Raw genomic sequence first — 72,089 nt, 5'->3', positions numbered from 1 at the left:
AGAAGTTAGGTTTAGAGAAAGACATAACGTACGATCAGTTTTTGGTGACAAGGGAGGAAAGTCAAGATAAGAGGAGAGAACCCTGGAGGCTGCCGATTTCATCTGTTATGAGGTAAGGGTGAGACTATCTTTCACTAATATTAAGTCTGTAAATCATTAGGTTGCATCTAACATGTTTCAGGATGAGTTTGTGAGATTATGATAAATTAGGTTTTGAGTGAGAATTGATGATTATATGATGGAAAACCAATGAATTGATGTAGGAATCATGTACAGACCTTAGATAATCCATAAGATGATATTTAGAAGTTGTTATGAGGTTAGAATCAAGTGGTTAGGTGAAAATTTGGAAAAAACTGAATTCTGGCCGAGCTGACATTCATCGCTCGCAACGGCGAGTGACTTAACTCGCCTCGCGAGCTATGAACTTCATCGCTCGCCTCGCGAGTAAAAGAGCTCGCAACCGCGAGTAACCCAGTAGAAAATCTGATTTCTGAAATTGATGTTTTAGGTCAAGTGTTATATGGTTTGAGTGCCTTAATAGTTAAAGGAATGATTAGGCAAGTTTTTTTGGATTTAATCTGGGCATAAGGAAGTTAAAAATGGGATTTTCGGGTGAAAAATGTCAAGAACCCGAGAGCAACCAAAGTTGAGCTCGCCTCGCGAGTACCTTTACTCGCAACGGCGAGTAGCCCTTTTCTTGAACTCGCAACCTCGAGTAGATGAGCTCGCCTCGCGAGTAACTTAAAAACAGACAGCCTTGTTAGGTTTTTGTGATCCTTGCTACACGACGTGTTAGGAGTTGATCCTTGGGGTAGGAATGAAAGTTGTTCATGAGACTATAAGTCACCCAGAGAACTGAATTTAAGATGATTAAAGATATGTATTGATGTTATAATGTTATATATGCATTATGTGGAATATTGCGATGTTTAAGATGTTGATTATCATTTGATGCTGTTATGTTGTGATGCTGATATGACATGAATTTATAAGTGTTGCCTTGTTGCTGTTGATCTTTATTAAGACGTAAATGTTGGTCTAAGTCACGAAATTATAAGATGTTCATGAAGTTTCTAAGACGTAAGATGTTGAGTCCATGCATACTCATTTAAAGATGAGGGCTCATGCCCTGGAGCTTTTGCTCAACCAGAGACGAGGGGTCATGCCCTAGGAGCTTTTGCTCAATAGCGACGAGGGCTTATGCCCTAGGAGTATATTTATGCTCATAAGCGACGAGGGCTTACACCCTAGATTGGTACCACATGCATTTGCATATTCATGATGATTCAAGATGATTTAAGACGATAAGAGTTGCATAGTCGAGTTTAGATGCATTGTCGAGTCGAGTCGTTAAGTTATGATGTTTTAACGAAGTATTTAATGATGAAATATTTGGATGATGTTATGTGACGATGATTATGACTGTTATGTGATGATAAATTGCTAATATGAATTGATGATATCCATGTATTTAAATATAATTGTTGAATTATATGATGTTATGTTGTTAAATGTAATTTATGATTTATATACTTAATATTATTGTTTGAGAAATCTCACCCCTTCTGCTTGAAAATGTTGCTCTTCATATGAGTAACTTTCAGGTAATCAAGATTAGGTGTGGTAGTGAGTAAACTCCTCACAAGTGTGTCTTTAGGTGCTCTGATACGTAACAGGATGGGAGTTTTGACATGTTTTCTATTCCTTACGTATTGTTTTATGAGATTTTTAACGAAGTTGTTAGATTGAACTGATTATGATGTTTTAGACTATTTATGAGACTTTTATGATGAGGCCATGTGTGCCAAGGACTATTTTTAGATGTTGAATAATTCCGCTGCAAGATATTAAGTACTTTGTTGATCGAATTTTTGAAGGATAAATTATTATTTATTCATTTATGATTTTTATGAAATGTGACATTCCATTTACGATGAAATTACTCTGATTTTATTAAGAAATTTTTATGTTGGGAAAACGGGGTGTTACAGTATAAATATTTTGTCAGAAGACATACATAGTCCAGATGAATGGGATCGTGGAAACACATGGGTTGATGCATATAGACCGTCTCATGAAGCTTACCATGCAGAAAAGCATTCTTGACGTCTAACTGATGCATGGGCGAGGATTTTGATAAGGCAATGTTGAGAACCGTCTGGATAGTTGTTGGTTTCACCATAGGGCTGAATGTTTCATCACAATCCACTCCAGCTTTTTTAGACCTGCCATCACCAACAAAACGAGCCTTATAGTGCTCAAAAGAACTGTTAGATTTCTTTTTATGACGAAAAATCCACATAGAGCGGATAACATTAATATCACAAGGTCGTCGGACCAAATCCCACGTGTTATTTTTAATAGGAGCATCAAATTCCTCTTGCATGGAGGATTTCCAATGCGGGTCAGACAAGGCTAATTTTGGATTTTTTTTGGAACGGGAGAGGGTAAGAGGTTGTTGGCCGAAATCGAAAGATTTAATTCGTGTTTTGGTTTTGAAATTCCATGCATGTTGCGTGTTGTTGTGGTCCTTGCAGGTTGGTTGATTGGCTGGTTATTTGTGGGAGGTGGGTCAGTTTGGACAATGAGGGGCGAAACATGACTGATGTTTGGGGGAGTAGTTAGGGTTGCAGCTGGAGGCTGCAAAAATTGATTTTTTTTCAGTGATGTACACGAAAAGGATGTAGAGTATCATCTAAAAAAATCATATGTAGTATGAGAGGGTAAATGTATCTTAGCAAAAGGAAATTATGTTTCATCAAAGATTACATGCCGCGAAATAATTATTTTTCTGTTTGATAAATCATAACATTTATATCCTCTGTAATTGGATGGGTAGCCTAAGAAAATACATGAGGTAGATCGAGGTTGTAATTTATGGATACTTGTATAAGGATACTGAGGGTAGCATAAACAACCAAAAACCCAGAGGTGCGTGTAAGTAGGGTTACGGTGATATAAGATTTGAGTAGGTGACTTGTGACTCAGGGGTTTATGTGGTAGAATATTTAACAGATAAGTTGTCATTTGAAGAGCATGATGCCAAAAAGAAGTGGGCATAGAAGAGTGAGCAAGGAAAGTGTGAATCATGTTATTTATAGTGCGTATTTTTTGTTCCGCTTTACCATTATGAGAGGAAGTATGCAGACAAGAGAAACGAAAAATAAGGTCATTGGCATCGCGATATTTCAAAAAAACTCATTGTCAAATTCCCGTCCATTGTCACACTGAAAACATTTAATGTTTTTAGAAAACTGAGTTTTAATGAGAGAACTCAAGGATGAAAAAATATAGTATGCCTGTGATTTTTTTTTTGCCAATGGGGAAAGTCCACAAAAAATAAGAGTAATCATCCAAGAATAAGAAATAATATTTATGCCCAGTAGTGCTTAAAATAGGAGAAGTCCATAGATCGCTATGCATAATATCAAAAGGCATCAAAGTATGAGATTGAGAAGCATAAAATGACAATTTAACATGTTTTCCAAAAACACAAGAGTCACAAATAGAAGATGAATTTAAATTGTTACAATCAATTAACTTATTTTTGCTAAGAGAATGCAAAACAAAGGAACCCGGGTTCCCCAAGTGAATGTGCCATAAACCGGAAGTAATAGCTGCACAAGTGGATGGATGGGAGACTGGATAACTGTTGGGTGATGGGATAAAGATCCCCAATACTATCACATCTCATTAGTGGCATCCCCGTATGAAGTTCATTCACATAGAATCCAAAAGGGTCAAAAGTAATAGAAACATTATTGTCAGTAGTGAGACGTTGCACATAAATTAAATTTGGCTTAATTGATCATCCGGTCCTTTAACTTAATTCTTTATTTCACAATGGTCCCTTAACTAAAAAATGTCTCAAACTAGTCCCTTATATATTCTGCCGCTATCTATTTTGGTCCTCGCAATTAGTTTTTTGATGTCTAATATTTTTAATATGATTATAATCGTTTGATTGCAGGTCTATAGTATATTACAATGGACCACCCATGTCTAATTTCTTTTCCTATTCTTCTTCTCCTTCCTTATTCTTCATCTGTCTATCAAATTTGAAACCCATATCAATTTCTTCCTCCATTACAGCCACCAACAACACAATTAATACAAATATATCACCATAAACACCTAAAAAAAATTCTTCCTTTTTTTCATCTTCTTCCACCTTCTTCAACATCACGCTCAAGAACAAAAATCAAACAACCTAAAAATTGAACACAAACAAAGCATGTACAACCCAAAAATCGATCAAAATGAACACGACCCAGAAATCAAACACAGTCTAGAACCGAAATTGAAAACTCATGATGATGATGATGATGGAAACAAAATCAATATTGGTTTGCAAAAAAGAGTTGATAATCGAAATTGAAAACTGATGAAGAAGATGATGATGATGAAGTAGACCCTGAAAATCGAAAGAAATTGAAGATCGATAGGTTTGATATAGAACCGTCGGAGCAACAAGATCAAAGAACTGCCGCTATTTGAATCCTCTGGAAACGTTACCGAAAAATCTATGTTAAGCTCTTTCTGGCTCTTCCTCTATGTCGCTTTATTCTGAAGGAAAATCAAATTACAGAATAAACAGCAGAATAAAAAATTTCGATTTTCTTTCCTTGGATCATTCCGAATTTGACATGAATCAGTTATTCAATTGTTACCTCGAAGTGTGGAATCTGGAATCACGATCACAGCTAAGCAAGCAACAGAGCCTCTAGCAAGACCACACGAATGGTGCGCCTCCAAGTCTCGGTGCTAGCCAAGGAATCAGAAGTTTCAGAGATTTAGGGTTTCTCCAAAAACGTGCAACTAAAACTTCAGCACTAGGGTTCTATTTATAGAACTCCTAGTGTGCTCTGCAAGTCAGAAGTCACTATTAGGTTTCCGTAAGCCCAATAACAAGTTTAGTATTTTGCTAACTAATTAGCGTTATTTACTAAACGCACCCATTATATAAGTCATACTTATTTTTCTCTTTTGACTGTTCTTTTATGTGTGACCCTATAGGTTCTAGTCATGTTGGCAATAATATTAAATCTAATATTTAATACTATAAATAATGAGCGGTATCTAGCAACACATCATTGCTACCCAAGTGACAAGTGATCTGACGAAACCTTTTCCATGATAATATTCATGTGTACAATTACTCCTTTCTCCTAATATCTATATTGATCACAAGGCATAGATTTTGTCACCATTGTATAGATCAATATTTATATTTCTTGATCCCGAAATATATTGAACAAAGAATAATTCCAATATCTCATATTGACTTAGTTCGACATGGTCATGCAACTTTCCAGTCATATTTCATCAAGAGGCCTAAAGATATATCTCCTGTTATGAGGAGGGACAAATCCCAGCTAAGACACTCATGTCCCTCAGCATGATTCATCAAGTACCCATTAACCAACGTTATGGTTATCCTTTTACAGACAACGTTAAAATGGCAACAAAGCACTTGAGTCCAATCTAGGGATCATAGTGGTTTCAGGTCTAAGATTGATATACACTATTATCATCGTGAGAATATCTCATGACAACTTCATAACATACTATGTAGTATTCTCACGGTGGGTCAATCCAGTATAAATATTACTCCTAATATTTATACCTACGTATAGACTTGATATCTCATATCTATGACCCATGAGATGTGGTCATCAGTCCACAAACATAATAGTCTCGACGCTTTATTATTATCCCAATTCATATTAAAGCTCGACTACAGATACATTTAAGAATAGCGTTCTTTATGTTAATGTAATTTCATGATTAAGTCACACTTAATATATCATTACATGAACTATTTATTCTAGGGACTTTATTAACATTACTACAAATATAATAAAGAATGTCATATATATTATTCAATAATAAAAGTCATGATACATAAGATAAGTTTAACATAAACTATTGGCATCTAGGGATTACACCAACATCTTCCTCATCAGCCTCGCCTTAGGATTTTGTCTCTCTCGCATCTTCTTCATGTTCCTATTCTCAACTTCCTCCACTGTTCCGTTCAACTCTGACACCGACGAAGGTGAAATCTCTGTTCCAATCCGTGTTTGTTCTTCTCTCCATTCCACGGATCTTGAGATTCCAATGGGATAAGGTGGGTTTGGTTTTGGCTTTGAGCATGTTTCTAGGTGAAAGTGTGTAGGATTTGTGAAGGTTATGGAGATACGGTAAGTGGGAAGAAGCTCCTTGATCATGTTTGAGATAACGAGATACTAACCTTCAGTTATGAAATTGAAGAACTTAAATCAATCAAGTTTTTTTTTTGCTTTATAATTTTAACCATATGATTTTCTTGAAAAAAAAAACCAGATAATTTTGGGTTAATGGAAGATTGATGAAGATGATAAGGGAAGAAGATGAAGAAAATTGAGAAAAATATTAGGTGTTAGTGGTTTACAGTAAAATATAATAGACCCTACATGATCCAACAATCTTCTTTGAAAGAAAAAATCAAAGGGTTAAAATTAAAAAATTTGCTAAGGTCCATGGTGGACCACCTTTAAATATGGTTCAACTTAGACATTTGATGTTAAAAACTAACGGAGAAGACTCAAAGAGGTGACCACAGAAGACATAAAGGACCAAATTGAAACGTTTTTTTTATTTAAGGGGTCATTGTGAAATAAAGAATTAAGTTAAAGGACCGGATGATCAATTAAGCCATTAAACTTTTAATAATTGGTGGAGCATGCATGGCTTTTTGTATTTTTAAAGGTTGTGTAGGTGTAGAAAGGGGTGATTGTCCATAACCACAAATTGGAATTCATTCTCCACTGCCAACAATAATATTTTGATTTGAATTGCTCATATTAGAATAAGATGAGGGGTTACCTTGTGATGCCGTCATATGAGAGGTTGCTCCGGTATCCATATACCACTGACCATCATGGGAATTAAGTGACATGGTGTGAATGGCGGCTTCAATATCCGTGGGTTCCAGAGAAGATGTGTTGGTTGCATAGGCTTGAGGGTGTTGGCCCAATATCCCTGGTTTCTTTGCAGGACCAGTCAGACGAGCCCATTGAGAAGTTGGATATGGGCAAGGATGGGGTTCCATGGTGGTGGCATCTAACCCCATTGATATTTCTACCAGGGAGAGGGAGGAGGATGCCAAGGTAAGGCACTGGCTTGTTGGGACTGTTGGTTACCGCCACGTCCACCACCGCGTTGGCCATGCCCTCCGTTTATGTCGTAACGGTTGCGGTTTTTATTGACAGACTTGCAGCTATTTTTTCTCATGCCGTCGCGGTTGTCATTGTAGGAGGATGGTTGAGAAAGGTCCTTTGGTTATGCCGCAACCAGGGCAGCTCTGGTGGCCGCCATCTTGTTTAATCCGGCTTCTTCAAGGGTAAACATTGAACGAGCCTGATAAATTTAGGGAAGAGAGTTGCTCTAATAAATTAGTGTTTCGACCCCTGTATGCATCACTGGGGCCAGAAACAAGTTAAAAAAACAAGTCGATGATTAAAGACAGGAGCTCCAACGTTCGTCAATTGGTCAGAAAGCATCTTGGGTCGCTACCAGTAGGTGGAAGCGGAGGGAAAATCCTCCATGCGAGTGGAGGAAAACTCATGTGCGAGAGTAATCGCACGAGAGTTTTGATTATCTTGGAAGATATTTGTCAATCATTCCAGGCCTCCATGGCAGTTGAGTCTGGTTCAATAATAGTAGCTAAAAGGTCGCTGGAGATAGTGGAACAAATCCACTATAGAACTGTTGCATTGATGGTAGCCCACAATTCTTTCTCATCATCAGTTTCAGGTGTCTTATTTTCCTAGCCAGGTTCTGGAGGAATGATGCGATAAATGACCTTATGAGAGCGGGAATGGATTTTGAAAAGATCAACCCACACACCAAATTGAACATTTTCCATCTCAAGAACAATGGGGATGTGCTTCTTGATGTTGGTTACGGCGAGAGCCGAATGGAAAAGGCTCTTTGGTGAAGAGGAGGGAGGCAGTGTAGGAGGAACCTCCTAGGTGGGAGGGGTTATCATCGCCACGGATGGGAGAAAAAGAAAGAGAAAAACGAGGAAGAGGATTGAGAATAGTGGGTAATTTATGCAGGGGGGAAGGTGTTGGAAAGAAACCTAGGTCTCTTAATACCATGAAAGTAATTGTTTTCATGTTTTTTCGATTCATCGGTATCAGTTATAAATACAATGGTCATGTGCGGCCAATTTGAATGCCTAATATCTATACATCAATGATTTGATTAATTTTAGGAAAATAGATTAGGAAGGTGTTGACTATCCTATGAATAGAAGAGATACAAAGCATAAATACAGGTGTTAAGCTGATAAGTCGATAATTTATTGTTTTTAAGTGTTTATTTTGTTAAGGTTTTATTAAGATTTTATTGTTTTTTGTTACTTTTTAGAACTTTAGTACTTCAGTTTGTCTGTTATTTAATTTCAGGAACAAATATGGTGAAAGATTGAATCATGGAGCAAAAGAAAGGGTTTTTGAGCATGGTTAAGGAATGGAAGGATCTAGAGCATGATTGGAGCTGATTGAGGCCAAAAATATGAAGATCCTATGCAAAAATATCAGGCATAGCCGTGCCTGACAATGGCATGGCCGTGCCTACAAAGTTGTGAAAATGTGCATAAACCAGAGAGACTGACACGGCCCGTGCCTGCACAGGCACGACCATGCGCGATGATGAAGCTTATGATGCTAGAGAGACAGGCACGGCTGTGCGCGATGCCAATCCCCCTTTTTGCTATTTTGCTTCAAAGACTTGGCACTTGAGAAGATTTAGTGTGATTTTACTGTCTAATTCGGTACAATTCTATTATCTGATTTGGTGTATATTTATATGTCGATTTAGTGTAAATTTATATGTCGATTTAGTACAATTTTATATCCCGATTTAGTGCAATTTTATGCTGCTCCTTTAGCTATAAATAGAGGAGCCATGAGACTTGTAAAACCACCTTGGTTCTTAGGAACTTTCTGTGACAACTATTTCTATTAATCAAAGTCACCATCTTTTGTTCTTGGGAATTTTAAGTGAGAATTATTTCTTTGAATAAAAGTTCTTGTTTATTTTCTTGTTATTTATTTTTATGTCTTTCTTCTCCATCTCTATGTCTATGATGAACATGAGTGTGTAGACTTCTTTGTCTTGGGATTTTTGGATGAGTCTAATGACCTAATCCCTATCAAACCAAGCCTAGAACCATAATTCTATGTAAATCTATTTTCTAATCTAATCTCACCGTTCTTAATTCATAAACTTGTCTTTAGAAAATGGATTCAACATAAGATTGAGGTTTAGGGTTTGGTTTGTGAAAGATTTGTCATTAAGATGAACCGATAATCCCAAGACGCTTTTTATTATAATTTTCAACCGATCAAAATCAAAATTTTTAAAATCCTAATCTTTCAGCTAATCTCCATTAGAAAGATAATCATAATTTACAAATAACTCCCTATCGGAACGATACTCTTTTTATTACTTCAATAAAATCGTGCACTTGCGGATTTACGACATCATAAGCTGAACTGCTAACCTGGGTATATAATTAGTTGAACTTTTGAGTTTTATTCTGTTGAACTGTCTCTCTATCTACTTTTCAGTTTTGTTGAACTTTTGAGTTTTAGAGATTTCTTTAGAGTTTCAATTTTCTTTTTGTTTTATTACTAGCTTTCTAATTCATACTCGTGAATAATATTCAGTTTTGTTGTATTTCTGAACTGCGGGCATGCGTTTTATAGTTTTGCACTTTTGATTTGATGAATATGCCAATTGTTTTACCATAAAAGGTAAATATTCAATTTCATATAGACATATTTTAATCGTTTGTTGGTTTTTTTCATTCACACAGATTTTAATTGGCTCAGTGAAATAGAGAAGCATTTATCATTTTGCGCTGTTGTTTTCTTAGGTCTGCAGCTGTTTACGTAAGTCCTTTTTCCTCTCATGACTTTTGATCTTTGTCTATCAAGTCTACACTTTTTTCCCATTTGTTATCGCGACATATTTTTTTAAATCCATATTTTTTATTTTAAAGCAATGGATAAGTCTTCACAAGTTGATATTTTTTGAAAATGCAAGATGAGATTGAGTCGCTTAATGAAAAGGCTTCACAAGTTGATATCTTGAAGGCGCGAGTTACTTTCATAATGAAAATGAAAAATTCTAGAGAAAAAGAGGTAACTTTTATCACTTAAGGATAGGTAGATTGAACTCTTATTGTTTTGGGTGATATCTCTGCGGGTTTTTCTAAATGAGTGGGGTGCGATTCTGGTCAGCATTTTGCGGCCGTAATTGGTTAAGCTTCAATCACACATTCTTGAAAACTTATCATATTTTGTTGTGCTATAAATAGTTTCATAAAGTTTATTTAGGCCATAAATGGTTGGATATAATGGTTATGTAAACATAATCATGTTTAGAGATCTTTGCTTGACATGCTACTGTTGGAGACAACCATATGCTCATAGATTGATTTTTTATAAATTTGGTGACATATGCTCATAGGTTCTAATTACTATTGTTGTATGCCTTATGATTGTAGACTATGTATGTTATGATATAAGAATCTTTTATAGACTAGGTCTGACTTATGGTTATGATCAATTGTTTCGGTGTTATTTGATATGGCTAGCTGGTTCAGGTTCTAACATAGCTACATTGTTCATCTGGTAATATAAGTTTCACAACATAACTAAGGGATACTGCGATATTTTTATGGAATTTTAATTCCAATACGGTAGTCTTAAATGTTCAGCCACTAGTGTTTTAAATTTTGAATGTTTTAACTACATACTTTATTGTTTTAATTAAGTTGATGTATGGATCAATGTTGTTACCCTGAATGAGTTCTATGAATGGGATTTAGTTATATATTTTTGCATTTAAAGTATTTGTTAATATATTTATATAAATTGGCTTCAAATCAGGCCCTCTAAATTAATAAAATACAAAATAAATAAACATTTGCGATAGTTAAAATTGTCGCTAATTAATATTTAAAAAATTTAAATTTTTTTGCTACAACGGTTTGAACAATCGCAAGCCTTTCAAACTATTTTATAGCGACTGTTTTGAACTGTCACAGAAAGCCAACAGGGGCGGTTGGGAACCGTCACAATGTTCTTTGCGACAGTTGTAACGACCATTGCGAAAATTGTCGCAAAGTGCTGTTGCGACACCAATTTCTCTGTCAGTTAGGGAACTGTCGTAGATGAGCATCTGCGATCTTTTGAACGGTCGCAATCCATCATTTTAAGGGTCGTAAAATGCCTTTTTTCTTGTAGTGCATCTCTAGGTTAATCAAATGGATTACACATTTTAGTAAGGGACCGCCTACTATCCTCCACTAAGTGGATTATATTTCAGAATTATGTGCATGTGGTGGCAATTGCATATGTGTCTCACTCATGTAGAGTTTGTATCTTCTGCTATTTGTATATCATTATATCTTGTACATATAATGTTTATCTTGATGCCATGTAGAATTCCATGTATGCTTGCATGCTATAATTTTGTACATGTATTGTTTTTAGATCGTGGATCTTTACTTTACCCTTTGGAAATCTAGGTGTGGGTGTCCTAGACTTTCTTAAATTCTTAGTTGTGGAAATTGCAACGACGTTGAAGACATGGGAAGGAGGTGGCTTGTTTCTAATCTAATGCAATTGAGCTTGATGTCATTGGTGGGTCTCGACCACGTAATCTCAATTTAGGGAACAAGATCAACTAGTTTTGATTGTAGAGTCATATGTGTTTACTTTCTCTACTTTTGAATGACCACTGATCCATTGAGGGGTTTGTGGCGTCTCACATTTGGCTCTCAACTTCCTCCTTCACGATGTGATATGTTGACAAAGGTCCTTGATACACAACTCTCCCACGAATTTGTTTCCTCTTTCAATGCCCTTTGCGATTATTGGCGCTATAAACATGAATCGTGAATTTTAAGCATCATTGTCCAATCCTTTTGAGCTTTGACTAAGTCTGAGATCCTCAAGACTTGCATACTTAATAGTAGTCTTGAAAAAGAATCAGATTTCTCTTGCTCGATTGCCTGAAATTTAATTCGTCTATTTGTCGTTGTGGACTTACATTATTGGTGTTAACCCTTTGGTTCTCATGGAAAAGGGACCCCTGATAATCTAAGAAAATAATTTTTTTTAGATTTTTTTTAAGAGAATAATTATTTTTAGATACAGAGACAATGTTTCAACAAATCAACTTAATGAAGAAAATGTCGCTACATCACCTTTTCCACGCAATTCTTACTCCAATCTAATATAGAATAGGAGTCTTTTAATCCTCATTTTGCATTACCATGGGGTGTATGGTTTTTTTTTTTTGTCAGCTAATCTAGTAATTAGAATTTACCTTAAGTTAATGAATGTGGTGCATAGAGTTCGAACTTCAACCCTACATATTACAATGCATTGTCCCTATCAACTGAGTTAAGCTCACATGGACGATTTCTGGCTCTCTATTCAAACCAAAATGAAAAAAAATAAAAACTAAAACCAAAAATATTATAAGAAATCTGATTACTGCTATGTGATTATACGAGATAAATTAATATACTTTAACATAATCAATGGATATTTCTTACATTTTTCTGTTGAACAAATACAATGGATGTTTTTAAAATACCAAAAACAATTCAATCACTTATTTTTATTTTTATAAGGCAAAATATTGTTCACTTTCATAATAGTCAATGTACAAATTCTCACTACCAAAAAAGTCAATGTACAAATTCTTTTAAAAAAAGTAATTTACAAAATATGGTACTTATTCATTGTAATATACAAACACATCAATTTTTTATGTAATTAAATTAATATTCCTTTGACTGTGAAATAATCAAATTACTAATAAATATTGACCCAATTGATAAGGAATAAATTTGTATCTCACAATGATCTAGGTTCAAATCTTGCCTAACCCTATATTTTTTGATAATATGCAAGTAATTACGTAATAGTTTTCTAAGTCATGGAATTTTTTTACCTCAAAAAGAAAAAGTCTCCGAATTTTTTCTAATCTTAGCGGGTCCTTGATATCCAACTCAAATAAAAATAATTTCCATGTAATAGAAATTAACAAATTTCATGCAATAGTCTACACGGGTTTTTCTAGAAATTTACAATTTTAAAATAAAAATATTTCAGTGACATGTAAAATGATTTCAAATTATTTTTATCGGATATATAATATAAATTTTCAATTAAACGTGAACTTTATAAAAATATATATCTCATAAAAAAATTGAACACTGTAACAATACTCAATTGTTTGACCCATTTAATTTGACCTCTATATATACATATATATAGATTAAAGAAAGGGAAAGTTAAGCCAAGGATACGGTGTAGCTATCAGGTAACTGAGGGCTCTATTTGTTTTAGATAATCAATTTGCATTCAACGCTTGAAAGAATAATTTCATCCATATATATGCATATCACTCACTCACTTTAATTTCTATTTAATATATATATATATATATATATATATATATATATATATATATATATATATATATATCAAATTTTACAATCTCCTTTTCATATAATATGTTAATTCCAACTCCTCCTTAAAGAATTAGTTGCGTATAGAAGCATAAATTATATACTGATAATTTTTGTTTCTCTTTTTCAAACAGTGTGTTGTAATGAAACATAGCCTTAACATGTTGGAGGGTAAGACAACAACATTGTCAAAATGGGCTATATGGTCAGCTGTATTAGGACTCATCTTCATTTTCCAGACAACTGTATTGCAAGGTATCAACAAACCACATTTTAATCAATTATTAAGGATTGTTGTGTAAGATTAATCCATACATGTTTTGTATGTAATGTTTTTTATTTATTTTTTGCTGATTGTTTTGTTAGATGGTTACAATCTTCATTGAAACAATTACATGTCTATGTTAATTTGAGAAGTGATGAGAAAATAATCTCTTTCTAACAATTTTTTTGACACTTACCGCTCTATTATTGAGTGAAATTTTTGTGAGTTGCACCACTTTATGTCAGAACTGATTTCAAAATGTTAAACCCACATTTATTTCACAACAATTAATACAAGAGTATGTGTCAAAAAGAGCGTTAGAAAGAAAATGTTCTTGATAGTTATGTTATTTTTCTTTTATGCACAATTATTTATTATTGTTTTAGTCATGATACACAATTATTTATTCCGTTTCATATTATGAAATCTATTAATTATGTATAATTTTTTTCATATTTATAAAAAAAAAATTATAAAAAAATTATCCAAAATATCCTATAGATGTTAGTAAATAATTTATTTATATAAAAATATATTCACTTTTGTTATGCAGATGCAACTATATCGAAAGAGAAACTAAGGCAGATATTCTCAATTTCACAATGGGGTTGGAATTTAGAAGCTACTAATACTGCAATAATCACATGTGATCGTTCTAATCCACGTTTCGATATATGTTCAATGAGTAGTCCAACACTTTTGGACCCAACTTCATTAACACTCTTTACATTGAGCCCCCATACAAGGATCCAACCACACATCAATGTGAAAATTCAACCCTATACTCTCAAAAGTGATAAAAATGCAATGTCCTCAGTTAGGGAAGTTACTCTTACATCAGCACCACCAAAATCATCTCAATGTGGTGTCACACATAATATCCCAGCATTAGTGTTCAATGCACGTGGGTACAATGGAAACTTCTACCATGAAATAAATGACATATTCATACCACTCTTCATCACCATCAATTCCTTGTTCCATGATCAAGATGTAATACTTGTGATTGTAGATGGTATGACATGGTGGTACCAAAAGTATGCTGATTTATTAAATGCATTTAGTCCCAACCATAAGATTATCAACACAAATAACCTAACAACCACTCATTGCTTTCCATCAGCAGTTGTAGGGTTGATAAAGCATGGACCAGTAACCATAGACCCTAAATTGCTACAAAACCCTAAAACCCTGCTTGATTTTAGTGCATTCCTAAAAAGTGCATATATAAAAAAGGATACCCCATTATTGTATCCCAACAATAACTCTAAGCCTCTTCTAACATTGGTGAATAGAAAGGGAAGTTCGAGTCGTGTGATTTTGAACCAAGAAGAAGTCATCAAGTTAGCTAAAGATGTAGGGTTCAATGTACATGTGTTGGATCACTCAAAAGACTCCACGGTGGCTAATGTTTATAGGTTGATTCATTCGAGCCATGTATTGTTGGGCGTGCATGGTGCAGGCCTAACGAATTTATTTTTTCTTAGGAAAGGTTCGGTGGTGGTTCAAGTGGTTCCTATTGGACTTGAGTGGGCCTCAGACACTTGTTATAAAAACCCGAGTCCGTATTTGGGGTTGGAATATGTTGAATACAAAGTAGAGGCAAATGAAAGCAGCTTGTCATGGGACTATGGAGCTGATAGCTTAATGGTCAAGGATCCAAAAAGTTATACGGACGGAAAATGGGAAAAGAGTATAGTATACTTGAAGAACCAAAATGTGAAAATTGATTTAGTTAGATTTAAAAAATGCTTGATGAAAGCATATGAAAAGGCCAAAATATTTATGAATAGTGCTAGTCAGGTAGCTAGTTAGATTTTTTTTTTCCTTGAAAAAAACTTAATATCCCTCCTCCCATGCCCCCACTATTTTACTTTGTGTCTGTTTTATTTGATACAAATAAAAGTTTAATTGGATTTGTGTTGTTTTAATTTTATCTACATTGCATTTTGTTTTGTCCCAACTTCTCCTATTCGTCTGAGGTTAGATTTAGAATCCCCTTGTTTGAACCAATAAGTGCTAAATTAATTTGCGAGTTATAGTTTTGATTTAGAGGAAGAAACATAAACAATAACTTTGGACGGTGTTATCATTCACTTTTATAGACGTTGATTTGAGTGCGATTATGTGTTTTAACTTTTATCTTCATGGATTGAGGTGATATCTAGGTGTGTGTGTTAGCACCACTGCACCAGAGTGGATAATCTCTTGTGTCTATGATGCAATATCACTCTCGACTATTGTTCATAGTCCAGGAGTCTTGATTGAGAGGTAAAGTCTTCATTTAACGACATCGGCATCCTAAGAGAAGCAAAAGTTGTTGAACCTAAGACTCGCGAGGACATTTAGTGATCATTGGTGCATGAAGGATGGCTCCCAAACTTAAAAAAAAAAAAAAAAAAAATGATACTAATATGCGATAATATTTTTCAGTCTTCACATTTATTTTTGGCCAAATACCTCCCTGGGTCCTTTAAGTTTCATGTTTGTAACAGATAGGTCCTTTAAGTTTTTTAGGTAACAGATAGGTCCTTTAAGTTTCTAAAGTTTCAGATAGGTCCTTAACGGAGTTGATATGAAGGACCTATCTGAAACAAACTCGAAACTTAAAGGACCTATCTGAAACCTTAGAAACTTAAAGGACCTATCTGTTACCTAAAAAACTTAAAGGACCTATCTGTTACAAACATGAAACTTAAAGGACCCAGGGAGGTATTTGGCCTTTATTTTTTGTAAACTTTATACGACAATGTATATTTATCTTTTGACTCTATATTGAGCCTTAAATACCTAAGTTTCTAAGTTTAATTGCACTATTTCTTAACTAAAATTTTTAACACCAAAAAACAAAGTAGAGTTTTTTCGTATTGAAGAATCGCAATCCTTAACTTGAATACCACTTTATGATTCCTCATTGCGATTTCACTTAAGAATATCAAATCATTGCCGCCGCGCCACTACCAATGATTCATTAGTCATGATTGCATCCTCCTACGTTTGCATTTAATTTGTTGTTTCATATTCTCTTTCTGTGCTATTCAAATATTGTTTTATTCTTGTCATTCTCTAATAAACCTCAAGGTACTTAAACTTCTTATATCCTTAAAATTTCTTATCATTTTGGATATCTATTAATTTTAGATATATCTTATGATTTCTTAAATATCTTGTATGTATTGTGCATTTGAAATTTATTTTTTCTTCATTAAATTATACTTTCAACTCACCCCTAAACTAAATTTCTGGCTCCGTCCCTAGGTGCATGGGCTTGTAGTACAAATGATTTTCTGAGAAGTTTTGTATACATGCATCCTAGTGAAGATAAAACGATGTTGAATCGATCAATCTAAGAGTAGAACGAGTCAATACAATTTAGTCCCTCTGGTCACCAAAAATCAATCAACTATATATTTAAGAAAATAAAATCCAAGATAAATATCAAGGGTTTTGCTAGAAGCCACCCATGAAGGTGTCTTTTAGCAACTCACACCTCAAGGTGTGATTATCCACTTTTTAGTTATAACTTGCTAAAAGACACCTTCATAAAAATTAGTTGGTGTCTCTTAACAAATGCCTATAAGATAATTTGCTAAAATACACCTTCTTAAAATGTGTCTTCTAGCAAAACCCAATTATCAAAATAACCTGATTGAGACATAAGCAAAACTGAGGGTTATTTTATCAAAATAAGTTAAACTTCCTTTTGGTTAGTCAAGTTAAATTCCTATTTTTATTCCACCAAAACTTATTTTTATTTGAATTCTCCTTACCTTTTGCAACAAATAGGGTTGAGAATATGTCAGATCGGTCTATAGGGATCTACGACCTAGCCTACGACAGATTATGATATAATGGACTTTTTTCTTAAATAGAGAAGGTCAGGCCACAAGCCATTAAAAAGCCTCTTAGGCCTATTAGATCAGCCTACTTAAGTAAATATGTATAATATGTAAGTATAACATTAACTCACTTGGGTTGACATGATGGTGTTGTCTTGGGACCTTGGAGTGTGCTACTTCTGCTACTTCTCAAGGTCTCATGTTCGATTCTCCTTGGTGTACATTAACTTTCACGTATTTAAATGTATTATTATAGATTGGAATTGAAATATGATATAATATATAATCAAGTACACTAAAAAAATGTTAACTATGAAGAGAGTTTAATCTTATTGATTTATTAGTTCGTTGATTTGTTTAAAACTTAAAAAGCAAGTCTTTGCAGGCCAGGCTTTTAAACCTTACAAAATTTAGTTTGGCCTAGCATATTCCCACCCCAGCAACAAAAAACATTTTACTCTCCTCCTCTGTAACGCCCGTCTTAATTATTTAATTATTTTAATGAGTTTTAGCATATAATTATATGATATAAGTGATTTACGTGATTTATATGATTTATGAGTGATTTATGTGGTTTATAAGATTTATGCAAATTTTATGATTTTTGAGATATTATGAGGTGTTGAGACTTATTTTATTATTTAATAAAATAAGATACGAAAATAAAATAAAATATTAAGTTGTGGGGTTGTTTTATAGATTTAGAGAGTTTGGTGGTAGAAAGAGGAAAAGCGTAATTTTGAGGTGTAAAGAGAAATTAGAAGTGAGGTTATAAATAGAAGGAGTTAGGTTGAGAAAAGTTTTAGACAGAACGTACGTTTTTGGAGAAAAAGGGAGAAAAGTCAAGAGAAGAAGAGAATAGAGAGAGCTGCGATTTTCATCAAAACCAGGTAAGGGTGAGACTAACTTTCAACATTATTAAGTGTATGATTCTGAAAAATGGATTTAGCATGAATTAGGATGAGTTTTGTGAGAATTAGGGATTAGGGTTTATGACCGATTTTAATGATTGAACCACAAAAACTTGTTAGATTGATGTGGAACTTGTGTACAGACCTTAGATATTCCATAGGGTGATAATTAGATGTTGTTTGGAAGATAGAACCTTGAGATTTGATGAAAGTTGAGATTCTGAGAAAAAGTGATTTTAAGTGTTTTTGAGAAATAAGTGTTTCTGGGATAAGCTGTTTTGGAGATTTGAAAATATGATTTTTTTTCAGTAAAATACAATAGGATTTGTCGAATAGAACGCGTAGGCGAAAACGGAATCGGATTCAGAGTAACGGTTAGGTTTTTACGACGAAACGGTGAAACCGAAAAAAAATGGGACTGCACAGAGCTGCAGCGCAGGTGGGCTACTGCCTTCCCACGCCTGGGCGCAGTTTTCCACGCCTGAGCGCAGCTAGGCAGCCCCTCATGGGTGACTGCTTGTTGTGCTTCCGTTGCGTGCTGTCAGAACTTCGATTGTTGCGTTCTTGTGTCTTTTTCACCTGTTTCCGTGTTGAATTAGCTTTCGGTGTAAACATGAAAGTTGTAGATAATTGAGTTAGTTTTCTAATGGCTTTTGAGTAACTAGAAAATTATGTGTAGATTTTGAGTTTTGATGAAAATAGTCCAAGTGGGTCTTCAGAAAAATTTAAGAAAACCTAGCATAACTAATCCCAAGTTAGTCCAAAAACTTATGGTTGGTTTCCCAACTTCAACTTAAGTATTAGGAATTTAGTTGAGGTGTTTTATGAGTATTTGGCTTATGTCTCATTGATCAAACTTGATTTGCTTTTGAAGAATGTTTTGGACTTTGATATGAATGTAATTGATTAATGTATATGTGGTTATTGTTGTTGATATGTTGGAATACATCTTGTGAGTATTGTATGATACATAATATTATGATGTTTTATGATGTTTGTTATACCCTAATTTTGGACCAAAAAATACTAGCTCCATTCTTCTTTTCTTGCATTTCAAGTCATTTGAACTGTCTCTGATCAATTACATCTTTCTCTGCACTTTATTTCAATATTACTTGCAAAATTCATATAAAAGGGTGTTTTAGTCATTTCCTATGTTAAAATTTCTTTCAATCTTTGAAAAATTGTTTGAGTCTTTTCAACTGGTTTGAATAAGTCCTTATTTCAATTCCATGTCAAAATCCATTTTAAAAAATTGCATTTGAAGTCATTTTGAGTCAGTTTAGCCCCTAGGGGCATTTTAGTCTTTTCATGTATTAAAACTCTGGTTAAATTCAAAAATTTGTCTCTGAGTCTTTTCAATTGGTTTGAATAAATTCTTGCCTTAATTCCTTGGTAAAAAATCATTTTAAAACTGCATCTGAGTCATTTTTAGTCGTTTTAGTCCCCAGGGGCATTTTGGTCATTTCACACGAAATTTCGACAGAGAGAGGTTACTTTAAAGTACCTCATTTAGGTAATTGGTTCGTTTTAGTCCATTTTGTGTTTTTTATTGGTTTCACTTTACGTTGTTTTCAAATTAAACTTTTTTTACCAATTTTAATTTTTATTACATTTTAGTCCTTTGATTTTTGCACTTTAGTCCTGTTATTTTTGGTCAATTGCATTTCAGTCCTTTTAGTCCTTTATTGTTTTTGCAGTTTGGTCCTTTATTTGTTATATTTTGCAGAAGAGTCCCAAAGTCATAAAAATTGCAGATTAAGTCCAAAAAGTTTGTTACAAAGTCCAAGCATACGTGGCAGCAAGCTATTGGTCCAGAAGGCCATGTGTCAGCCTATAAAAGGCCACCTCATCAGTCAAAGTCAAGGATCCATTCATTTTCGGCCAACTCACCAGAAACACATCACAATTTTCTCTCTCTCTTGACAGTTAGATCAAAGTTCAAGAATCTGAAGAATTTCTTTGAAGTTCATCAAGAACTTCGCATGAACTTCATCTTCTCCGAACCCTAATCCTTTCAATTCTCCATCAAATCCTTCAAACCACACGAAATTCAACCTCACAGAACCATCACAATCATCAAAACCGTTTCAATTTCACAAAAAAACACAAGAAACTCACAAAATTACACATAAACCCTAATTTTCCAGAATCAACAATTCGAGGCAGATTCATGAAATTCGTCACGGTTCTCAGCAATCCATTGCTGGATTCTCATCACTGAACTGTCGCTTCGCAATTCCAGTGCGAATTCATCACCTACGGTGACGAATCCCGGCACGATCACGAAGGCTTGATCGTACGAAGAGAAGAAGAAAGAACGAAGTGAATCCTGAACCAGTGAAAAGGAACCAGAAGAATCAAAAGCTTTCTCAAGGATCTGTGTTCGAATCTCCCTTAAAATCCAGGTAATCTCGAAAAAACCTTCTCGTTTCATCTCAAATCTTCATCGAAGGTCCGTAAACCAAAAACAAAAGGTGAATCAAGTGGATTAACAAGTCCTGAGACTTGTTCATTTGAAAAAATTTGAAAATGATTCGAAAAGCTTGAAATCGAAACCCTAAAACATAAATCCACGAAGATTCACAGTTTATTTTGCAAATACGAGTTCATATTCATAATCAGCAGAGGAAATAGTTCAGATTAGAGTCTCGAAGAGATTTGAAAAGCCTGAAACCGTAAGGTTAGAATGTAGATATACACAGATTCAGGGAGTTTTAGAAAAAACGAAGTAGATCTTCGAACTCAGGGAGGAAAAACGAACACGCCGGTGTAAAAAGCTTTCAAAAACATTCAGGTATGAAGTTCCGGCACGGTGGTTCCGTCACCGGAAACCTAACTGTCGCCGGAAACTTCATCGGTGTTCTTCGTTTTTTCCAGAAAGCCAGAGGTTGAAGATGAAGTTCATGAAGAGAGAAGTGAGAGCTTCTCTCACTAAGCAACAACGTAGAGAGAGAAAGGGAAGGGATAAATGAGTTGGACCGGCCTTCCCATCCTTTTATAATCAACTGAACCGGACCGGTCTAGTACCGGTCCATTCCCCAGGCATCTCCACCGTTGGATCTAGGTCTGGATCAATCCAACGTTCCACAGGTTCCCTGATGATCCAAGATCCATTTGTATTTGGGCTTGGGCCTATTCCTTGAGTTTCCTCATATCTTTCTTGCTATTTCACACCTTGTTCTGGCTTTTCACACCCCTGATCATGCTCAAATTTGTTTAGAAAATTCTATAAAAATTCGTGTATGTTTCTTGTTAATTTTTAAATGTTTTTTATGCAATTTCTTGTACTAAACACTTGATAAAAATAATGTGTTAGTGTCTTGTGTTAATTTTGAAGTTGTTATGTCAAAAAACTCGTGAAAATTGTTTGATTTCAATTCCAATGCTTGATATGTGTTTGTGATCCATGATGAGTGACTTTGTGATATCTCTTTCCTACTGTTTAAATGTGTATGCCACTGCATGTGAATATTTTTGTGCTTTATTACTTGTCTTACAAGTCTTGTGTGTGGATAAATAATGTGAAATGAGCCTAACTTTTGTTCTAAATGCTTGACATGTTACACTCCTTTAATTCTCCTTGTGAAAACTGATTTGACACTCTTTTGGAACTTGTTAAAACATGAGGATTATAGGTCTTGTTCAAGCCTTGCATTGGTAATGAATTCTTAGGCCTATTTCACATTATATTTGCTTGTTTTTATGTCAATTCTTTTACTTTTGATATAATAGCTTTTACTTGCTCTATACCCGATGCTACTAACATTTTCATCTCATTCACTCCATAAGCATACTTCATCATTCAATCTTAGTTTAATTTTCTTGCAATTTACAATTCATGCAATACTTAGAATGTAAAAACCTAGGGATTCTTGTACTTTACTTTTATGCAATTTTAATTTCTTGCAAGACCATAGAATGTATCTAGGCCAATGATGTAAAGGACAATGGACTCTAATGATGTACACCGACACAAGCACCGACACATGCACACACCTCACTTTAGATGTATGGCTAGGATATGCATGTTTAGATGTATGTTTAGGATTGTATGTTTAGATGAATGCCTAGGGTTTACACTTAGACAAAAATCTCTTTTCCAAAAAATATGAACAACGTCACTCAAATCTCTTTTCATAATAAACCTTGGGATCCAAAATCCCATTGTATTCTCTTTTATTTTCTTAATCAAATTTCAATGAAAATTAATCACACTTAGACTTTTTCGCAAAATAACTAATCAAACCCCACTTTTTTTCTTATATCTCATGCCTTTAAGGCCTCTCAATCTCCATTCTTCAAAACTCCAATTTTCAAACTTAAAATCAACCAACAAAAACAAAAACATTTTTGGAAGAGAACTACGGTGGATTTGATCCCTTAAAAGGGTACGTAGGCAAGGAATCAAAATTCCTTCAATTCAAATAAAATAAAAATTCAAACACATTCTTCTCCCTCCAATTCTTCACTTAGTAAAACTCTTAGGTTTAAATAAATATTTTCAAAATAGCATTTAAAAATAAAGCGCGCGCGTAGAAAGTAAAGACGGCTCCTATAGGATACTATAGTCGTTATGGGTGCCTAACACCTTCCCGTAGCGAAAACAACTCCCGGACCTCGATTCTCAAGGGTTTTGCTTATTTTTTCCCTTCCCAAGAAAAAATGAGATATCACCGGTTAAAAAGGTTCAAACGTGATCAATGTTTGACACCCGAAAACCAAGATAAAACAGCTGGCGACTTCACTGGGGAGATTCGAGAGTTACGCCTAGTCTTTATTTCCACGCTTGCGCTCTTCTTACTTGTTTCTTCTACTTGCTTTCCTATGTGAATAAATGTTTAATCTCTTGCAAACGTGTGGGGTGAGAATATCAAAAGTCCTGCTCCCGGGCTGAGTGAACTTAGGATTTAGGAGGGATATAATCGACAATTCATTCCGGGGGTTGCCTCGTGTTTTGGATTATGCGATCAATCCCACATAGCTGAGGCATTTTAGGGGTGATGTTGTCGGCGCGTATTGTCGCGTTTAGGAACCTTACTTCTAATTGTTCTATGACGCTATGAACCGTAGATAACCGAACCCATCAATGGCCATTTTCTAGGACGTAGTGCGGAGGCTAAACCGAGTGTTGTCTCGAGTTTTAGTCGTCACGCGATACTACACTCAAGTTAGACCTTATTACGGATAATCATGGAGCGAGTGTTGTCTCGTGACACCATGATATACGTCGGAGAGGTTGCAACTTGGGAACCTTTTTTAGAACCCGGTTACTATTATCCTAAAGCCCTAGATTTACCGGACACCGTGTCCACCCGTGACTCCTTGACTTCGAACTTCAACCCACCATGTTTTCTCCGAACTTGAACATAATCATCCATTCATGCATACATGCATACATGCATAAACTTTTTTCCATGCATTTATCGGAGGACTTAGACGAGTCATCTTTTGAACATCACGGATGTGAACACCAAGTGATACCATCTCAACTAAACTTCTAGTTTTGCTCAAGATCTTCAAATAAAACCGTGTCTCTCCGTGATATTCACAACCACTTTGATAAGTCTTCTGACAAAAAAAAGAGTCTTTTTGCATTTGCATATCATGCATCATATGCATCATTCATCGGTCACAAATGGCTTCCCGTGCTCATTGTCTCCTGGTTCTTCTGCCGCAGTCTGAAAAGTGGCTCGTGCTCGCAAGATTCACCAACCAGATAGAGTTCAGCAGACAAGATGGTACAAGAGAAGAAACATGGCTAACCTTGAGGAAGAGAATGCCAGCCCCTCGGGCCAGCCCATTGAAGAGTCTAATCTGGACGAGATTTTGAGGCTTATTAAAAAGAGCGATTATAAGATTGTTGACCAGCTGCTGCAAACTCCGTCAAAGATATCCATCTTGTCTCTGCTCTTGAGCTCAGAAGCTCACAGGAAAGTGTTAATGAAAGTGCTAGAACAGGCATATATTGATCATGAAGTCTCTGTGGATCAGTTTGATGGAATAGTGGGTAATATTACTGTTTGCAACAACTTGGGGTTTGGTGATGATGAGCTCCTCGAAGCAGGGAAGCACCATAACTTGGCTCTGCATATCTCAGTGCGCTGCAAGTCCGACATGATATCCAATGTGTTGGTGGACACTGGATCGTCTTTAAACGTAATGCCCGAATCTACACTGAGACAGTTGAGTCATCATGAAATTTCTCTGAAGGGAAGTAGCTATTTGGTTAAAGCTTTCGACGGATCTCGCAAGGATGTTCTTGGGGAAGTAGACTTGCCAATTACCATTGGTCCGGAGACATTTCAGATTGCTTTCCAGGTCATGGATATCAATGCTTCTTATAGTTGTCTCCTCGGAAGACCGTGGATTCACGACGCTGGAGCAGTAACTTCTACTTTGCATCAAAAGCTCAAGTTCATGAGGAATGGTAAGCTTGTCACTGTACATGGTGAAGAAGCATATCTGGTTAGCCAAGTGTCATCTTTCTCTTGTGTTGAAGCAGGGTCCGCTGAAGGGACGTCATTTCAAGGCTTGACTGTTGAAGGGGCAGAACCCCGGAGAGCTAGTACTGCTATGACCTCATTGAAAGACGCCCAGAAGGCTGTTCGAGAAGGGCAAGCTGCTGGCTGGGGCAAAGTGATACAGATCTTGGAAAACAAGCGTAAAGAGGGCCTTGGTTTCTCCCCGACCTCAAGCGTTTCAACTGGAACTTTCTACAGTGCTGGGTTCATCAATGCTATTACTGAAGATGCTGCTGAAAGTAGTTATGTGCCTACATTTGTTGTACCAGGAGGCACTGTGAGAAATTGGGAGGCCATTGATGTTCCTTTAGTCATGCATGCTTCCATGTAATGTGTCTTGTTGCTCATGTTTTCTTTGTTTTCAAAATAACAATCCTTTCGTTCTGCCCAAGGCGAAAGTGATATCATTGTAAGGGCATGTTTGTTTCGGCATTGCCGTTATCAATAAAAGTTGTCGTCTTTTTCGCGACTCTTTGTTTTTTTTACTTTTTAGTGTTTTTTTTCTTGGAAATAATGGTAATGCCAGAAAAAACCAAAACATCTGTATTTTCTTATTAATTTCAAAAATCTGCATGAAAAACTTTTTCTAAAAATCATCCCAATCATATTATGCAGATTGAACCACAATAAACCCGTTGAACACAGTGACCCTATGGTTCCTCCAAATTTTGAATTCCCTGTATATGAAGCTGAAGATGAGGAAGATAATGAAGAGATACCGTATGAGATCACTCGACTGCTTGAGCAAGAAAGAAGAGCCATTCAGCCTCACCAGGAAGAGATTGAGCTTATCAACCTGGGTACTGAAGAGAACAAGCGAGAGATCAAGATTGGCGCTGCACTCGAGCCAGAAGTGAAAGAGGAGATTACTCAGCTTCTCCACGATTATCCAGATATCTTTGCATGGTCCTACGAAGATATGCCGGGTCTAGATCCCAAGATTGTGGAACATCGGATACCGACAAGACCTAAATGTCCTCCTGTCAAACAGAAATTGAGAAGGTCCCGTCCAGACATGGCTCTTAAGATCAAGGCTGAGGTGCAAAAGCAGATTGATGCGGGTTTCCTCATGACAGCTGAATATCCTGAGTGGATTGCCAACATCGTACCGGTACCAAAGAAAGATGGGAAAGTTCGAATATGTGTTGATTACAGAGATTTGAATAAAGCCAGTCCAAAAGATAACTTCCCATTGCCTCATATTGATGTGCTTGTTGACAGTACTGCTCAATCCAAAGTGTTCTCCTTTATGGATGGTTTCTCTGGTTATAATCAGATACGAATGTCACCTGAAGATAGAGAAAAGACGTCCTTCATCACTCCGTGGGGAACGTTCTGTTATAAAGTGATGCCGTTTGGCTTGATAAATGCTGGTGCTACCTATCAAAGGGGTATGACCACTCTGTTTCATGATATGATTCACAAAGAGATTGAAGTATATGTTGATGATATGATTGTGAAGTCAAGTGATGAAGAGCAGCATGTTGTGTATTTGAAAAAGATGTTTTAAAGACTGAGAAAGTACAAGCTGCGGTTGAATCCTAACAAGTGCACATTCGGTGTACGATCTGGAAAGTTGCTAGGCTTCATTGTCAGTCAGAGAGGCATTGAAGTTGATCCTGACAAAGTTCGAGCCATCAGAGAGATGCCGGCCCCTCAAACTGAGAAGCAAGTCAGAGGTTTCCTCGGACGTCTGAATTATATTTCATGATTTATATCTCACATGACTACTACCTGCGGACCAATTTTCAAATTGCTCAGAAAGAATCAGCCTGTTGTATGGAATGATGAATGTCAGGAAGCTTTTGATAGCATTAAAGAATACCTGTTAGAACCACCTATCCTTGTCCCGCCAGTGGAAGGAAGGCCTTTGATTATGTATCTGTCAGTGTTAGATGATTATGTGGGTTGTGTTCTCGGTCAACAAGACGAGACTGGAAAGAAAGAACATGCTATCTACTATCTGAGCAAGAAGTTCACCGACTGTTAGACTCGGTATACGGTGCTTGAAAAGACTTGTTGTGCTTTAGCTTGGGCTGCCAAACGCCTGCGTCATTAAATGGTGAATCATACAACTTGGCTGATATCCCGAATGGATCCAATCAAGTACATCTTTGAGAAGCCTGCTGTTACTGGAAAGATTGCACGTTGGCAAATGTTGTTGTCTGAGTATGATATTGTGTACAAAGCTCAGAAAGCAATCAAGGGAAGCATCCTTGCTGAGCATCTTGCTTGTCAACCTTTTGATGATTACCAGTCGATTAAGTTTGATTTCCCTGATGAAGAGATTATGTATTTGAAAGCAAAAGATTGTGAAGAACCACTGATCAATGAAGGGCCGGATCCCAATAGCAAATGGGGATTGGTGTTTGATGGTGCTGTTAATGCTTATGGTAAAGGAATTGGGGTCATCATTGTAACTCCGCAGGGGCACCACATTCCTTTCACTGCACGAATAACTTTTGAATGCACGAACAACATAGCTGAATATGAAGCATGCATCTTGGGCATTGAAGAAGCCCTTGATCTGAGAATTAAGCACCTTGACATCTATGGAGATTCCGCACTTGTTATTAATCAGATAAAGGGTGAATGGGAGACTCATCATGAGAAGCTGATCCCTTACCGTGACTATGCAAGACGTCTGTTGACATACTTTACAAAGGTCGAGCTGCACCACATCCCTCGGGATGAAAACCAGATGGCTGATGCTCTTGCTACTTTGTCTTCCATGTTTCGTGTAAATCACTGGAATGATGTGCCCGTGATCAAGGTGCAGCGTCTTGATAGACCCGCTCATGTGTTTACTATTGAAAATGTACCAGATCGAGCTGATGAAGATGTGAATGATAAAAAGCCTTGGTATTACAACATCAAACAATTCTTGCAGAATCATGAATATCCACCTAGTGCTTCCAACAGGGATAAAAAGACCTTGAGACGATGGGCTAGCAGATTCCTTCTGGACGGAGAAATCCTATACAAGAGGAACTATGACATGGTCTTATTGAGATGTGTTGATAAACAAGAAGCTGAGAAGTTGATGCATGATGTACATGATGGTACTTTTGGTACCCATGCTTCGGGTCACACCATGTCAAGGAAATTGTTAAGGGCCGGCTATTATTGGATAACTATGGAGCGTGACTGCCACAAACATGCTAAGAGATGCCACAAGTGTCAAATCTATGCTAACAAGATTCATGTGCCTCCACGTGCCCTCAATGTTATATCTTCCCCATGGCCTTTCTCTATGTGGGGCATTGACATGATCGGGAGAATTGAACCAAAGGCTTCCAACGGACATCGTTTCATTCTGGTGGCAATTGACTATTTCACCAAGTGGGTTGAAGCTGCTTCCTATGCAAACGTGACCAAGCAAGTGGTAGTGAAGTTTATCAAGAATAACATCATCTGTCGATATGGTGTTCCCAACAAAATCATTACTGACAATGGTTCCAATCTGAACAATAGCATGATGCAAGCTTTATGTGAAGAATTCAAAATCGAACATCACAACTCTTCTCCTTATAGGCCTCAGATGAATGGTGCAGTTGAGGCCGCTAACAAGAACATCAAGAAGATTGTTCAGAAGATGGTCACTACTTACAAAGACTGGCATGAGATGCTACCTTTTGCCTTGCATGGTTACCGTACTACAGTGCGCAGTTCAACCGGGGCAACTCCTTTCTCATTGGTATATGGCATGGAAGCAGTTCTCCCTCTGGAAGTGGAGATTCCATCTCTTCGAGTGATCATGGAAGCAAAATTAACTGAGGCTGAATGGTGTCAAAGTCGGTACGATTAATTGAATCTGATTGAAGAGAAACGTATGGATGCTATGGCTCATGGATAGTTGTATCAAGTACGAATGAAGAATGCTTTTGACAAGAAAGTCCGACCTCGAGAATTCAAGGAAGGCGAACTTGTATTGAAAAGAAGGATAAGCCAGCAACCCGACCCAAGGGGCAAGTGGACACCTAACTACGAAGGTCCTTATGTTGTCAAGAAGGCTTTCTCTGGTGGTGCTTTGATTCTTACACACATGGATGGTGTCGAACTTCCAAATCCTGTTAATGCCGATATAGTCAAGAAATACTTTGTCTAAAAAGAAAAGAACAACGCGGTAGGTCGAAAACCCGAAAGGGCGGCCTAGGCAAAAATGCGCTTCCCGGTGGATCGAAAACCCGAAAGGGCGATCCAGGCAAAAGTTAGGGACAAAAAAATGAATATGAAAGAGCTCGCTGAGATTGTACGCAACTCAGGCAAGAATGAGCGCCTCGATGAGCCAAAAACCCGAAAGGGCGGTTCATGCAAAAATAAGGTCAATAAAAGACAAGTAACTATATCTGGCAAATCACCATCCCTCCTTGGGGCATCTGCAACTGTCAATGATCATCTTCATCAGAAGTTTCTGTACTTGTGGATTCAAAATTTCTATGAAATGTAGCGGTCATCGTGTTCAATGTACCACCAACCAATAAAATTACCATTTTCCAAGCTTTGTAAATCCGTGAAGTCATGCCTTTGGCTGACTCTCACCCTTCTACATCAATTTGAGCCTGTGCTATTGTTTGAAACTCTACTTTTCTTTCTACTTTCAAAGCTATATACAAAATATTTTCTTTCCATTTTGATAATGTCAATGTCTGAAACAAACATTTTTAAAAATTGAAAAAACTTTTTCCCTGTCTATTTTGAAAGCAAACCTGAGCAATAGGGTACATTTCAATGAAACTTGCATGAATAAATGAATGTCAATGTCTATTTCAATACATGTTACGAGCAGGTTACTCCCCAGGATGATCTGTGGTCAATGGCAAGAATGAAAAAACAGAATGAAATTGAAAAAAAATATGCAAATAAAAGCTCGCTAAGTTGAAAACCCGAAAGGGCGGCTTAGGCAAAAAATGAGCACCCCGCTGATTGACAACCTATGAAGGCAATTCAGGCAAAAATGGGGCAACGAAAAGAATTTTGTTCCCCGGCGAATCGAAAACCCGAAAGGGCGGTTCAGGCAAAAATGGGATTGGAAAAATTATGAAAAATGAAAAGAATATAAAAGCATTGACCACAGATGCGAACATCCAAAGTTTACCCAGCACTGACACGCCTAGCAACGGCGACCTGTATCCAAGAATCTCCCAAGGTTCCCTCCTCTACAAGTTTTATTGCCCTCAGCCATGGTTCTGATACGTCTCCCAACGACAATCTCTCCAAAGAGGATTTCCATGTGAATATGTCGCAGCACGAGCCACTACGTGCCCAATCTTCCAATGTTTCGTCCGCCTCTGTGAAATTTCCCTGTCAAATTACGAACCAATCATGCATTTCAAGCATTCATACATGCATAATCATGCATCTTTATGTGCTCATACATTCAATAATTTTGTTATATCATACGTACACATTGCATTTCCAATTTCAACTTTCAATCCAACTCAGTTTCCACTTTCAATTCAACCCAATTTCGATTTCTAACTCAACTCAATTTCCAATTTCAATCCAATCTCAATTTTAATTTAATCCAAATTTCCAATGTCAAAATTCAACTCACTTCCAATTTCAATCCAATCTCAATTTCAACTTAACCCAATTTCAACTGTCAAACTCAATTTCAAATCTCCAATTTCAATCCAACCTCAATTTCAATTTCAACTGTCAAATTCAATTCAATCTCAAACTTTCAATCCAATTTCAATGTCAATTTGACTCAGTTCAATTTCAATCTCCAATTCGACTCAGTTTCAATCTCCAATTCAATTCAATTTCAACCCTCAATTCAGTGTCTATGTCTATGTCTCTGATTAATCTCAATTTTCAATCTCTCTTTCAATCCCAAACTCTCAATTTGCTCTTGGGCCAACAATAATGGTCATGTCTATTTTCAAATCAAGTCAATATCAACTTACTCTCAATTTGTATCTTTCCAAATCAAACTTCCAATGCATATCTTGTTATCAGTCAAGTGGCTAGTTCGATCAAAAGAACAGCTTGTACCTGCTTATATACCTATACTTCCAGACAAACAACAAGTTCGATCCAAAGAACAGTTTGTACCTGCTTATGTTTGTTATTGGTCAAACGACAAGTTCGATCCAAAGAACAGTTTGCACCTACCCACATGATGTGGTGATGATCAAACGACAAGTTCGATCCAAAGAACAGTTTGTATCTACCCTTTTGTCTGTATCTCCAGCCAAACAGCCAGTTCGATCCAAAGAACAGTTTGTACCTGCTTATGTTTGTTATTGGTCAAACGACAAGTTCGATCCAAAGAACAGTTTGCACCTACCCACATGATGTGGTGATGATCAAACGACAAGTTCGATCCAAAGAACAGTTTGTATCTACCCTTTTGTCTGTATCTCCAGCCAAACAGCCAGTTCGATCCAAAGAACAGTTTGTACCTGTCTATCTGTTTGTATCTTCAAATCAAGTGTCAAGTTCGATCCAAAGAACAGCTTGTATCTGCCTATATGTCTGTGTTTCCGGTCAAGTGCCAAGTTCGATCCCAAGAACAGCTTGCACCTATCTCTTGTTTTGTATTCCTTGGTCAAGTGGCTAGTTCGATCCAAAGAACAGCTTGTACCCTATGTTCTATCCCCTGGTTTGTCTACCTTGTCAGTGTCCACTCGAATCCCTAGTGACATGACATGCTCCATAGACTCCAGTTGTTTGTCTTGCATTCATAACCAAAATAGGGTGATAATTAGATGTTGTTTGGAAGATAGAACCTTGAGATTTGATGAAAGTTGAGATTCTGAGAAAAAGTGATTTTAAGTGTTTTTGAGAAATAAGTGTTTCTGGGATAAGTTGTTTTGGAGATTTGAAAATATGATTTTTTTTTCAGTAAAATACAATAGGATTTGTCGAATAGAACGCGTAGGCGAAAACGGAATCGGATTCAGAGTAACGGTTAGGTTTTTACGACGAAACGGTGAAACCGAAAAAAATGGGACTGCACAGAGCTGCAGCGCAGGTGGGCTACTGCCTTCCCACGCCTGGGCGCAGTTTTCCACGCCTGAGCGCAGCTAGGCAGCCCCTCATGGGTGACTGCTTGTTGTGCTTCCGTTGCGTGCTGTCAGAACTTCGATTGTTGCGTTCTTGTGTCTTTTTCACCTGTTTCCGTGTTGAATTAGCTTTCGGTGTAAACATGAAAGTTGTAGATAATTGAGTTAGTTTTCTAATGGCTTTTGAGTAACTAGAAAATTATGTGTAGATTTTGAGTTTTGATGAAAATAGTCCAAGTGGGTCTTCAGAAAAATTTAAGAAAACCTAGCATAACTAATCCCAAGTTAGTCCAAAAACTTATGGTTGGTTTCCCAACTTCAACTTAAGTATTAGGAATTTAGTTGAGGTGTTTTATGAGTATTTGGCTTATGTCTCATTGATCAAACTTGATTTGCTTTTGAAGAATGTTTTGGACTTTGATATGAATGTAATTGATTAATGTATATGTGGTTATTGTTGTTGATATGTTGGAATACATCTTGTGAGTATTGTATGATACATAATATTATGATGTTTTATGATGTTTGTTATACCCTAATTTTGGACCAAAAAATACTAGCTCCATTCTTCTTTTCTTGCATTTCAAGTCATTTGAACTGTCTATGATCAATTACATCTTTCTCTGCACTTTATTTCAATATTACTTGCAAAATTCATATAAAAGGGTGTTTTAGTCATTTCCTATGTTAAAATTTCTTTCAATCATTGAAAAATTGTTTGAGTCTTTTCAACTGGTTTGAATAAGTCCTTATTTCAATTCCATGTCAAAATCCATTTTAAAAAATTGCATTTGAAGTCATTTTGAGTCAGTTTAGCCCCTAGGGGCATTTTAGTCTTTTCATGTATTAAAACTCTAGTTAAATTCAAAAATTTGTCTCTGAGTCTTTTCAATTGGTTTGAATAAATTCTTGCCTTAATTCCATGGTAAAAAATCATTTTAAAACTGCATCTGAGTCATTTTTAGTCGTTTTAGTCCCCAGGGGCATTTTGGTCATTTCACACGAAATTTCGACAGAGAGAGGTTACTTTAAAGTACCTCATTTAGGTAATTGGTTCATTTTAGTCCATTTTGTGTTTTTTATTGGTTTCACTTTACGTTGTTTTCAAATTAAACTTTTTTTACCAATTTTATTTTTTATTACATTTTAGTCCTTTTATTTTTGCACTTTAGTCCTGTTATTTTTGGTCAATTGCATTTCAGTCCTTTTAGTCCTTTATTGTTTTTGCAGTTTGGTCCTTTATTTGTTATATTTTGCAGAAGAGTCCCAAAGTCATAAAAATTGCAGATTAAGTCCAAAAAGTTTGTTACAAAGTCCAAGCATACGTGGCAGCAAGCTATTGGTCCAGAAGGCCATGTGTCAGCCTATAAAAGGCCACCTCATCAGTCAAAGTCAAGGATCCATTCATTTTCGGCCAACTCACCAGAAACACATCACAATTTTCTCTCTCTCTTGACAGTTAGATCAAAGTTCAAGAATCTGAAGAATTTCTTTGAAGTTCATCAAGAACTTCGCATGAACTTCATCTTCTCTGAACCCTAATCCTTTCAATTCTCCATCAAATCCTTCAAACCACACGAAATTCAACCTCACAGAACCATCACAATCATCAAAACCGTTTCAATTTCACAAAAAAACACAAGAAACTCACAAAATTACACATAAACCCTAATTTTCCAGAATCAACAATTCGAGGCAGATTCATGAAATTCGTCACGGTTCTCAGCAATCCATTGCTGGATTCTCATCACTGAACCGTCGCTTCGCAATTCCAGTGCGAATTCATCACCTACGGTGACGAATCCCGGCACGATCACGAAGGCTTGATCGTACGAAGAGAAGAAGAAAGAACGAAGTGAATCCTGAACCAGTGAAAAGGAACCAGAAGAATCAAAAGCTTTCTCAAGGATCTGTGTTCGAATCTCCCTTAAAATCCAGGTAATCTCGAAAAAACCTTCTCGTTTCATCTCAAATCTTCATCGAAGGTCCGTAAACCAAAAACAAACGGTGAATCAAGTGGATTAACAAGTCCTGAGACTTGTTCATTTGAAAAAATTTGAAAATGATTCGAAAAGCTTGAAATCGAAACCCTAAAACATAAATCCACGAAGATTCACAGTTTATTTTGCAAATACGAGTTCATATTCATAATCAGCAGAGGAAATAGTTCAGATTAGAGTCTCGAAGAGATTTGAAAAGCCTGAAACCGTAAGGTTAGAATATAGATCTACACAGATTCAGTGAGTTTTAGAAAAAACGGAGTAGATCTTCGAACTCAGGGAGGAAAAACGAACACACTGGTGTAAAAAGCTTTCAAAAACATTCAGGTATGAAGTTCCGGCACGGTGGTTCCGTCACCGGAAACCTAACTGTCGCCGGAAACTTCATCGGTGTTCTTCGTTTTTTCCAGAAAGCCAGAGGTTGAAGATGAAGTTCATGAAGAGAGAAGTGAGAGCTTCTCTCACTAAGCAACAACGTAGAGAGAGAAAGGGAAGGGATAAATGAGTTGGACCGGCCTTCCCATCCTTTTATAATCAACTGAACCGGACCGGTCTAGTACCGGTCCATTCCCCAGGCATCTCCACCGTTGGATCTAGGTTTAGGGTCCCTGGATCAATCCAACGTTCCACAGGTTCCCTGATGATCCAAGATCCATTTGTATTTGGGCTTGGGCCTATTCCTTGAGTTTCCTCATATCTTTCTTGCTATTTCACACCTTGTTCTGGCTTTTCACACCCCTGATCATGCTCAAATTTGTTTAGAAAATTCTATAAAAATTCGTGTATGTTTCTTGTTAATTTTGAAATGTTTTTTATGCAATTTCTTGTACTAAAAACTTGATAAAAATAATTTGTTAGTGTCTTGTGTTAATTTTGAAGTTGTTATGTCAAAAAACTTGTGAAAATTGTTTGATTTCAATTCCAATGCTTGATATGTGTTTGTGATCCATGATGAGTGACTTTGTGATATCTCTTTCCTACTGTTTAAATGTGTATGCCACTGCATGTGAATATTTTTGTGCTTTATTACTTGTCTTACAAGTCTTGTGTGTGGATAAATAATGTGAAATGAGCCTAACTTTTGTTCTAAATGCTTGACATGTTACACTCCTTTAATTCTCCTTGTGAAAACTGATTTGACACTCTTTTGGAACTTGTTAAAACATGAGGATTATAGGTCTTGTTCAAGCCTTGCATTGGTAATGAATTCTTAGGCCTATTTCACATTATATTTGCTTGTTTTTATGTCAATTCTTTTACTTTTGATATAATAGCTTTTACTTGCTCTATACCCTATGCTACTAACATTTTCATCTCATTCACTCCATAAGCATACTTCATCATTCAATCTTAGTTTAATTTTCTTGCAATTTACAATTCATGCAATACTTAGAATGTAAAAACCTAGGGATTCTTGTACTTTACTTTTATGCAATTTTAATTTCTTGCAAGACCATAGAATGTATCTAGGCCAATGATGTAAAGGACAATGGACTCTAATGATGTACACCGACACAAGCACCGACACATGCACACACCTTACTTTAGATGTATGGCTAGGATATGCATGTTTAGATGTATGTTTAGGATTGTATGTTTAGATGAATGCCTAGGGTTTACACTTAGACAAAAATCTCTTTTCCAAAAAATATGAACAACGTCACTCAAATCTCTTTTCATAATAAACCTTGGGATCCAAAATCCCATTGTATTCTCTTTTATTTTCTTAATCAAATTTCAATGAAAATTAATCACACTTAGACTTTTTTGCAAAATAACTAATCAAACCCCACTTTTTTTCTTAAATCTCATGCCTTTAAGGCCTCTCAATCTCCATTCTTCAAAACTCCAATTTTCAAACTTAAAATCAACCAACAAAAACAAAAACATTTTTGGAAGAGAACTACGGTGGATTTGATCCCTTAAAAGGGTACGTAGGCAAGGAATCAAAATTCCTTCAATTCAAATAAAATAAAAATTCAAACACATTCTTCTCCCTCCAATTCTTCACTTAGTAAAACTCTTAGGTTTAAATAAATATTTTCAAAATAGCATTTAAAAATAAAGCGCGCGCGTAGAAAGTAAAGACGGCTCCTATAGGATACTATAGTCGTTATGGGTGCCTAACACCTTCCCGTAGCGAAAACAACTCCCGGACCTCGATTCTCAAGGGTTTTGCTTATTTTTTCCCTTCCCAAGAAAAAATGAGATATCACCGGTTAAAAAGGTTCAAACGTGATCAATGTTTGACACCCGAAAACCAAGATAAAACAATGTTAAGTTGATATGATTCATTCCTTTAATGATGATATGTTATTCAAGCACTGTTATATGCTGCATTTGTCGTTGTTTGCTGCTGTTGACCATTTAATGTCACAAAGTTGTATGAGTCGGTCCAAGTTGTAAATATCTAAGAAGTGGTCCATGTTAATGGAATTATAAGAGATGTTCATGATGTTGTCTAAGTTGTAGGAAGATTGAGTCCATTGCATACTCATTAAAGATGGGGGCTTGAGGCCCGGCAGCTTAATGCTCAAACTATGTTGGGGGCTTGAGGCCCGGCAGCTTTTGCTCACTTTGTTGAAGAGCCTCTTTACGCTCATATATGTTGGGGGCTTGATGCCCTGAATGATACCACATGCATTTGCATATCAAGAAGTTTTTACGAAGGTTTAAGATGTTAAGAGTTGCATTGTCAAGTTCAGTCACATCGTCGAGTCAAGTGTTGAGTTGAATAAGATGTCTGATGACTTTAAGATGATATTTGCTTATGTTTTAAAGATGATATTTGATTATGATTTGATATGATGCTAAGTGATAAATGTTTGAGATGTTAATGATGCTTTATGTTGTTAAATGCATTTTGATGAATTATATGTTTAATTTGTTGACTGTGACATCTCATCCCTTCTGCTTGAAAATGTTGCCCTTCGTATGGGTAACTTGCAGGTAATAAAGACTAGTGGCGGTTGTGAGTGGACTCCTCACATTGTGTCTAGGTGCTCTGATACGTAACGAGATGGGGCTTGTTTTCACTTCTATTCCTTACGTGTCATTTATGAAGTTTTTATGAATAAATATTGAATCAGAACTTATGAGATTTTTCTGATGAGGCCTGCGTGCCAAAGACTTTTATTTTGTTGAACTATTTTCCGCTGCGGAGTTCAGATTTTATGATGTTGAATTTTGAAAGATAAATGTTAATTATCCACTTTATGACTTTCAAGTAGTATGTGACATTCCGTTTATGATTTAAATACTCTGATTTATTACGAATTTTTATGTTGGGAAAACGTGGTGTTACAATTGGTATCAGAGCAGGTCGGTCCGTCCGGCCAAGTAGATGAGTCGCGTTGTGTCGTTTTACAGTTTTGTACTGCATTTAAGTTGTACTTATTGTTGATTGTTATGTAGAGAACCAATACCTGGTATGAACTGGTTGGAGTACAACCATGTTCGTATTAATTGTTTTAGTAAGTCGGTGTATTTCTCTTCTGCCGAAAAAGAAAGTGGAGCAGAGTTTTTGTCCACTAAGCAGCTGAAGCAGTTAGAACGCGATGGAATTTTGATGTTATCCTTGATGGCATCCTTATCTTTGGAGAATCAAGCAGTGATTGATAAGTTGCAAGTGGTGTGCGATTTTCCTGAAGTTTTTCCTGATGAGATTCCTGATGTGCCGCCAGAGAGGGAGGTTGAATTTTCTATAGATCTTGCTCCGGGAACGAAGCACCTTATCGTATGTCAGCTTCTGAGTTGGCTGAGTTGAAGAAACAGTTGGAAGATTTGCTTGATAAGAAGTTTATAAGACCGAGTGTTTCACCTTGGGAAGCGCTAGTATTGTTGGTTAAAAAGAAGGATGGTAGTATGAGGTTATGTATTGACTATCGACAGTTGAACAAAGTAACTATAAAGAATAGGTATCCACTTCCAAGAATTGATGACTTGATGGATCAGTTAGTGGGTGCACGTGTGTTCAGCAAGATTGACTTGAGGTCGGGTTACCACCAGATTAAAGTAAAAGATGAAGATATGCAGAAGACGGCTTTTAGGACGCGTTATGGACATTATGAATATAAGGTGATGCCTTTTGGTGTTAGTAATGCGCCTGGCGTGTTTATGGAATATATGAATCGCATTTTTCATGCATTTCTGGATCGCTTCGTGGTTGTGTTCATCGACGATATTTTGATTTATTCTAAGACGGAAGAAGAACATGCTGAGCATTTGAAGATTGTCTTGCAAGTGCTGAAGGAAAAGAAGTTGTATGCTAAATTGTCTAAGTGCGAGTTCTGGTTGAAGGAAGTAAGTTTTCTTGGCCATGTTATTTCTGGTAGTGGTATTGCGGTCGATCCGTCCAAAGTTGAAGCAGTATCACAATGGGAGACTCCTAAGTCGGTTACAGAGATTAGAAGCTTTTTGGGTTTGGCAGGTTACTACCGAAGATTTATAGAAGGATTTTCTAAGTTAGCACTTCCGTTAACGCAGTTGACGTGTAAAGGTAAGACCTTTGTGTGGGATGTTCATTGTGAGAATAGTTTTAACGAATTGAAGAAGAGTCTGACGACGGCTCCAGTTTTGATTTTGCCGAGACCTGATGAACCTTTTGTGGTGTATTGTGATGCATCCAAGTCGGGCTTAGGCGGTGTGCTTATGCAAGATGGTAAAGTGGTTGCTTATGCATCAAGACAATTGAGGATTCATGAACGAAATTATCCTACTCATGATCTTGAATTAGTGGCAGTTGTATTAGTGCTTAAGATTTGGAGACATTACTTGTATGGTTCGAGATTTGAGGTGTTTAGTAATCACAAGAGCTTGAAGTATTTGTTTGATCAGAAAGAATTGAATATGAGGCAGCGAAGGTGGCTCGAATTGTTGAAAGATTATGACTTTGATTTGAAGTATCATCCGGGTAAAGCGAATGTTGTTGCAGATGCCTTAAGTAGGAAGACTCTACATATGTCTGCTATGATGGTTAAAGAGTTTGAATTGCTTGAACAGTTTAGAGATTTGAGCTTAGTCTCTGAAATGTCGTCTCGGAGTGTTAAGCTAGGAATGCTGAAAATTGATAATGATTTCTTGAAAAGTATTAAAGATGCGCAGAAAGTTGATGTTAAATTTGTGGACTTGTTGGTTGCTAGTAATCAAACTGAAGATAGTGACTTTAATGTTGATGATCAAGGTGTGTTGAGGTTTCGAGGTAGGATTTGTGTTCCAGACAATGATGAGATGAAGAAGATGATTCTTGAAGAGAGTCATAGGAGTAGCTTGAGTATTCACTCGGGAGCTACAAAGAAGTATCATGACTTAAAGAAGTTGTTTTAGTGGTCTTGAATGAAACGTGATATAGCACAATTTGTGTACTCTTGTTTGATTTGTCAGAAGTCGAAGGTGGAGCATCAGAAACCTGCTGGGTTGATGACACCGTTAGATGTACCAGAATGGAAATGGGATAGTATATCCATGGGTTTTGTGACGAGTCTGCCGAATACTCCTAAAGGGAATGACGCTATTTGGGTGATTGTTGATAGATTGACGAAGTCGGCACACTTCATTCCGATTAATATTAGTTTTCCTGTAGCTCAGTTGGCAGAAATTTATATTTGAGACATTGTGAAGCTGCATGGTGTCCCTTCAAGCATTGTGTCAGATAGAGATCCAAGATTCACTTCTAGATTTTGGAAGAGTTTGCAAGAGGCCTTAGGCTCTAAGTTGAGATTGAGTTTGGCTTATCATCCTCAAACAGATGGTCAGTCGGAAAAAAGATTCAGTCACCCGAAGACTTGTTGAGAGTTTGTGTACTTGAGCAAGGTGGAACTTGGGATAGTCATCTTCCGTTGATAGAGTTCACATATAATAACAGTTATCATTCAAGTATTGGGATGACACCTTTTGAGGCTTTGTATGGTCGGAGGTGTAGAACTCCGTTATGTTGGTTTGAAATAGGTGAGAGTGTGATTCTAGGACCAGAAATTGTTCAGCAGACTACTGAGGAGGTAAAGATGATTCAGGAAAAGATGAAAGTATCGCAGAGTCGACAAAAGAGTTATCTTGATAAGCGTAGGAAAGACCTTGAGTTCCAAGAGGGAGATCATGTGTTCTTGAGAATTACTCCGATGATCGGTGTTGGTCGTGCATTGAAGTCAAAGAAGTTGACTCCGAAGTTTATTGGTTCGTATCAGATATCGGAAAGAGTTGGAACGGTGACTTACCGAGTGAGTTTACCGCCGCATCTATCGAATTTGCATGATGTTTTCATGTATCGCAACTTAGGAAGTATGTTCCGGATCCATCTCATGTGATCCAAAGAGATGATGTGCAAGTTAGAGATAACTTTACGGTTGAGACCTTACCAGTGAGGATCGAAGGTCGTGAAGTGAAGAAGTTGAGAGGCAAAGAGATACCTCTTGTGAAAGTCGTTTGGGATGGAGCGACTGGTGAAAGCTTGGCGTTGGAACTAGAGAGTAAGATGCTGGAGTCTTATCCAGAGTTGTTTGCTTGAGGTAAATTTTCGAGGACGAAAATTCTATAAGTTGGGAGAGTTGTAACGCCCATCTTAATTATTTAATTATTTTAATGAGTTTTAGCATATAATCATATGATATAAGTGATTTACGTGATTTATATGATTTATGAGTGATTTATGTGGTTTATAAGATTTATGCAAATTTTATGATTTTTGAGATATTATGAGGTGTTGAGACTTATTTTATTATTTAATAAAATAAGATACGAAAATAAAATAAAATATTAAGTTGTGGGGTTGTTTTATAGATTTAGAGAGTTTGGTGGTAGAAAGAGGAAAAGAGTAATTTTGAGGTGTAAAGAGAAATTAGAAGTGAGGTTATAAATAGAAGGAGTTAGGTTGAGAAAAGTTTTAGACAGAACGTACGGTTTTGGAGAAAAAGGGAGAAAAGTCAAGACAAGAAGAGAATAGAGGGAGAGCTGCGATTTTCATCAAAACCAGGTAAGGGTGAGACTAACTTTCAACATTATTAAGTGTATGATTCTGAGAAATGGATTTAGCATAAATTAGGATGAGTTTTGTGAGAATTAGGGATTAGGGTTTATGACCGATTTTGATGATTGAACCACAAAAACTTGTTAGATTGATGTGGAACTTGTGTACAAACCTTAGATATTCCATAGGGTGATAATTAGATGTTGTTTGGATGATAGAACCATGAGATTTGATGAAAGTTGAGATTCTGAGAAAAAGTGATTTTAAGTGTTTTTGAGAAATACGTGATTCTGGGATAAGCTGTTTTGGAGATTTGAAAATATGATATTTTTCAGTAAAATATAATAGGATTTGTTGAATAGAACGCGTAGGTGAAAACGGAATCGGATTCGGAGTAACGGTTAGGTTTTTACGGACGAAACGGTGAAACCCAAAAAAAAATGGGACTGCACAGAGCTGCAGCGCAGGTGGGCTACTGCCTTCCCACGCCTGGGCGCGGTTTTCCACGCCTGAGCGCAGCAAGGCAGCCCCTCATGGGTGACTGCTTGTTGTGCTTTCGTTGCGTGGTGTCAGAACTTCGATTGTTGCGTTCTTGTGTCTTTTCACCTGTTTCCGTGTTGAATTAGCTTTCGGTGTAAACATGAAAGTTGTAGATAATTGAGTTAGTTTTCTAATGGATTTGGAGTGACTAGAAAATTATGTGTAGATTTTGAGTTTTGATGAAAATTTGTGGCGAAAGGTTGATAAATTTTAGATTTCAAATTGATGATTTTGTTTTCTCTCAAAAAAAAATTGATGATTTTATTTGGTGCATCTTTTGCCAAATTGTATTAAGAGATTATTTTCCAGAAATTTGATTGTATGGTTGGTTCTATGTCCTGCATTTGGGAAATATTAACGAGTGTATCCGGGGTACTCTTTAAGACATTTAAAAGGTAAATTTTTTTTAAATTTTTTGTAATAAATGCATTGGAAATTGAAACATTTGACTTTTTGTATAAAATAATTTCCCCTTTTGGAATGCTTAAAGAGTGCTCCGGGAACACTCGTTAGACCTTTTTTATTATTTTATTTGTTTTGTTTAGTGCTACAAATTATTAGTGTTTTATGGCATACCGCCAACGACCAGCGCCGATCTCCACTCATGCCACCTCTTATTATTTCTGACCACCATTATGTGTAATGTCTACCACTTTGACAAAGGTCTATCATCACCTCCGACAAACAACCACAATCTTCAACCATTAATATTAAAAGGGTTAATTAAGTTTTTAGTCCCTATAAATATTCACAATTTTGTTTTTAGTCCCTATAAAATAAAATCACACTTTTTAGTTCCTGTGACATTTTCCTTAAGCAATTTAGGGACCAAAAATGTTGATGAAATTTTTTTTATAGGGAATAAAAATGCTGATTAAAAATTTTATAAGAACTAAAAACACTAACGGAAAATTTTGCAGGGACTAAAAAGTGTGATCTATTTTTATAGGGACTAAAAACAAAACTGCAGATATTTATAGGGACCAAAAACTTAATTAACACATATTAAAATTATTACTAAATAAATTATAAATTTTTATATCGGACTAAAAACTAAAACTAAATCTTATTTTTCTAAACTAAATAATCAAATACCATTTTTTTCAACCACATCATTTGCATAAAATCTCACATAATATCTTTTTTCTTAATGTTTCCCTTTGGGAGGTAAATAGTTTTTGAAAATTCTTAATTTTTCTTAATGTTGAATTTACCTTAATGAATACTTAAAAAAAAAAAATTACTCTTATGCTCACAAAAACATCGTTTTCATTGAGAACCTCTTTTTTCGGGGTCAACTGTCCCTGTCGTAAAACGTCAAACAAAAAAGGTAGTACAATGGAATCTCTGTTGCAGTTGCATCAACATCATCATGCACACACTAGTTCAATACCAACTAAACCCATTTCGCATTTTCCTTCCAAACCCACCATTTTTCTTCGTAACCACCACAATTTTCTTCGCCCTCTTCAACTTCAAGCTACTTCCTCCCACTCTTCTTCTTCCTTTCAATTCAGGTACACCACCACCCTTTATTGTTTTTTATAACAACCCTTTCATTTTTATACTTTATTTTATGATTTCTAGCTTATTATTATTTTTTAGTGATAAAAGGTGTAATTTCTTGTTTGTTTGTTGGTCAAAAGTGGTAGTGGCAATGTCTATGAAATAGATCCTAATGCTGTCCATGTCAGCAATGTATGTCTACATGATTTTTTTTTTTTTTTGAATAAGTCTACATGAATTTTATGGCTTTTCATTTCATATTGGTGATGCATTTTGTTTGGTGTGGAATTGAATTTGCTGTTCTGGTCTTTAACAATGTATACTAATATTTTCCAATCAAATCCTATGGCTGCACCTGAGCTGTTTGATGTAAGTGCAGTTCGATCTTGCACTTAGATCCAGCAGCAGCTCTGTAGCCATTGCACCGGTGCAAAGCTATTGGATCCAGGCTGAGATTCAATAGCTTTGCAGTGACTGCATTGATGTACATGTTCTGATTGACAGTGAAATTAAAATAATCACAGTGAGCCACCATGGTTAAACTACACGTTAAAGCTTCACAAAATCACACGTGTGATTTTGCCAAACTCACTACCAATCCAAACATACACTAAGTTCGACAAATATTAATTAATAAGACTAAAACAAAAAAATAATAAGGATCAAAAATTAAATTTTTCATGTTTCAAATTAAAACCAACAAGAATTTGTTTTAAGGTCTTAATAGGAAAAAGTTATTAGAATTTAGGTTCGACGTAACTTAACTACCGGTTTGTAAGGTGAGGATTGCCCCGCATATATTGTTCAGGCTTCATCTCTTCCAATGTGAAACACTTAAGTCTTAACACATACCCCTCACGCGCAGGACTAGGCATCTGGAGCGTGACCTGAGTCGTGTGGCCTCATAGTGGCGACCTTGTAGCAAGTGGCCCAACAGATCTTGGATGAGCTTCGATACTATATTAAACTTTTGGGTTGGGCCTAACTCAAAACCTTACAAAAACCGGCTTGTAAGGTCTGGGCTTGCACCCACATATAATGTTTAGACCTTATCTCTTTCAATGTGGGACTCATAACATAAGTCTGTATTACAAGGACTAGAATGTTTTAGATCCTGTGGTACAATATACCCAAATCAGTTTTTTTTTTTCTTTTTCTTTTCTGTCTTTTGTCTATTAAAAAGGGCAACCCGGTGCACTAGAGCTCCCGCATATGCAGGGTCCGTCCGGGAAGGGGTCCCACCATTTGGTGTATTGTATGCAGCCTTACCCTGTTTTACACGAGGCTGTTTCCAGGACTTGAACCCGTGACCTTTCAGTCACATGACAACAACTTTACCAGTTGCGCCAAGGTTACCCCTCTGTCTTTTGTCTATTAGAACACAATAATTGTTTGCAGGCCAAGAGAAGAGACATGAATGGAAGTGAACTTTTGTTCCCAATGAAATTTTTTTGCTTCTATGTTATTCAACATTGTTGGTGAGAGCAGGAAGTGAAGCAGTTAATCCACGCATCCAGTTATGTATCCCTGTGTGCACCTATCTGTCAAGCATACTTGCTTAACTATAACTAGCATTTGTAGCATTGGCTGTTAATATGCAATCTGAAGAGCATCCAGAGCCTTTTGGTATGAGAAAGGATAATGCATAAATTATCAAAATTCCAATGCTCTCTAATTGTTTTCAGCCTTTGCTATATAGTTTGTGATTAGTTTAGTATTATTTCAGATTTCTTCATGTTGAAATTGTTTAAGTCTCTCTATATGGACTCTAGTGAGAGTTGCTTTTACAACAAGAGAGAAACCTCTCCTCAATTACAAAAAATGGGATTTGGATCCTAAATAGCAAGAATCGGAAATGAAAATTACAATAGTAGGATTGGAACTATGGCAACCAGGCTAGTTTTTCCTGCCAAATTCCACTGTTGCTACTGAATTATTTCCTCTGTCACATTCTCTGCCCCTCATATTATCATTCTAACAAAAGAATTCCTCAACTTCTACTACTCCTCGCTAGTCCCTACTATCTCTGCACTCAAGTTATGCTCTAGAATAAACAGGATTCCCATTTGGTCTTTCTTAGCTGTGTGTGTTGATCAATCCGTAAAGGCGATAGAAGCTTTTGGTGTGGCATTTTTTCTTCCACTTTTAACCTTTATTTAAACTATTTTTATTTATAATTTTTTTATCGTTTACCCAGTCAAATAATTGAATTTTCTATACTTATATATAAAGGGAATATTAACTTTTGGTATACCCCTATTTTATTTACAATCCTGTCCTTTACCCAATCTGAGAAGGAAAAAAAGGAAAGAAAAAAAAAACAAGAGACCAAAAAACGCGGAAGGGCAAGAACATTAGTGCCCGTATGCACGCTAATTTATCGTAATAGTAATATAAATCTTAGACGGTAACTTCTAACGGTTTAACCATGGAAATCGTTCGTTGTCCAAGCTTCTGGATCAATATCTGACAGTTTATTTTGGTGCAGACATTTAGGTAAAACAAGAGTGGATGAAAGTAGGAGCTTGACTTTAGACTGCATCAGACACTCTTTGATTAGGCAGGAAGATAGCATAATATTCAATCTTTTGGAGAGAGCTCAATATTCTTATAATGCAGACACATATGACAAAGCGTTCTTCTCAGATGGTTTTCATGGCTCTTTGGTTGAATATATGGTCCACGAAACTGAAAAGCTTCATGCACAGGTTGTTACATTTTTTAGGCAATGAAAATATGGAAAAGAAAAGAATTTCGTGATTAAAATTTGTGTGCTTGGCTTCCCTTTTTAAATTAGGTGGGAAGATATACGAGCCCGGATGAGCATGCTTTCTTCCCTACAAACTTACCTGAGCCACTGCTTCCTCCCATGAAGTACCCACAGGTTTTGAAATTTTATCTTCTTTCTTGTTACGTACGTGAAAATTCATTTGATGTTCAACAAACATTGAATTTCCTTTTTGTAGACTATATTAATTTCATGAAAGTATTTAATATTTCTCTTATTTTGACAAGTTTGGTGAGTAAAGATTGGAAAATGGTTTTTAACCTTTTGGTGAGAATGAGAGGCTGATTGTAACATTTGGCGTGTAATAGTAGATGATGAATATGGCGTCTAAAGGGAAACGATTTTAACTCTTATTTTAAGACTACCAACTTCTGTTTAAAATGGGGGTAATGTATCAGCCCTTCTATTATAATGCTCAAGAGGAATTCAAATTTACTTGGTCTTTTGTAGATTGAGGTCCTCTCGTATTAGACACTTTCAGTAGAACAGGGATAGGAAAAAAAGGAGAGATTAATGTATTGATTTTTTTATCATTCAAAATCTCGTTCTCCTACTGGAAGTGTCCGGTACTGGAGAGGATCTCAATCCGTCTTTTGTATATTATGGAGAACACCAGATTATCTTATTGACCTTTTATTACACTAGTCATATGTGCTCAAAACAAAAGAAAATAACATATGCATTTGTACGTCCAAAATTAATTGTAGATCACACATGCAATGTAAGTGATTACATGTTCATCCAGCATAAATTGCAGATGCAGTTTCAGCTGATTTGACCTACTAAGAATTTTATGAGTACTTTCATCGGAAAAATATAGAGAAAATTCACTAGCATGAGTTGCACTCTATGACCTATTGACCATTCTAGGTCAAGCCACATGCAGTAGCCACTTTATAACATGTAATTTCATCCATTATATTATCATTATCTCTTCATTCAGTTCAGCTATTCTCTTATAGTAACACTTTCCTAGTTCCTAGTTCCTACTTCGTTCAACTGAATTGGTTGACTATCATTTCATAAAAAAAGACTAGTTCTTGCTTTTAGTTTTTGCAATATTTTGCTGATAGGTTTTGACTGATCTACCTTCCATTTTCTCTTGTATACATAACCAGGTTCTGCATCACTGTGCCAATTCAATCAATCTAAACAATATGATTTGGAATATGTATTTTAAGAATCTCCTTCCAAGATTGGTAAAAGCAGGAGATGATGGTAACAGTGGATCAGCTGCGGTCTGTGACACTCTTTGCTTGCAGGTACCTATTAAGCTTCCAGTGTTACGGTACATATTTTATCATTTTCAACAAAGTTAGGAGAAATTGATGTGTGGTATATAACAGTGAAATCCACCCTAGAGGCTCCATATGGTGTAGGAACAAAATGATGACCTCATTTCTTTGTCTATATTGAAATTTTGAGTACTAGAAGACAATTATTACCTTTTACTTTGCATGAGATTATCTTAATTAAACAAAATTCAATATTTCTCAATAATCTCCTTCAAGCTAATACACAAAATCGATATATTATTACTGTTATACGGATACTTCATATTATAAACAAATACCGTGTTTTGTTATAAATTATAATCGTTACAGGCTCTCTCAAAGAGAATCCACTATGGAAAATTTGTTGCTGAGGCAAAGTTTCAAGAATGCCCTTCTGTATATGAGGCTGCCATTAAAGCGAAAGTAAGCATTTACTTGCCTTATAATATACTACCTATGTCCTTATATTGGAACACTACAAAATTTATCTTGATATGGCTTATCATGATTCACAGGACAGGAAACGGCTACTGGAGTTGTTGACATATGAATCAGTGGAGGCATCAGTGCAGAAGAGAGTAGAAATGAAGGCAAGAACATTCAGTCAAGTGGTAAAGATCAATGAAGCAGGTGATGTAGCTGATCCTGTATATAAAATCAAGTCAGGTTTGATTGGCAATCTTTATGGTGAATGGATAATGCCTCTCACGAAAGAAGTGCAGGTTGAATACCTGTTGCGAAGACTTGATTAAACAGAAGAAGATGGCTTCGTCTTTTTAGAACTTGATCAAGTAATTTTTGCTTTTCAATTCTTAGAACTTGATGTGATTACTTGATGCAAGTACTCAAGAACTCTAGGTTGATGAAAGTTTTTCACCTGTTTCTTGTGTGGAGGAGAATGATGAAGGGTGTTGTTTATCACATTTTTTTCTTTAAATTTTGTGATTTTCTGCAAGATAATTTAGGATGTTTGAGGATTTTGATATCTTTCGTTATTTGAGGAAATGTTGTATTGTATTTGTGATTTAGCGAAAATAAGGTTCTTCTTCAAGCATGGAGCAACTTCTTTATCTTTCAAGCATAGTGATATGGACCTATATTACTCCATTAAGTTCATTGGATCATCTACCAAGTGATTCTTTAAGATCAAAACCAAAAATTACAAGAAAAAGAAGCATGGATGAAAGCTTGAGAAAAATAAAAGAAAGATGGAAGTGGATCAACAAAGAGAATCGAGATTCTTGACTAAATGAAATTATGGGTCCGTTTGTTTAGAAAAATAATCTATTTTTTTGTATAAAAAAAAAACCACTTTTATCATTTTTAAGTATTTGTTTAGAATTTTAGAAAAAAATATTTTAAGCTAAAATGAAAAGCAAGTATGAATAGTTTTTTTTTTCTTTCAAAAATCTATTTTTTTTTTGTTACGAAATGATATAATAAGTTAAAGTAAATTACACTCTCCTCCCTTCAAAGATGCTTGAATTACACTCTCATCTCCTCTTATGTTAAAATATACGCTTCTCTCTCTTGAATTTCAACATCATCCCTTAATAATTAAATATACACTACACTTTAATATATTTTAACATAAATAAATATTTTTATAATATATACAAATTTTGAATCACGATTTAAAAAACATAAATTCATTTTTTTTATAATTTAAATGTCAATTATAATTAAATTTAAATATTTTGTTATTAATTTTTTAATTTGGAGTATAAAATTCACATTTAAATAAGCATTACTTAATTGAATTTAATTATTTTTGACATATTTTAATTTTATTTTGGATTGTTTCATATTTTATAATAAGGTTTAAAACTACATGTTAATGAAATTGTGAATAAAAAATAGCGAAAAATATGTATTCAAATTTTGATTATATTAAAATGAACTTGTACTATTTTTCTTCAAAGTGTGTATTTTAACACAAAAGGGGAGGAGAGTGTAAAGGGGAGGGTAATTTACTCAATAAGTTATTATATACCTGCCTCAATTTAATGTTTGATGAAACTATAAATAAAGGAATAGAATGACGATTTTTTTTCTTCATATAAATCAAATTTGATTAAAGGAGACATTATAATTTATTTATCAGTTTTCTTTTAACAAATTCAGTTTTTCCTGTACAAAAGCAATAACATCCCATCCGTCTGAAAATAATTATATAAAATAAAACAATAATGGAGTAATATTAATCAGACAAAAGCTAATCAAGTCATGAAATAGATGGAAACAATAAAAAACAGGGTGCGATCCAAGGCATTTTGTCTCAATTTTCTTCTCAACAATTGGAAGCTTCGGTCAAAATGAAAATAGAATCATGTATGATAGTGCCATGATAGTCTCTATTAATCTTTTGAGCTGGAAAATGGAATTTGGTGACCCCACCATGTGTATCATTTTTCGTTGGCACATGTTTATCATAAATTTTAGCCCGATTTAGCTTCTTTTTTTTAGAATCTATATCTTATCATAAACTCATAATGGTCCCCAAAATTAATTTCAACTTCGGTGTGAGAAGGAAAAATGAAAAACTGTACTTTCTATGATAAAGATTTTTGGGAACATAGTGGGCACGTATAAAAAAAGTTCGAAGATAATCATCTTATAGTTTATCAATAATAATAACTAGTGATGAAATAGAAGGAATAAAAATAACATTTCCTCATTTTATAAGATATACATATTGTTCACGCATGTAAACATAGGTTACAATATATGAGTTATATATTCAGTGAAGCTTTTTAGGAGTTTCATAAATACTCAAAAATGACCAAGACAAAAATAGCAATGGTTAGATCCTCTTTCGCCTTCTAAGTGTCTTCTTTTATACTCGTCACTTTCTTAACCTACTAGACCTCTCTTTGAATGTCCAGACCGTTAATAAACCAGCTCAAATACATCCCTTTTTTGTAAAAAAAAAAATTATAAGTCATGTTAGTTTTAATTTATAAAGAAAATAGTACATGTCATTTATTTATTTGTTGGTCAAATAGGGGAATTTAATGCAATTAGTTAGCTTAGCACACACGAAATGACTAATGTAGTGTATGGAATACTCATTTCCATGGCTTTTTTTATTTCACACCTTTCATTGTCTTTTTTTTTGTCGGGGTTTGAACCTCAGACCTTGCATATTTTATGCATTGTCCCTACCAGCTGAGCTAAGTTCACGAGGACACACCTTTCATTGTCTATGGTCATTGAATGATCTTGGATTTTAACTACTCCTATTGAACTTGTGAGCGTTTACTAAAAATAAAGTTTACACGTCGTTTATCAATTCTGGTAAAATTGTATAAGATTGAATGACTATGTAGAATGTAAACTTGTAAAACACCGTAAAATCAAAAGTTTATCGATTTTATCAGAATTTTTGTGAACTTGTGAGTGTTTACTATCAATAAAGTTTACATATGAGTTAACTTGTTTTCATGATCTAAAACCATAAACTCCTAACAATTTTTTTTTTATTATAGGTTGTAAACTTGTAAGAGTTAACTCAAGAGTTTAACAACCTTGTTTCAAAATTAATTTTACGCCTCTATAATTAACTTTAAAATCAAAAGCTATGATTTTTAACTTCAAGCTAAAATCAATTTTAAAGACAAAATCAATTATAAGTCTCTATAATCAATTTTATCTTCTTCAAAAATAAAATCAAACTTATAGGTAATAGTGAAATATTATGTCTGACAATTTTTGGCTGTCCAACATTGTGTGTTTGTATACTATTTCACTTCTTAATTAATTGTTTCTCTCTTTCAAAATTACATCAATAGTTATACATAATATATTTTTATAGTTGTTTCCCTCAAAAAAAAAAAAATTATAGTTGTTGATTTTTACATGTTTAAATATCATAGCTCAAAAAACACGAATCAAAATCCACATTTAAACAAATGAAATGCTTCAACAAAAAACTAAAGCAAAAGTATAAAAAAAAAAAACCAAAACTCAAAAAATAATCAAACAAACTCGCAATTTATGTTTAAGAAATACTAACTAATACTTTGAGACACTCTTTAAGAATCTAAAATGATACTTCATATGATCACTATTATATAAGCAAAATTTCACTTTTTACGTTCATTTAATAATCGATATATGTGGTCTATATATAGACTACACAACTTTTTATAAAAAGTTTTGTATTCAATACATTAAAAATTAAAATATTTAATATTTTATATGAAATAGGAGTAATTTTTAATTTAAGCATCTTTAGCAAGACGTTTTATTTCAATTTTTTTGTCAAGAAAGAACAAACACATGTGATCATTCATCCTATAATGCTTACTCAAGAAATTTCAACAAAAAGTACCCTCCACCTTCCAAATCTTTTTTAAAAAAAAACCAAAAAACAAAAATAAAGTTAAAAACAGTAAAAATAAATAAAAAAAAGTGATTGTACTTTGATCGAGAAAGGTGATGCGAGTAAAAGTAAAACGCCGCATTACACAGACAGTGTATTGTGAGCATCAGCTTACTTTGTCTCTTTGTTGTTGCCAGCTAGACAACAAGGCAGACATTTTTCATATACAAAGGTGAACAAACCCTTTATTATCACTTCACATTCACATACCCTTTTTCTCGTTCTTGTGTTGTGTTGTTTTTTGTGTTCTCTCATCACATTGCAACTAACAACACAAAGATGGAGAAAGCTCTTACTAAAGTGGCAAGCTTGAAAATTGGACTTGGAGATTCATGGATTACTAAGAAAGCCAAAGAAGAATTCACTAACATCTCTCAAGACATCAATGTTAGTACTAACTATTTATGTTTACATTGCATTGCATTTTGTTCTTTTTTTCCCCTTTAATGTGGCTTTTTTGGGTTGTTAGTCTGACCCTTTTCATGGGAAGTTTCCATTTGGGGTTTGAGAGATCTAAAGGAAGGATTTTTTTGCTTGTTTGAAACAACCTTGGATTAGGGTTGGTACTTGGTTGCTTGCTATATCTGATAAAAATGCACTCTATTCCTCAAAGATTTGAATAGGAGATTAAGTGTGTGTTTGGTTCCATTTTCAGAGGAATCAATTTTTTTTTTAAGAAGCTAAATTAGCCCACCTAAATTGGCACCGGAGAGAATCAAACCTGAGACCTCGAGGAGGAGTACACTCCCAGGTCCCAAGCCAATACTACCAGGCCAACCCAAATTGGTTTAGAGGAATCAAATTGATTCTTGGTGTGTAGAATTGATTAGGACATATTTTGATGTTCTTGAATAAAATTGATTTTGTTTCTAGAATTGATTGATTCTGACTTGAAGCTAGAATTTAGACTATCTGTCTCTACAATTGATTTTTAGCCTTGGATCAATTTATATTTAGCTCACTTTAAGTCGAAATCAATTTTGCAAAACAATTCATTCGGAATCAATTTTTGTCGCCGCATAACCAAACACATACTAAGCTTGTTTTAGTGGTTCTCATGGAATGTTCTGTTTTGGATGTGAAATTGAGTATCTTGCATTTTGATGTTTCTTTAGTTTAGGGTGATTTATTTCCATAAATGAATATGCAATGGACTGTGATAGTACTTTGTTTCTGACCAAAAAATAGTTTTTTTGGGTATATTAAAAAAATGGCCTTTTTGGTTGTCTGTGTTGAATGGACCTGAAAATTTGGATCTTTCAGATAATGAATGAGATTACATGTTTTTTTTTTTTACCTTTCTAAGTCATAGGAACAACATAGTTTAAGTATTTTAGATAATTTATTTATTTTTGTCCTGGAAAATGACTTCATTCATTTATGAATTTTACTGCTCGAAATTTCATTGAGAGATTACAAGGGAATTAGATCCCCTGCAGTTTGAAAACAAACAATAAACTGCATTGCATGTAGTTCATATCCGATCATGTGATTAATTTATTAAAAGATTTGCTCTCCATGATGTTATTTCTAAATGGCCATGATCCTCTACATGTCATATGTAGCTTTGTCATTTGTGTATTTTGTATGATATACAAGTGTAAGTGTAATCCAAGAATTTTGCATCAATCAAGATGCAATGATGTAATTGATAAAACTATTTTGTACAGAGTTGAAAATTGATATACACATGTTAGATTTTGTCAATGTCAAAATGTGTTGTCTACTACTCTATGGATAGAACCAAGTGAGTCATCATCCATTTATTAGTAATATTGAGAAAATTGTGTTTACCAAACCATAAAGCATAATAAAATGTATGTGCTAGTACGAAAACCATTCGTTTGAATGGCCCTGTTTGGTGTTAGTGTTACTACAATGTTTTTGCTGATATAAGGTTATTTCTTTTGCAGACTTTCTCAAGCACTGTTGAAGAAAAGGCCAAATGGGTTTTCAACAAACTAAAAGGTATGGATGTGTTTTAACCCTAGATGTTCCAGTGAGTTTATGCATTTTTTCAAGAATTTACTACAACCAATTGATTCAAATAGACTGCTAAGTACCGTCATGCTAAACTAGGTGAAAAAATTTTACTTTGAATAAATGAGAATCTAGTTATCATGTTGTTTGCATTGTAGACAACCTGCGATAATAAGTTTTTCATGTGTCACCTTCCTCATTCTCACTTCACCCTTTTCCTGACACACTTTCTCTTATATGCTGAAATCGTGATACTAGTGTGAAAACTCACTCTTGAGTTAAAATTTACTTTATTTTCCATGCACCTCTGAGTTCACTCTTCTCTAAACCCAGCTGGTTTCTTCACATTGTGTTTCATACAATGAACGATATTCATCATGAGATAGTTTTGATCAGTTGAGTTTAAATTTAAATATCAGGTTAATGAGCATCTTGGTCTTTGAAATTGTAAGGGTCGAGCAATTTTTTTTTTTTTTTTGGTACAAAGGGTCGAGCAATTTAATCCCTCTAATTTATGAAATAACAAATCAGTCCCTTAAATTAAGGAACATCAATCAATTAGTTTCTCTATCAAAACATATACTTATTAAACATTTATTAAAATCAATGAAAAAACCTGGATATTGATTTGAAAGATTTGAATAATCTCTTGCTGCATCACGATAAGTATAAAACCTTTTGATTGTAGTGCTAAAATTTGGAAGTAAAAAAAGACTGAAATGACATTCAGTTTAAGAGACTAAATTGCTATTTCTCAAATTTGAAGATCATAAATTGACTGACCCTCGCAAATTTGAAGATCATAAATGTTGATTTACTCTAAATATCATATTGCTCATTCTAGCGTACCATAAGTTACAGAGATGTGACTAGATGTTAACACAGTCTACACGCAAAAATGACTAGGCAGTTATTATTTCAATGGTGTAGATTATATTAACTTGTAAATGTAAACAACTTTTAACATTGTTGACACATTTATATGCTCTGAATGCCTTCCCACAGGTAAGCCACAGAAAGGTTTACCAGATCTCCTCAAAGATTATAATTTACCGCTCGGGCTATTTCCTCAAAACATAATCTGTTATGAGTTTGACGAAACCAAGGGTAAGCTGATTGTCTACTTACCATCTGCATGTGAGGTCAGCTTCAAGGATTCCTCTGTACTGCGATATGCAACCCGAGTCAAAGGTGTTCTTACAAGGGGAAAGCTATCACAAATAGAGGGAATGAAAACAAAAGTTCTTGTATGGGTTAAGGTGACAAGTGTGACAGTAGAGGGTTACAAATCTGATAAGATTTGGGTTACTGCTGGTGTTAAGAAGTCAAGGCCAAAGGATGCTTACGATACACCCCGTGATGCTATTAGAGTATCAGAATTCTGAGTTAGCGATATCAATTATCGTTGTCGTTCTATTCGTATGGTATAGTTAGTCTAATTTGCTGGATATGTTTACATAGAAGGTGTAGGGGTTAGGATCATCTTCTCTATATTATATATATATTGGATGTACTGCAGTTCTGGTCATTTATTGTCACACTGAATGGAAGTTAATTTGGTATGCTCTAATTATGCAATACAAATTGAAATCTTGCTTACTAGGGTCCTTTGCTTTCTAACAACTTTTTTCATTTTGTAAAACTTGCGTTGATTTTAAATTGCTAACAGAGATGTAGTGAATAACTAAAAACTTGCGTTGATTTTAAATTGCTAACAAAGAGATGTAGTGAATAACTAACTATGATAGAGATGATGAATGCAGCTAGAAAAAAAAATGCAATTTCACAAAAACAATGAAAACATCGTTTTGCCATTTTTGAAGAAAAATGAGATGTATACTCTCTCAATTTGGTCCCTTGCTCAACAAACAGTTTTTAGTAAAAAAAATATATGAATGTTTTATTGTTTAAAGACCAAATTGACTGTTTATTCAATCACAAAACCTGGTCTTAATATCAGATCTACAGAAATTAGATGCTCCTTTACTCAACAGAAATGAAAGATACTGAAATACTAGGAAGCATGATTTTTTTGGTCTATGAACTTCAACTAAGTGCATGTTTGAAATCACATTGAGTTTTACAAAAATCATAGTAGCACTGTGATTTTGTTAAAACATAAAGTATTGTTTTTGCTAAAATCATAGTAGTACATATCAAATTAATCGTCAATCCAAATATGCATGGATCAAAGTTAAGTTGGATGAACCAATATGGCCTCTTCTTCTTGGTTTTTCCATTCAAGATACTATAAAAAAGCATAAGTTTCATATGTACAAATGATATCCTTTCTTGTTTTGTAGGGAGAGGGTTATCACTTATATAAACTATTCTGAGAAACTAATACTATTCTGAGAAACTAATACAGTTTCCAGATTTTTTCTAATAAATTTCATACATATCATTGAATATGTGAATTTTATTAATCATAAATACATAGGGAAAAATTATGATTAGCTCAAAAATGGGGGGAAGAACTGCTGTTACAATAACTTAATCTAACTTCAACTTTTCTGCTACTTTACTATGAAATTGCATTTGTATCTTTTAGAATCTCGTATAAGGATATAACATTTTCGATCGACAATAGACCAATAATGCACCATTCCAAGAAATCTGACTTTCTGTTCTGGAGAACTTCTTGTAAAAAATGAATATTGTGCTGCAATTAACCAAATCAACATGATAATCCGTAATTAGATAACATAATCAATAATAAAATAATTATCAATATTTTTCAATTTTGATGTTGCCGAATTATAAATAATAGTTCAACAATATTTTTCTTCAGTTTTTCTCCTTCCCCAATTATAGTTGTTCAATATTAAATACATACAATAAAAACATTGAATACACAACCTCAAATACATAATAACTATGTTAAACATTACTCCCTCCATTCAAAACTTTGGTTAAGGTATTTTACATAGATTGAAGAATCACTTACTATTTTTTTAATGAGCAAAGCAACATTTTAATTAGATTAGATAGGAGTACAAGGGGTACGGGTACGCAACCAGATACACGATAACAAAACAAAATTAAAGAGAACGCATAATACATAAGAGGACCCCCCCCCAGAAAATAAAAAATATATTTTTTTTAAAAAGCTAAACTAACCCACTCAAATTGGCACCAGGGAGAATCAAACCTGACACCTTGAGGAGGAGCACACTCCAAGGTCCCAAGCCAACACCACCAGACCAACCCAAGTGGGTTGAAAATAAAAAATATATAATGTGTATAAGTACCAAAATACCCCAGCAAATGATGTTAATTATATTTATGAATATATTTGGAAGAAAAATATCAAATATGTCTTGAACATGTAAAAACACCGAAAGTTTTGAAACAACTAAAATGCTTAAACAACCAAAGTTCTAGAATGGAGGGAGTATGAAGTAAAAAACTGGCGCATCTAGATGAAAAATCAGGCATAATAAGCACATTACTTTGTTCAAATTTTCAAATGCAATGTTCATATAAAATGACTAAGACGTGTAGAGGAGAAACAGATAAAAAATGGGCAGAATAATACCTCTACGAATTTCAATTTGTAATCTAGGTTTCCAAAGCGTTGTGCTACTTCGTACTCCTCCCTAAGATACTCATATATTTGAGCATACTTTGCATCCCTCCAAGCAATTTCTGACCTGATTAATCCACAATAAACTGAACTTTCTTACTGTTGTCCATGATTAAACGAGTCTATAAAACTGTTTTTGTATATTTAGGTACATTGTAATATTAAATTTTCAACATATTCTTGCAAGTGCATATTTTTTCTCACGCCTAAAACAGGGATAATCTATGTAACACCAACACTAGGGGATGATAATACCTTTCGAAGAGACCAACTTTAAGAATCACGTCAGCCAAATTCGAGTTAGCCTTCCCAACAAGCTGAAGCAGCTTCTTCTTATCCATTGTAAAAGTTCCAGTTTTCTCCATTCCACGATTTATGCCTGCAAACTCTTCAACTAAACCATCAACCTGGTAATTAGTGAAAACCAATGTCAAATTTTCAATGATTGCTTTTTTTTGTTGGTATTAAAAATAGCCAACAAAGTAATGAAAATAATATGGATTGGTTGCAGTCAGCAATTCACACATTCACGCAGTTAGCACATCAGTGGCGGTTGGATCGGCAGTCCAGATTTCAAGCTCGCTATTTCAGTTTTTTAATAAATCAAAATCTGCACTGAAAGGACCATCTGATCTCGATCCAACAACCAATGATGTGTTGACTGCAGGAAATACAAATCCAAATAAGCCATTTGGCATATTCCAACCTGTGAGACAAAATAATCTAGAGCTATGCTTTGTCCAAGCACACTTCCAATTAAACGAATGCCATCGGTATCTAAGGATTTCAGAACTATGTAGTCAGGACCCCCTAGCATATCCTCAACTAATTGTGGCTTCTCCCTTATTGCATAATCTAATCACAAAACTCACGTTAAAAGATACACAGAGACTCAGAAGAACAACATGATTTGTTAGTATATCTGGAAAAAATTACCATCTTTCCTCATCTCTGAAAGTAAACCAGATGCATGCCTCTTAACTAGTTGCAGGTATATATCCACTTCATGATCCTCAATGTTAAATAAAACAGCAGATCCATACTGGTAGACAACCATATAACGACAATTGCTTGCTTTCACATGAAATCCAGGTCCCTGAACCAAATGCCTCAAGTTGTTCAGAGTTTATTAATAAATCATACTTTATACTGTATAGATAATCTATTTAAATGGTTTCTAATAAAGCAACACAAAGAATCATGTTTTAATTAAGTATTATTGTCCTTTTAGAAAATAGATAGAAGCATAAGAATGTATTCATTTACTTATGATCAATAATAAAACACAATTTGATTAAGGATGCAGCTTAGCAGTTGAAATAAATCAATTATACATAAAAAAAAAAAAAAAAAGGTATGCTGCAACAAATAATAAGGGAAAGGAAGGGATAGCATAGTTTAAATATTGAAAGGTTTACGTCTTACAGCGAGTGTGAGAGTAATACTCACTGACTCTTAAACTTTTCTATTTCAAAAATAGGTCATGCTTGGCACACATGTAAAGTTTTACTATTTTCAAAAACATCAAAGTTCTCTTTTTTTGTTTTGTTTGCTATTGCTGCTACATCTGCTGGCAGAAACTAGAATAGCCGCTGCAACGTCCCTAATAGCAAAACTAGGATAGCATCACAATTTATAGCAGATTCGTCAAAACCCTCTATGATATAGGTTAACTATCTCTGCTATTTGACATGGGAAAGCATTAGTAGTTACAGATTGAAAGGTTTACGTCTTACGGTGAATATAAGAGTAATAGTCACTGACTCTTCAGATTTTTTATTTTAAAAATAGGTTTGTCCCACGTGTAGATTTACTATTTTCAAAAACCTTAAAATTCTCATTTTTCGGCGCTGCTACATCTTCTGGCAGAAACTAGAATAGCGGCTGTAATGACCCTAATAGCGAAACTAGGATAGCAAATTCGTCCAAACCCGCCGCAATGCCATAGCTGAATTATCTCCCCTATTTGACAACACAGGTGCTGCCACTACCACCCTGTTAAAAACCTGCCTAATAATCCTATCCACTGCCAGGAAGTGCACGTTCTTCCATAGAGGAGCATCAACAAACAAAGTTGAGTTGTATTATAACGAACCAACTTAGCTATAGGGTAGAGATATCTACGAACTATTATCACGGTTGTGAGTTGTGACTTCCGATAGAACCACAAAATGTTCTAGAGAAAACAAAATAAAACACAATCTTACATTCGCATCCAAATTATAGTTGCAGAACCGGAGAGCAACATAGTTTGATGCTGAGCGGGAAGATGGAGGTACCACATTTCTTGGATTGTCAGCCTGGATGCCTTTCAAATTTATACTGCCAAAATCACAAATCTGAGACAGCCGAATCATAGAGAAACAGAACAGGACAACAAAAACGCATGTGAGCTGAAAGGGGTTCAATTCAGTTCAAACCCAAACGACATGGAAAATAAACAGAATGCATTGCCAAAAAAAGGAACAAAAAAAAGACAGGAAAACTCAAAGTTTCAAATCTATTGTCCATAACTGCAATAAAATAATGATTATTTACTATGCATTTACTGTATTGTATCCTAGTGTCTAACATTTGGTTGTGCACGCTGTAATAAATAGTTTGTTAAGATTAGTGAAATCAGAGACAGGCTTCTCTTATCTGTATATAAGCCAAAGCCTCGGTGGTCGAAATTGAGGACTCAAAAAATCATGATACAAATATTCACATTCTCTCTAATTTCTAAACTTTCTGTATCTACTTATCTCTATGTTTACTAATTCTATCATCGTCTTCTAAATCCAACAATAAACAGCAACACATGAGTCATAGAAACAATTCAAAAGCATAAGATAGGGCAAGTAGACACACAATAACATCAATTGCAAAAAAGAATATACAAATCATCATACAAATAATAAAAGCTAAGCATTTTACATATCAAAATGAATAATCCATATAATTAAGATGTTCAATTTCATTGTCTCAAATTATTTCGTATTTACATCAACACTAATGAAACAGTAACAAAATTGACAACAAGTAACAACAACATAGAATAAACAAGATTGTAAGAACAACCCATTTTCAGAATGAACAAGACAACAAAAGAGAACATAAAAATTCAGAAACTTGAAGAAGAAGAAGTTTTAAACCTGGTGGAAAGGAAGAAGGCTTTGATGGGGATTTTGACATGTGGATCATCTTCCGGTTCAATATGAATTGGATCCGGGTCAAGAGGAATTGCGGCGACAGTGAGAAAACGGTTGAAGAGAAAGTGGGGTGTGGATAGTAAAGAAGAAGAAGAAGAAGAACGTATTGTTGTTGGTATGTGGCGGTGGTTGATATATAAAAGGGAAGATAGGGTTTTGATCCATCTTCCACCCATTCGCTGAGAAGAGGGAACACTCTTATTCTTCTTCTTCTTCTGCTGCTTTTGTTGTATTGTCTTCTTCGCGTTTCTCAACCCATTTTGTTTTCTGTCTCTCTTCCTTTCCAAGTTTTTTTTTTTTTTATTTTCTTTTATTTCAATTAAATTGTTTTTGGGTAATGATATTTTGTTTGCCCAATGTAACAAATACTCATGATAATTAATGTATCAAAATTTTAAAATAGTTTTTTATTGTATGTTTTATTAGTCAAAAAAAATCTCTACGTTTAAATAATCTCTTAGGACTCAAAATAACTTTTTTTTTATAAGAACTGAAATGACAATAAGTAAGTATATTGAAGAATAAATATGACAATTTTAACGAATTATTTTAATGTCATGGACGATTTTGACTAATGAAATACACAATCATGGACTATTACCCAGTTGTTTTTCATCCCAAACATTTAATAATAATAATAATAATAATAATAATAATAATGATGATGATGATGATGATGATGATGATACCCATACCATCAGCCTATACTTTTTTATAATATTCGGTTTAATTCTTGAATGTGCAATGAATGATTACAATAGTTTCTCAATATATCGAAATTTTAAAATTGTTTTTGATTGTACATTTTATTGGTCAAAATAGTCTTTAATGTTAAAATAGTCTCTCAATGCTGAAATTAACTCTTTTCATATAAGGTCTAATATGACAATAATTAAAGATATTGAAGGACTAATATGACAATATTAACAAAGTATTTTAGAATAAGGAACTACTTTGACTAACATAGTACACAATCAGAAATAATTTTAAAATTTTGATGCACTGAGGGACTGTTCTGAATTTTGTTACACATTCATCGACCAAAATGAATATTATATTTTTTTTTCTCCTTCAACTTTTTCTTCAATATAATAAAAACAATTTTTTTCAACTCTAAACTAATGGCCTATTAGTGACCAAGAGCATTTAGATGAGATGGTAAAACTTAATCAAAGATCCTAAGTATAAATTTAGCTCTAAGAATTCAACAATGTCAAATTCTCATAAGGAAGAGTCTTACCACTCATAGAGATCTTACCTGACACAATAGATTAGTTTCTACAGTTGTACGAAGAGCATACCCAATTTACACACACACACAAAAATGTCTTTTGGCGAGTCTTGTTATACACATAATTCTTATTGGGGGGAGGGAGGGGTAACTTAAAATTAATTTTCAAGTTGTTTACTTGGAATAGTTAAGTTAGTGGAATGACTTCAGAACGTTGTGGAGTTCTTATGCAGAAACTGTTTAATAAAATAAATATGCTTGTGTGTATAGTGTACACTAAAAATAAAGAGTATAGAGAAGAGAGAAAGAATACACAAAGATTTATAGTGGTTCACCCAATGTGGGCTAGTCCACTCCTCACAATCTTGAGAGTTTCCACTATGATACTTGAGATAATCTCTCAAATCTTGCACCTTACAATCTTTGTTCACCTGAACAATTACAACACTTGTATTTTCTAAGCCTCAGCAGACTTGCACATTCTTGTTAAGTTACCCACTTAGACTTTTACAACCTTTTCTCAAACTAACATTTTAGTACCCCTAAAGCTAGATGAGACTCTCTTTACAATTTGAGTAGAGTTTGAATGATTCAAAATAGACAAGAGAAGAAAGGAGGAGGAAATTATCTAACAAGATAAGAGAGAAATGATTTACACTTTAAGAGACAATTTGAAATCTCAGTGATGATCAGTTTGAATGCTAAAGCTTCAAACACTTTTCAGATGTTGTCTTGTATGCTTTGCAATGGTGCAAGCAATGTCGAGCCTTTCACTTCTATTTATAGTTTTTGGGCTCTTGTAGCCATTGGAGGGTGACCAATGATGTTATGTCATGTGTCCTAGGCCCCACTGACTTTTACTTGAAAATCTAGGTAAACATTTGGACTATCAGAATGTTGTTGTGTTCTTCATCGGAATGTTGATGTTCAACATGATCTTCATTTGGGTTCATCATTTATGAGTGTATGATGAGTTTCTGGGTTTATCCAATGTGTGGCTTATGATTTTCTGAGCATTATTCATGTGTTGTGTCTTTTGCACAAACATCAGAATGTTGTTGGATAAACTTTTTCCAGATATGCATTGGATTGTGTGCATGAGAGAGAATAGTAGTTATGCATCTTCAGGTCCATGTTTTTGGGAGATTTGCATGATATCGTACAGTACTAAATCTCATATGTGTCCATCTCTGATTTATTAGGACAATATCTTCACTTTTTTTTTTGCTTTTTAACTTTTCACCTATTGTACTGTTCACAGTATAAAGCATGTGCAGAGCTGAACATTCTGACCATCAGAATGTTCCATTTGTTTCACTTAGGATGATTTTTAAGACTTGTATTTGATGTAATCAATCCTAATAGTGAAAACATAACTGAAGTGCAGTGATTGCAACATCTAGAATGATATTCTTATTGGAATATTCCTAGTACTTCAATGTTCATAGTCTTAAATGAATATTGAATATTTTTTTTGACATTAACCTTGTAAATGCCTTTATTGCGTGATTGATCCATGCAAATGTACTTTCCTGGACATTTATTCATGTCACGTGTGACTTGCATGTTCTTGATAATGTTCTTGAGTTTCTGGGTTTGTATAAGAACAACCTTCTGAACTCTGCTTGAACATTCTGAACAACTTTCTGAGCAACATTCTAAACTAAATTTATGAACTCAGAGTTAGTTCATAAAACCAAATGTCCTTTGATTTCTTGAATCTTGGTATAATTTAAACCTTGTTCATGTTTTAGTAAAACACTCAAGAGCATAAGTTAAATACCAAGAAATTAATCAAAGTCCATTAATTCTTTAATCATCAAGGTTTATTATCTTTAAAATTAATTAGGGATTTTGCCTCAACAACTAATTTCGTTCGGCTTATAGAAACCGAATTGTGTTCTTCATCATTTAGGTTTATAAAATTTAAAATATATTCAAATATGAAAAATTATTACATTTTATCTTATCTTGTCATCGTTTCAGATATGGACACACGAACCAATCGATTCAAGAGTAACAAGATGACCATGATTGGCTTTGCTAGGAAAAAGCACTCAATGAAGCGCAAAGGTGGCATGGTTGAGCCATCTCACGAGCCAGAGCCAAAGCATGTCCCAGAGCGAAGCCAGAGGTAGAACAAGAAGAGGCACCAACTCATGTACAACAGGAGGATGAGGCACTGGCTCATGAGTCATCTCCTTGTGGCCCGTCAAACACATTAGTCTTGGCTTTTTTATGTGGACCGGGTGGCCTAATGCACATGGGAAGAAGAGTTAAGAACCATTAACATTGTTTATTCCAATTAATTTTCTTATTTTGCATTGTTGCTTATTAATACTTTTTTTTAAGAGGTTAAAATGAAATATATTACCAAATCAAAATATCCTTCCTAGCACAAGGTGTACCAAGGAAGAAACAAAAGAGTAATAACAATATTTACAAAATGAATACCGTAAAAAGAACACAAAACATGAAAAGAAATAACTACTAGCCAATGCCCAATATAGTAAATGGACTAAGCCACCATCGATGATAATTAAATGGAAGAGAAGCAAATTTCGCCTTCAACCACATGAAGGAAAGTGACTTAATCTTGTCTACCACCTGTAATATCGAGCATTCTTTACCAATGAATAACATGTTATTTCTTTCTTTTCAACTTTCCCACACGGTAGCAAACCAAAGCACCTGCATAATTAATCGACACACCTTAGCGCCACCACTGCCATAGCTGAATTGATTAAAATGATCTGCTACATAAATAGGGATAACCAAAGAAATATCCAGCCATTGATAAATAAAGTGCCAAACTAATCTTAAACTGCTACAATGTAATAATAAATGAGAAGAAGTTTCCAAAGAACCATAACTAGAAACACACATCCGAGAATCGTTATCAATAACTCAACGACGAAATAGGTTATCCTTTGTTGGTAACCTATCTTGAAACAGACGCCAAGAAAAAAGTACAACCTTCAGACGGATATCCTTATGCCAAAGCGATGCCGCAGCCACCGTTGAATTAACATGAGGTTGAGCCGTCAGGAAATTAAAAGCACTATGAACAGAAAATGCATGAGATGAATCCAAATTCCATATCCATCTATCCTTTTTGTCAACCTGCAAAGTTATATTTTGAAGTAATAACCTAAGCTCCCCCACCAACTCCCCTTCCCATGGAAACAACCTCTACCTCCATCTCCCACGTCACCATCAACCCCCCACCCGAGCTGACACACGTCAAACACGGACTCCTCCTTACACACCGAAAAGTCAAATAACCTACTAAACCTGACTCTAAACGACACACCACCGACCGACACATCCGACCAAAAGAGGGTACATTTTCCATTTCCAACAGAATGACTAACATGATCCTAAAACAACGCTTCTTACGCAAGGCAGCAATATCACGCCACCAAGTCGAGACATCTCTCCCACCGTCCAACAACCGCCCTCCCTCCACACCATATCACACCGACATCACCTGAACCACAAACTCTTCCTATCCACCAATAACCACCAACACCACTTTGTTGGCAACCATTTATAGAACACATTTTCTTAGGAAATTCATAGAATTAAGATTAATCAATAGTACTCCCTTCAAGAAAAATGATTTATCAATAGTACTAATTAACTAAATTTCATTTTTGGGTTGACAATTCATTGAATTTCTTTTGGAACAAAGATTAACTAATACAGATGTCTTGTTCTAAATTTTGGAGGATTTTGTAATTTGTGTTTGATGGGTATAGATAACAAATTCAGTAATCTGCTTGATAGTTTGGAGGAGTTTTTGAACATTTTGGAAATGTAGTTTGGAAGGAGAGAAATACTTGCTTAGGCACATCACCAAATACTACATGTTAGGCGCACACACATAAAATTAAAAAAAAATAGAAAAGAAAATGATTGAAGTGATATTAATTGATGGAGAAATTCTAATATGATCACAAGACCAAATAAATAGTGTTTGGTCACACACACATAAAGAAGTATTTTTTCAATAATGAGGAAATTGATAAAAAAGATGATTGAATATTTTGAGAAGAATCTTTTTATGTGTGTGTGTGTCCAAACATTATTGATTTGGTCTTGTGACCATGCAAGAATTTCTCCACTATTTTGTTTATCTTTAAATTTTTTTGATTTATGTGTGTGCCTAAATTTTATGCCTAATTGCTTGTGCCTATGCAAGACTATCTCCAGGAATGTATATGATATGAAAAATGTGATCCTCTATTGCAATACACTACTTGAGCGGATAGATAAAAATAATAGAAATTATTTACAAAATGAAATAATTTAGTGGATAGATCAAAATAATATATGTAGATTGTTGAGATATTAATGCCAAACAATGTTTGAAAATTATGGATGTTCAAAAGTAAGGATCAATAAAAACATTGTTGAAACTAGCGGAAAGACGGACAGTCAAATGCCCGTCTTTCCGCTTTTTTTATTACACTAACGCGTGTATATTATCAACGATATTTGGTCGAAATTTGCGTGTAAATTACAAACAATATTTTATATAATTTTTTTTATAAATTAAAATTATAAGTATAAATATTTGTGACTTTCAAATGTAACAAACTCAACAAACCATATTTATCTTTTCATATCGATAACAATAACATAACAAATATAATAAAAATTCTTATATTTTTTAATAAAACCAACAATATAATTATTATAGGAAAATATGTTTACGGATATAATTAGAATAACAAAAAAGTCAACCAAAAAGAACCAAAACATGCTATTTTCTTTATGTATAGTATAGAAGATATTGAGAAAAAAAATCGATGTTAACCCTCCGGTTCTCAAGAAAAATGAGTTTGGCAACCAGAAGTTCGACCAAGAGGTAAGTAAAGTTTGGGCGAGAATTGTTCCAAGTATAAATATTGAAATTTATGTAAGGGTATTATTGTCTTAAAAATACCTCTATCTTTTGATATTTATTTTCTCTCTCCTCTAAAAGAATTTATTTTTTTGATAAACTTTTTATTTTTGAATGACAAATGTTAGTAATTAATTGTTGGATTAATGTTTAATCTTTCATTTGGGTTTGATCTCAGAACATTCAACTCGTTATCCTTTAACTCAAACCAGTTGAACTTGAGATTTTTTTATGAAAAACTATTCATAACAACTTTTCATTTGAAGCCGTTTTTATGAATTTTCTTTTAGATTATGATAAATAAAAAAGTGTAAAAAGTTGCTCTTGCATGCGAAAAAATACAGTACTCTTAAAATTAGTTTTTTTTTAGTTATTTTTATTAAAAAAGGTTTAATTGCAGTTTTGGTCCTCCTATTTTCACCATTTAGTGTAATTGGTTATCCTATTTGAAAATTTAAATGTTTTGTCCATCCACCAACTATTTGGTCGAAAATATGATAATATGACATATTTTAAATGATGTTTTAATGAAATTTTCCTACAATTTAATCAATGTTGATTTTTTTTCATCATTAAATCATATACCATGTTATTTAAAACATATCAAACCATCAATTTTTATAAAACTACTTCATATTTAATGAATATGAAAATGTAAAAAATATTCATAGAACAAAGTTTTTTTTTTATGGTCAATGAAAGTTACTTAGTTGGTAAGAAATCTCATTCGTAAAGTCGTGGGTTTAACTCTTAATTTCAACATGAAGACATATTTCAAGGATGTTTTGTAAGTACTTTTATTAGCATTGGTCAAGCCTTAAAATTCGTCATGATCGTGATAAGCTTTGGAATCCAACTCACTTAAACATTTTTCTATAACATAAAAAGATTTTTTTTAGGATAATCAAATAATAATATATACTCCCTCCATCCCGCAATAGATGACCCATTTGAATTTTTTAAATTTTGACCTAACTTACTTTGACCGTATTTTTCTACTAATATATAAAGATAAATAATATCATATAAGATGTCGTTAGATTCGTCTTGATGAGAATTTTCAAAATATCAAATTTTCATATTTTTTTATGATATATTATTTAAGATATTCAAGCTCAAAGTTATGCATTGACATGCGTAATAAGGTCAATTGTGTCAAGTATTTATTACGGTCTATTTCATGCATCGCATATTACTTTGATTTGTTCTTTTTGCATTCTTATTTTATTGTTAAGCATTTTTTAAATTATTAGATTGCATATTAGGTTTGAACGTAAATAGTTCATGTGCATTTTAGCTTAGTTTTAGTATTTCATATTTTAATTCAATTTGTAGTTCATTGCACATAATTTAGAATATATATCAGGCCATTGTAAACATTTTTAGTCTAGGATTATCTTCATGCATATTTACATAGTCATTTTTTGTCATTTACTTTTTATTGCACAAGTTAGAATGTAAATATAGGCTTAATGTAATTTATTTTATTTTCTCGCAGACCATAGAATGTATTAATAGGTTTTTTGTAATAGCTTAGGAGCATGGGTGCGTGCGTGTGTGTATGCCTTTATCTCTCTTGCTAGTTTAGATCAAAGGTCGTTGTGGTGGTCCAACACCACCATAACACCTACGCTTTATTTTCTTGCTCCGTTAGATTCAATTTTAGTTTAGTCAATTATTCAAAAACAACAAAAACATGCAAATAGTTCAAAAACACAAAAATATTTTCTAAATAAACCTTGATCCTAAATCAAGTGACCGTCTCTTTTTCATTTTATTTTCTTAATCAAACCTTAATCAATCTAAATTCTACTTTGAGTCTTTTTTTTCTTTAATATGAAAAATACAAACAAATTCGTTTTGCCACTTGGCTTTTCATTTTAAAACCTTTTTTCAATCTAATAAAAAACACTCAACCAATCAAACGTCAGTTTTTTTAACCCAGAACTACGAGGTTTTGATCCCTCACGGGTACGTAGGCAGAGGACACTCGTCCTTCCAAATCAATAAAATGTAGATAATTAGGTCCTCCTTTATTAATCATTTCAAATTCTTTTTCTTCAAAAAATAAGCAAGTTATAGCACATTATTTAAATAAAATCAAGAGGTTCCCGTAGAGTACTACGGACATAAAGGGTGCTAACACCTTCCCTTTATGTAACCAACCCCCGGACCCCCAATTTAAATAATTTTTTTTTCAAAGTCGTGAAATAAAGTGAGTCAATAAGCTAATCAAATAGCCTTGATCTCCGAAAAATGACGCGACAATAATATATACTCACTCCGTCCCGCAATAGATGACCCATTTGAATTTTTTTAATTTTGACCTAACTTACTTTGACCGTATTTTTCTACTAATATATAAAGATAAATAATATCATATAAGATGTCGTTAGATTCGTCTTGATGAAAATTTTCAAAATATCAAATTTTCATTTTTTTTATGATATATTATTCAAGATATTCAAGCTCAAAGTTATGCATTGACATGCGTAATAAGGTCAATTGTGTCAAGTATTATGGGACGGAGAGGGATTATTAATTAACATTAATGATTTGTTTGCTGTTAACCCTCCGGTTCTCATGACAAAAGAGTCTTAATAATCTGAAGTTTTAACGAAAGGTAAGTAATGTCTTGTCAAGAATTGTTCTCATGAAAATTGTAAAAATAATAAAGAAGGAAAATAATTATGAAAAAAGAGAGGGATATTAAAAATTACAAAAAGCTGAAACCAATGAAAAAAAAGTTTGAAAAATCAAATCAAATCTTTTTAAAAAAAAGTCAAAAAAATTTGTAATGTCAAAAAATCAAATCTTTTTTTGACGGATCTAACAGTATTATTGTTTAAAGAAATCAAATATTGTATCAAATAATGAAATAAATCAAATCTTATTAGATCCTCCCCTAAAAAGAAAACAAATCTTACTAGATCCTCTCAAAAAATAAAACCTTATTAGTTTGTTACACTTCACGCTCGTTAATATAAACTTAACCTAATCCAGCTTTTTCTCACTAAAAACCCTAAACGCGTTACTCACCTCTATAAATACTATATCTGCCGAGTTATATAAAACTATTCTTTTTCTAAGCTCATCGCACATCAAAGTGCTGTAGAGTTTTCTTTCCTTTTCAGAATTCCAAGATCAAGCTGCGATCATGACAAAAACGTGCATGCTGAGTGAAGAGTTATCAAAACCAATCATTGTCCGAGAAGTTTGGGCACATAACTTAGAGTGTGAATTCCATCTCATTCGTGATGTTCTTCCTGAATATGGTGAATATTCTTTGGTCTCGATAGACACTGAATTTCCTGGAGTTATCCATACACCAAAATTCGACCATCGCCACCTTCAACCCTCTGATTACTACAGATACGTGTTGAAGCCTAATGTGGATGATCTTAAACTCATCCAACTTGGACTCACTTTAATAGATGGTTGCGGTCACCTTCCTGATTTTGACACCGATAATCGCTACATTTGGCAATTCAACTTCTGTGACTTCAACGTTGAGTGTGACCCTCACAACAAGGATTCTATTGATTTACTTCGTCGACAAGGGATTGACTTCAATCGTTGTGTCTCTCAAGGTGTCAATTCATTCCGTTTTGCTGAACTAATGTTGACTTCTGGACTTCTATTCAAGAAATCAATGACTTGGGTGACTTTTCATGGCGCTTATGATTTTGGATACCTGGTGAAGATATTGATCCGAAGAAATCTGCCTGATAGTTTGGAAGAGTTTTTGAACATTTTGGAAAGGTTATTCGGAAGGAATGTCTATGATTTGAAACATATGATCCGCTACAGCAATGCATTGTATGGTGGTCTTGATCGGGTTGCAAGTACACTCAACGTGGATCGGGCTGTTGGAAGGTCTCATCAATCCGGATCCGACAGCTTGTTGACATGGCAGACGTTTCATAAGTTGGTGCAAACACATTTCAGTCGCAATGAATTTGAAAAATACGCTGGAGTAGTATTTGGATTAGAAGTTGCTCGATAAATTGTAAAATCGAAAGTTGTAACATCGAAATCAGAAACATATTCAAAAATTTAGTTTCTTTGAATTATTGTTTTTTAATGTTAATCAGTCATGACTTACTTTATTCTATCTTTTAGCTGCCGTGGTTTTATTCTGTTATGAGTATTGTAAAGCAAGTATTTCTACAAAACAAACTAAACCATAAGTAAAATAAACTAAAATGGCCTATTTAAGGTGTCTCTGTTTGTGAAAAAAATACACTAAAAGCAACCTTAAGTTTCAATTTGATATTTCCAAGTTGTTTTCCTATGTATGTGTATGGATTCATTCTATTATAAATGAGATATACTAAGTTGGCTAATCAAAAGTTGACATTGAAGTTTAAAAGAGATATATATGATGTTAAAATTTGTGTCCAAGGAGCTGTTATAATGTATAATCAAGGTTATCAAAATCGGGACTTTACTTCAAGTCGAAAGGGAGTAGCAAAATCGGGACTTGTAAAATCGTAATCAAAATCGAAGGATTTTACTCAAGGACTTTTGTAGAATCGATGTAGGATAGCAAAGTCGGGACACGTAAAATCGCAATCAAAATCGAGGATTCTACCAAAACAAAAATAATGTTAAATATATGTTATAAATATTGTATATGGTCATAAATGTCTAAAGTTCAAAGTCCACAAAATACATATACATAAATGTGGGAGAAGTGAAGGAATGAAAATTTTTGGCCTTTTGGGTATTTATAGAACGGATCATGGATTCAAATCGGGTCAATTTACGAACCAGGTCAAAAATTGACCCTTATCAAAAAAATGAACAAAATCCTTCAAAATCCATAAAAATCCTGTGATTTTGAATGGATTTCACGATTTTGTGCGATTTTGATAGGATTTTGCCTGTTTTTGGGACTTTGCTATGGATTTGAGTCGTTGAAGGTACGCAAAGTCGCAAAAACCAGAATTTTGAGACTTAAGTCGGGTTTTTGATAACAATGTGTATAATGACTTTTTAGACGCAAGTTTTTTATTTTTTATAATATCTTTATGGTTATTTTAGAAGGATATTCAATCATAGTTAGTAAAACAATGACATATGACGTTCTGCATGTTGGAAAATTGACATAGAATTAATTAATAAATAGCAATAATAATCAAGAAGTATATTCATTTGATTATATGAGTAGTTAGTTAATTTTGAATACAAGCTTGCAGTGCAGTTATCTGTAATCAAACTCTGATATGTTTTCAGTATATGATGAGTTTAGATTTTCTCAATATTATCTCATCTATCTCTCAAAGATGACATTCTATCAGATCTATGCATTTTATTATTTTTTTACCCCCTTTCTTCCTAATTGATTGCACTTTCTATTTTAGATGATTGTGATTGATTTATGAGACATGCTTGCACTGATACTATACATATTGCGGGTAAAGTTTGGATGCTTCAATCCCCAAGTACTAAGTTTTTAAGGATGGTGGATTTGGCTTTGAAGATTAATCTTTTAACTGTTTTAATAAGTTTTGCTTTATGTAAAATAGACCAAACCAAACATCATGGTGTTTTAGTATGGTGTCTTTGGCTAACTTGTTGTTTGTCTTGGTGGCTAAGCAAAGCCTTTAGTCTTAGGGCTATGTTGGTGTATCAAACT

At 34.5% G+C, this 72,089-nt stretch overlaps 4 protein-coding genes, 1 long non-coding RNA gene and 2 pseudogenes across 5 annotated transcripts; 4 read left to right on the top strand and 3 right to left on the bottom strand.

Moving 5' to 3' along the window:
- Positions 1–3,686: 3,686 nt before the first annotated feature.
- Positions 3,687–7,987, bottom strand: LOC146921659 (uncharacterized; annotated as a pseudogene).
- Positions 7,988–13,707: 5,720 nt separating this feature from the next.
- Positions 13,708–15,626, top strand: LOC146921658 (xylan glycosyltransferase MUCI21-like). The gene is made up of 2 exons (XM_085710784.1): positions 13,708–13,801; positions 14,365–15,626. The coding sequence occupies exons 1-2, from the start codon at positions 13,708–13,710 to the stop codon at positions 15,624–15,626; spliced, it is 1,356 nt and encodes a 451-aa protein (XP_085566910.1).
- A 27,216-nt stretch (positions 15,627–42,842) lies between these two features.
- Positions 42,843–48,221, top strand: CM3 (chorismate mutase 3). Its single transcript, XM_085714989.1, has 6 exons — positions 42,843–43,116; positions 45,594–45,813; positions 45,903–45,989; positions 47,012–47,155; positions 47,498–47,590; positions 47,683–48,221. The coding sequence occupies exons 1-6, from the start codon at positions 42,848–42,850 to the stop codon at positions 47,917–47,919; spliced, it is 1,050 nt and encodes a 349-aa protein (XP_085571115.1). The 5' UTR covers positions 42,843–42,847; the 3' UTR covers positions 47,920–48,221.
- Positions 47,270–48,330, bottom strand: LOC146921656 (uncharacterized). The gene is made up of 2 exons (XR_015012203.1): positions 47,899–48,330; positions 47,270–47,812 (listed from the first exon to the last, which is right to left on the bottom strand). It is a non-coding gene; the product is annotated as an uncharacterized LOC146921656 (long non-coding RNA).
- A 3,414-nt stretch (positions 48,331–51,744) lies between these two features.
- On the top strand, positions 51,745–55,130 carry LOC146921655 (DUF538 family protein (Protein of unknown function, DUF538)). Its single transcript, XM_085714988.1, has 3 exons — positions 51,745–51,938; positions 53,465–53,519; positions 54,537–55,130. Exons 1-3 carry the CDS (start codon positions 51,831–51,833, stop codon positions 54,914–54,916), a joined length of 543 nt encoding a protein of 180 aa, XP_085571114.1. The 5' UTR covers positions 51,745–51,830; the 3' UTR covers positions 54,917–55,130.
- A 600-nt stretch (positions 55,131–55,730) lies between these two features.
- On the bottom strand, positions 55,731–60,542 carry RRG (sporulation protein (DUF155)). The gene is made up of 7 exons (XM_085714987.1): positions 60,252–60,542; positions 59,325–59,439; positions 58,054–58,213; positions 57,824–57,972; positions 57,373–57,524; positions 57,070–57,184; positions 55,731–56,193 (listed from the first exon to the last, which is right to left on the bottom strand). The coding sequence occupies exons 1-7, from the start codon at positions 60,482–60,484 to the stop codon at positions 56,056–56,058; spliced, it is 1,062 nt and encodes a 353-aa protein (XP_085571113.1). The 5' UTR covers positions 60,485–60,542; the 3' UTR covers positions 55,731–56,055.
- Positions 60,543–69,605: 9,063 nt separating this feature from the next.
- On the top strand, positions 69,606–70,557 carry LOC146921653 (putative CCR4-associated factor 1 homolog 11 pseudogene; annotated as a pseudogene).
- The last annotated feature ends 1,532 nt before the right edge of the window (positions 70,558–72,089 follow it).

Source organism: Medicago sativa, chromosome 5 (genome assembly GCF_051527215.1).
Source record: "Medicago sativa cultivar Bolivia chromosome 5, Bolivia_mono, whole genome shotgun sequence".
NCBI classification, from domain to species: Eukaryota; Viridiplantae; Streptophyta; class Magnoliopsida; order Fabales; family Fabaceae; genus Medicago; species Medicago sativa.
The sequence above is the reverse complement of the archived record's forward strand: the minus strand, read 5'-3'. Positions and strand labels throughout refer to the sequence as shown.

What these genes read in the sequence shown, in the direction of transcription:
- LOC146921655 (XM_085714988.1), top strand. Translation starts at nt 51,831, where the DNA reads ATGGAGAAAGCTCTTACTAAAGTGGCAAGCTTGAAAATTGGACTTGGA. An exon ending in ACATCTCTCAAGACATCAAT is followed by an intron (nt 51,939 to 53,464) that starts GTTAGTACTAAC and finishes TTTCTTTTGCAG; the next exon opens with ACTTTCTCAAGCACTGTTGA. An exon ending in GGTTTTCAACAAACTAAAAG is followed by an intron (nt 53,520 to 54,536) that starts GTATGGATGTGT and finishes GCCTTCCCACAG; the next exon opens with GTAAGCCACAGAAAGGTTTA.
- RRG (XM_085714987.1), bottom strand. Translation starts at nt 60,484, where the DNA reads ATGGGTGGAAGATGGATCAAAACCCTATCTTCCCTTTTATATATCAAC. An exon ending in ACTATAATTTGGATGCGAAT is followed by an intron (nt 58,214 to 59,324) that starts GTAAGATTGTGT and finishes CATTTGGTTCAG; the next exon opens with GGACCTGGATTTCATGTGAA. An exon ending in TAGATTATTTTGTCTCACAG is followed by an intron (nt 57,525 to 57,823) that starts GTTGGAATATGC and finishes ACTAATTACCAG; the next exon opens with GTTGATGGTTTAGTTGAAGA.
- CM3 (XM_085714989.1), top strand. Translation starts at nt 42,848, where the DNA reads ATGCTCACAAAAACATCGTTTTCATTGAGAACCTCTTTTTTCGGGGTC. An exon ending in TCTTCTTCCTTTCAATTCAG is followed by an intron (nt 43,117 to 45,593) that starts GTACACCACCAC and finishes ATTTTGGTGCAG; the next exon opens with ACATTTAGGTAAAACAAGAG. An exon ending in CTCCCATGAAGTACCCACAG is followed by an intron (nt 45,990 to 47,011) that starts GTTTTGAAATTT and finishes ATACATAACCAG; the next exon opens with GTTCTGCATCACTGTGCCAA.
- LOC146921658 (XM_085710784.1), top strand. Translation starts at nt 13,708, where the DNA reads ATGTTGGAGGGTAAGACAACAACATTGTCAAAATGGGCTATATGGTCA. An exon ending in CCAGACAACTGTATTGCAAG is followed by an intron (nt 13,802 to 14,364) that starts GTATCAACAAAC and finishes TTTGTTATGCAG; the next exon opens with ATGCAACTATATCGAAAGAG.